The following is a 72,089-nucleotide window of genomic DNA, read 5'->3' as shown; positions in this document are numbered from 1 at the left end:
GGGCTGGACCCGGCAGCGGGTGAGGACTCGGCAGAGGAGATCACCTCCAGCGATGAAGGCGAAGACGACGAAGGAGAGGAGGGCGAAGACGTTGAGCCGGCCGGTGAAGCGGCCAGCCAGCCTCAGCCTGATCGTGCCTCCAGCAACGAGGCACGTGCTAGCGCGCCCTCTGCGGGAGGCGGTGATCATGCCGAGGTTCGCCAGCCGGCCACTCCTCCAGCTGGCACTGCCGTCTCCACCGACCTGCCTGACTCGCCAGTCGCTCCCTTGGCTTAATCTGCCGTCCTTGTTTTTTCCTGCTTGTTGCCTTTTGAACAATTTTATTAAACTTGCGCGGTTCCACCCACTAGGGGTGTATTCAAACTATGTTGAATGCTGGCCTTTTGAAGGTCTTTTATGTAAATATTATTGTGTGCGTGTTTGGCTTCCATTTACGTATGCTTTTTGTCCTTAGGCTGTTTCCTTTGCCGCCTTCCCCTTTTGGGGAGGTAAGTACTCGAGCTTTTTTAGATTGAAGTGAGGTGAATGGAAGCCGGCCGGCCAGCTACTCTGGTAGTCGGTCGGTGGTGGGAGAAAAACCGGCTTTTGTTATATTAGTCCGTTAGTCCCTAGCCGTCTTTTGTGTGGGCGTCCTTTCCTCCCTTTAACTCTTTCCAGCCGGACAGCCGGTTCTTCGAACTGCGATTTTTGGCAAGAGAAGGCTTGGGTACTGGCACACTACTTGTCTGACCGCGGGTAGGACTTCTAATATAACTCCAGGCGGCCAGTCCCCAGGCCGACTAGTCGAACCTGGTGCCGGACGGAAAAAGTAAATGTAATGACAAGGTCATAAGCGTGATACTCTTCATTCATAGATAAAAGATGGCAGTCCCCAAGCTCTCCTCGGGGGGCCTATTGTCTCGTACTTAGTACAAAAGTTAGCATGATACGTACTGTATTTCAACTATAAAATCTTCGGAGGAGGTTGGCGTTCCATGGTCGTTCCGACTCCTTGTCGGAGTCGTCTCTATTTCGTGCCTTCGGCTTCTGCGCGTCGATTAGGTAGTAGGAGTCGTTGCCTAAAGCTCTGCTGATGACGAAGGGGCCCTCCCAAGGGGCCGAGAGCTTGTGCTGGCCGGCTGTTCGCTGGATCAGCCGAAGCACAAGATTGCCCTCTTGGAAGGAACTTGGCTTGACCTTCTGGCTGTGGTAGCGGCACAGGCCCTGCTGATAGATGGCGGACCGGCTAAGGGCTAAGAGCCGGCCCTCTTCTAGCAGGTCGACGCCGTCTTCTCGTGCTTCCTTGGCCTCCGTCTCCGTGTACATGGTTACCCGAGGTGAGTCGAACTCGATGTCGGTTGGGATGACCGCCTCGGCACCATACACGAGGAAGAAAGGAGTGAAGCCGGTTGACTTGTTTGGGGTAGCGCGCAGACTCTAGAGGACGGTCAGCAGCTCATCGAGCCAACAGCCGGCTGAACGCTCCAGTGGTACGACCAGTCAGGGCTTGATGCCGGAAAGGATGAGGCCATTGGCTCGCTCGACCTGGCCGTTTGACTGCGGGTGGGCAACGGACGCTAAGTCCAACCGGATACCTTGCGTCGCGCAGAAATGTGCCAAGGCTCCCTTGGCGAAATTCGTGCCATTGTCGGTGATGATGCTGTGTGGCACGCCATACCGAGTTGTTATATCTGCGATGAATGTCACGGCAGTCAGCCCATTCAGCTTCTTGATCGGCTTTGCCTCAATCCACTTGGTGAATTTTTCCACGGCAACAAGCAAATGTGTCATGTCGCCGTGCGCCGTCTTGAATGGGCCCACCATGTCCAGTCCCCAAACAGCGAAGGGCCAAGTGAGGGGAATGGTCTTGAGTGCTGAAGCCGGCATGTGTTGCTTGGAGCTGAAGAGTTGGCACCCTTTGCAATGTTTAACTAACTCCTTGGCGTCATCCAAAGCAGTCGGCCAAAAGAAACCATGGCGGAAGGCTTTGGCGACGAGTGATCTTGAGGCCGCATGGTGGCCGCATTCTCCTTGGTGGATATCTCTGAGGATTGCAATGCCCTTCTCTTGCTCGACGCATCACTGGAGGACTCCAGTGACACTGCGCTTGACGAGCTCTCTGTTGATGATTGTGTATGCTCCGGCTCGGCGTTGGACTTGTCTTGCCTCTGTTTCGTCAGCCGGCGGGTCTTGGTTTATTAGGAAGTTGAGGATGGACTGAGCCCATGATGGAGCTGCGACTTCTTCTATTGCCAATGTGGCTACTGCGACCAGGGCGGGTGGGCTGGGTAGTGAAATGCTGGAGTCGGCCGCCGCCTGTTGTGTTGGTGCAGTCTCCGGGCCGACTACCGCAGTCCCCGAGCCAGGTGTGGCGGTTCCCGGGTCAGGCATAACTACGGAAGTCCACGAGCCACTTACTGATGTCCCTGGGCCGACTGTCGAAGTCCCCGGGTCACCTGCTTGGTTCTTCAAGCCGGACCCGGCTGTATCGGGATCAGGTGGTACGAAGATGGAATCGGACTCTGGAGACGGCTTGAGGAGGCGTTGTAGAGAGACACCGGTTGGTATTGCTTGCCGAGTGGAGCCTATTCGAGCCAGGGCATCAGCTGGCTCGTTGTCGGCTCGCGGTACGTGGAGGAACTCGCATCCTTCAAAATACCCACTGATCTGCGGAACGAGGAAGCGGTAGCTTGCCATATTTGCGTCCTTGGCATCCCAGTCGCCGGATGATTGCTGGACCACCAAGTCCGAGTTGCCATAACATAGGATCCGGCGAATGTCGAGCTCTTTGGCAAGCCAGAGCCCGTGTATGAGTGCCTCGTACTCGGCCACGTTGTTGGAGGCGGCAAAGTGAATTTGCAGCGTGTATCTGAGCTTGTCGCCTTTGGGAGAGGTGAGGACGATGCCGGCTCCCAGGCCGGTGCGCATCTTGGACCCATCGAAGTGCATGCGCCAATGAGTGGAGTCGGGAGCCGGCGGTAGGTACTGGGTCTCGGCCCAGTCGACGAGGAAGTCGGCCAATGCCTGGGACTTGATGGCGGTGCGAGGCTGGTAGAAGATCGTGTAAGGGGCCAGCTCGATGGCCCATTTCGCCACCCGGCTGGATGCATCCCGGCTGCCTATGATCTCGGCCAGCGGGGCGGTGCATACGACCGTGATGGGATGCTCTTGGAAGTAGGGCTTCAGCTTCTTGGCGGTGAAGTACACGCCATAGCACATCTTCTGGTAGTGCGGGTAGTTCTGCTTCGAGGCAGACAGTACCTCGCTCAAATAGTACACCGGCCTCTGGACCGGCTGGGCTCGGCCCTCTTCTGGGCGTTGGACTACGATGACGGTGCTGACCACCCGGCTGGTTGCGGCAATGTAGAGGAGCATGGGCTCTTTCTCAGTCGGCGCCGCCAGGACCGGCGGTGTGGCCAGCATCTTCTTCAGCTCATGAAAAGCTTGGTCGGCTTGGTCATTCCACTCGAAGTGAGTGGTCTTCTTCATGAGGCGGTAGAGGGGGAGAGCTTTCTCTCTGAGCCGGCTGATGAAGCGGTTCAGGGAGGCCAAGCATCCGGTAAATTTCTGGATGTCTCGAAGTTTGGTGGGAATCGCCATTCTCTTAATGGCCTTGATCTTCACCGGGTTGCATTCGATGCCGCGTTCGGAGACCAGGAAGCCTAGGAGCTGGCCGGCTGGCACTCTGAACACGCATTTCTCGGGGTTGAGCTTGATTTGGAACCGGCGTAGGTTCTCAAATGTTTCTTTGACGTCATCCAGCAAGGTGTCGTGCTTCTCCGTCTTCACCACAATGTCGTCTACGTAGACGTGGGCATTTCTGCCGAGTTGCTTGAGGAGGCACTTCTGCATGCAACGCTGAAAAGTGGCACCGGCATTTCTCAAGCCGAATGTCATAGTCAGGTAGCAGAAGGCTCCGAATGGCGTGATGAAGGCGGTCTTCAGGCGGTTAGCCGGATCTAACTTTATCTGGTGGTATCCTGAGTAAGCATCCAAGAAACTCAACAGCTCGCATCCGGCCGTGGAGTCTATCACTTGGTCAATCCTCGGCAGGGCAAAGGGATCTTTGGGGCAGGCCTTGTTGAGGCTCGTGTAGTCTATGCACATGCGCCACTTATTGTTCTTCTTTAATATGAGGACCGGGTTGGCGAGCCACTCTGGAAAGAAAACTTCCATAATGAAGCCGGCTGCCAGAAGCCGGGCTATCTCCTCTCCCACAATCCTTCTTTTCTCCTCCGACAGTCGGCGGAGGGGTTGTTTGACTGGTTTTGCGTCTTCTCGGACGTGTAGTTTGTGCTCGGCGAATTCCTTCGGAACACCCGGCATGTCCTTGGGGGACCATGCAAAGATGTCCCAATTCTCACGGAGGAAATCGGCGAGCTCGCCTTCCTATTTGCTGTTTAGGTTTGCCCCGATGACAGCAAACCTCTCTGGGTGCTCGGGGTCAAGAGGTATCTTCTTCGTCTCCTTGGCCGGCTGGAAAGATCCTTGGGCATCATACTCCTTGGGATCGGGGGACAGGGCCGGCTGTTTGCCGGCCATGGCCACGACTCGATCCAACATCTTCTTCTCTTCGGCAATCACAAGGGACTCGGCCAGTCGGCTGCTGGCTGCTGCGCACTCGGAAGACTTCTTGTAATCGCCGGCTATGGTGATGACGCCCTTGGTGCTCGGCATCTTCATCTTGAGGTATGCATAGTGGGGAACTGCCATGAACCTGGCCAAGGCAGGTCGGCCAAGCAATGCATGGTAGGGGCTCTCCAGGTCCACCACTTCAAACCAGATCGCTTCCCGGCGGAAATGCTCCTTGTCCCCAAAGAGTACATCAATCTTGATCTTGCCAATGGGGGCGCAGGACAGGCCGGGTACTATGCCATGGAACACTGTCCGAGTAGGCATGAGTTCCTTCGTCTTGACGTTCAGCTTCTCCAGGGTGTCACGGTATAAGATGTTGATGCTGCTCCCGCCGTCTATCAACACGCGGGAGAAACGGGCGGCGCATCTGTCCGTTGCAAGGGTGGCATCCAGAACCAACGCATAAGAGCCGGGAGATGGCATCACCTCTGCGTGGTCGGCCCGGCTCCAGCTGATAGGTTTTTCTAACCAGTGCATGTGCTCGGCGGGGTTGGCAGCAACCATGCTGACTTCCTGGTGCTCTCGGCGTTTGCTGCACCGGTCTTCGGGCTGGCTCGTAAAGATTACATAGGCGGCATGATCGTCGGGGAACTCATCATGCACGGCTCCGACTGCGGGCCGAACGGTCGGCGGCTGCAGAGCCGGAGGCGGCGGACCAACAGGTGGAGGCGGCGCGAGCCCTTCACCTTTGGAGATTCGGGTGAGCCAATGGCACTTCCGGGTTGTGTGGTTGGACGGCTTCGTGCCGCTGTGGAACTTGCACGGGGCGTCGAGAGTTTGCTCGTAGGAGAAGGCTGGCTGCCAAGCCGGCCTGCCGCCCTTGGGTCTCTTGGGCGCGGGCCGCCCTTCGGGCTGCTCGTCTTCGACTGTGGCCACCTGCCGACTGGCGGGAGGCGGCGCAGGGCCCTTGCGCTTGTGGTCGTTCGGGTGTGGGCGTCGGCCGAAATCCCCAGCCGGCGTCTTGGGCGCTGGGTTGAGTACTTTCCCGGAGGCGTCTACCCGGAGCTCGGTCTTCATTGAGGAGTCGGCGGTGGCGTACTTGTCCGCTATGTCCAGAAGCTCGTCGAGGGTAGTCGGCTCGTCGCAGAGAAGCTTGTGCTTGAGGAGGGTGCCTTCTCGGCACCCGGCAATGAAGTATTCTATGGCTTGCACCTCGTGCACCCCTTCGCAAGAGTTGCGGAGCTCAGCCCAACACGTGAGGTAGCCGCGAGTAGACTCGGCGGGGCCTTGTACGCACAAGGAGAGCTGTCTGGGCTTGGGAGCCTGCTTGTTGGTGCTGGTGAAGTTGCGGACGAAAGCTTCTGTGAAATCTAGCCAGCTGTTGATGCTGTATGGCTTGAGGCTGTTGAGCCAGGTCCGCGTCGTGCCTTGCAGCATGAGGGGCACGTACTTCACGGCAACGCGCCTGTTGCCATTGGCTATGCTAACCGCCATGGAGTAGTCGATCAACCAATCTTCCGGCTTCACGGAGCCGTTGTACTTGGGCGTGTCTCTTGGGAGCGAGAACCCTTTGGGGAAGGGCTCGTCGCGGATGCGGGGGCCGAAGCAAGGGGGGCCGACATCGTCTTCTTCTTCCAGCGCCAGGGATCGCGCCAGGCGGTCGATCCGATGGCGGGCGTTGTTCTCGTCGACTCCTTCGCGGCGACCTAGCCGGCCGCTGAGAGTCGGATGCGCAACAGGCGGTGGGGTGGGATATCTCTCTCCACGGGGCCGAGGCGGAGGCGGGTTGCCCCGCCACTCCACGGCCCGGGGGTGGCCTTCTGCGTCTCGCTCGATGGAGATTCGGGTTTGGCTTCGGCTGGCAGCTGGCTCTTTCTCGCGCCGCGCGCGGGTTTTACCCGTAGTCAGCGTCCGGGACCTCGGCGCGGGGGAGGGCTTTCCGCGCGGGCGTCGGCTTCGTGCCGCTGCGCGGCTGCATCAATTAGCTGTTGGATGCGTCGGGTCATGTGGGGGAGTTCTTCGGCCCCCAGTCCGTCTAGCTCGTCTACGGCCGCCTGGGCGGCGCGCAGGTTCTCGAGTGGAGTGGCATAGACTGGGCAGTCGACTCCTAATGTGTCGGCGACGACAGCGCCGTGCTGTCTGACAACGCCGACCCGGTTGGGCCCGCCTGGGGGTGGCGTGCCAAAGGCGGCGCGGTCGGCTTCGTGTCGGTGGGCCTCAGCGAGGCGTCTCATGGAAACCAACTTCCGGCCCTCCGCGAGGAGGGCGAGGCGGCGAGCCTCCAGTGCTTCAGCGTCGGCATCGGCCGGGAGGGGGATGGACAAGTCGTGGACCGCCGCGTGCAGGGCGTCGTGGGCGCTCTCGTCAGCAGCGCCGCCGTGGCCGATGACCATCACCTCGGTGGTGACAGCGTCGCAGCCATCGGCCCGGGGAAGCGGGTCATTGTAGATCGTGACGTCAGTGGGGAAGGTGTTGAGTGAGGCCATGTCGGAGTTGACAGGCATCGGATCGATGGAGCCAACCGACTCCAAGTCCACAGCAGGCTCGCCGGAGACATGGAGCTGGCTGAGGAGGTTGACGAGGTGGTCGGTGCCCGCGTCGGAGGCGAGCTCGTCGGAGATGAGGGTCTTGTCGAGGAGATCGGCGAGGCCGCTCGCTGCGCAGACGTTGGTGACGCCTTGCAGCGCGTCGTGGCAAGCGCCATCGGGCGTGCCGGGCTGGCTACGCTCGCGGGGGAGGAAGAAGGTTCCCGTCCAGAACAGGTCTCCAGACGATGGTGCACCTGGCCCCACGGTGGGCACCAAATGTTGGGTGGTAGGTGCGACATATGCCAACAGGTGGCTTATCATTGTGGGAGCCAGTAAGACGTCGCTGGTGCCTGGAAGCGGGATGAGGCGAAGACATGCACGCCGGCGAATCTTACCCAGCTTCGGGGCTCTCCGTGGAGATAACACCCCTACTGCTGCTCTGCGGGGTCTCCGCATGATCACTAGATGAACAAGTAGCTACACGATGCTCCTTGAGCTGTTTTTTGAGAGGAGGAAGAAGGGCTCTGCCCGCTCTCTTCTCCTCCCTATGTGGTGTTTAAAACTAGCAGGGGTCAACCCTTTGCATGGGTGTCCCAGGGGGGTTATATAGGCCTACCCCCCGGGGATATTATGGTAATCCGGCTGGGCGCGGGGCCCGGCCGTCTGTGTCTGCTCTCGCCGGCTTCCGCGCCGACTGCTGGGGCCCGCCGGCTGGTGGGTCCCGCCGGCTGCCGGCTCCTTGGTCGACAGGCAGGCCCCACTGTCCAGGTCCTTGTCGGTGGCTGGTTACTGTTGCTCAATCCTGGTGACGAGGGCTTCGCCGAGGTGGGCGTGGCTACAGTGCCGCCGTCCGGCAGGTGATCGCTGTAGCCTCACCGCGTCTTGTCTCCTTAATGAGGCGTCTCCTTCGAGGGGGTGGCAAGCCGGCTGTGGAGAGCCGGCTCTGTCTTGGGCCGACTGGGGGAGGCCGGGCCGCCTTCGGGTGTCTCTCTGCCTGAAGGGGCCCACCGCCCGTGGGCCACTCTGGCAGCCCGTCATGGATGACATTAGGGTCAACGTGGCAACAGTGCCGCGCCGGACGGGTCATGGCCACCCGTACGGCGCACTGTGCCAGGCATGCTCCGGGATTCGGGAGTGGCAAGCTTTACTGTAGCCACGCCCCATCACATTGCCGTTATGTGGGTGCAGACTTCGAGGGTACGATCTCGACCGCTTTATGGGAGCCGGCTTCTTGGAGTCAGCCTTCTCGCGGCCGGCTCCTCGGAGCCGGCCCTCCCGCGGCTTTCTTCATGAAGGATGAAGTCGGGCCGCCTTCCGATAGTCGGCCTGGGAAACAGCCGGCGAGGGGAAGGCGGCCCCATGTCTTGGATTCTTGAGGGTCGGATGGGCTCGTAATTTTTTTTTCAGAAGGGCCAGGGGGAGCCGGCTTGGCTACCCATGGTTATTTCCTCCGACAGTTCTGTCAATTGACAGTGTGAACCGGTTGAAAACTTTGTCGGTTTAAAAAATGCAATAAAAAGAAAGAAATATCTTTCAAAGAAAAGTGTGAAGCAAAGGCAATGACAAAACCGTTTGCAAAAAAAGGCTTATTTAAGCTGATCAGATGGCGTTACCATGGCCGAACACGACCAAGCTCCCGATAGGTGTAACTATGGTTCTATTCAGCCAGGTCCCCAAATGAAACCGTGGCATTTATGCCGATCAAGTGGCATGGCAATGGTTCGGGTTCTACCAAGCCCCCAAGTGATTCTGTGGCCTTAGGCCGATCAAGAGGCATGACTGGTTCAGACGTGACCAAGTCCCCAAGTGATCTGGTGGCTCTCGCCTATCAAGAGGTATTGTATTGGTTCGGACACGACCAAACCCCCAAGTGATATAACATGATGCTTTTTAAAAAAAAGCCAACTCAAGGGGTAAACCGGAGGCCGCTTTAGAACAACTCCGTGTAACCACACATGATGTAAAAGAACGGATACCCCGCTTTAGCTGAGGTTCCGGTTTATTATATTTAATCATAATATATACATAGTCGTAATATGTACATAAGTAGAGCCAATGGCTCAGGTATAGTAAGGCCGAAGATGAGCTATGTTCCACGGCCTGTTGGTCTCCTCCTTGGATGTACGTGAGTCCTTATGCTCTCGAATATCGATCAGATAGTATGACCCATTGTGCAGATTCCTGCTGACCACGAAAGGCCCCTCCCAAGGTGGGGATAGCTTATGCATATCAGTCTGATCTTGGATGAGTCGAAGCACCAAATCTCCTTCCTGAAAGGTTCTGGTTCTCACTCAGTGACTGTGATAACGATGAAGATCCTGTTGGTAAATCGCCGAGCGGGCAGCTGCTATGTCACATTCTTCATCCAACAGGTCCAAAGCATCTTGCCATGCTGTCTCATTGTCCGCTTCAACATAAGCCGTCACACGAGGTGAATCATGACGAATATCACTGGGGAGAACCGCCTCCGCTCCATAAACCATGAAAAACGGTGTGTATCCTGTTGATCTGTTGGGTGTTGTATTGATGCTCCATAACACAGATGGTAATTCTTCTACCCAACAACCCGGCGTTCTCTGCAAAGGAACCATGAGCCGGGGCTTGATGCCTCTCAAAATCTCTTGATTAGCCCTTTCTGCTTGACCATTGGACTGTGGGTGTGCCACTGATGAAACGTCGAGCCGGATATGCTCCCGTTCGCAGAACTCCTTCATGGCACCTTTGGACAAATTGGTATCGTTATCTGTGATGATACTATGTGGAAAGCCAAACCGGAAAATCACTTTTTTGATGAACTGAACGTCGTGGCCGCATCACACTTGCTAACAGGTTCTGCCTCCACCCACTTTGTAAACTTGTCAACTGCCACCAGGAGGTGGGTCTTCTTATCTCTGGACCTTTTGAAAGGCCCAACCATATCCAGCCCCCAAGTCGCAAACGGCCAAGTAATTGGAATCATTCTCAATTCTTGAGCCGGCACATGAGCACGTCTTGAAAACCTTTGGCAACCATCACGTCGTCTGACCAAATCCTCCGCATCAGCATGGGCAGTTAACCAATAGAAGCCATGACGAAACGCTTTAGCCACCAGAGATTTTGAACCGGCGTGGTGCCCACAATCTCCTCCGTGGATCTCACGCAAAATTTCACGGCCTTCTTCAGGAGACACACAGCGTTGAAACGCCCCTGACACATTGCAATGATGCAACTCGTCGTTGATAATAGTCATGGACTTGGATCGCCGGATTATCTATCGGGCCAGAGTCTCATCCTCTGGTAACTCGCCCCGGTTCTTGTACGCCAGGTAAGGAAGTGTCCAATCCGGAATAACATGAAGAACTGCCACCAATTGAGCCTCCGGATCAGGAATAGCCAAATCCGCTTCACCAGGGATCTTGACCGACGGGTTGTGCAGCACATCCATAAAAACATTGGGCGGGACCGGTTTGCGCTGAGAGCCCAGCCGGCTTAAGGCGTCCGCCGCTTCATTTTTCCGCCGGTCCACGTGGTCCACCTGATAGCCTTTAAAATGACCTGCAACAATATCCACCTCACGACGATATGCTGCCATGTGTCGGTCCTTGGAGTCCCAAGTGCCAGACACTTGCTGAGCCATGAGGTCCGAGTCACCAAAGCACTTAACTTGACTTAGATTCATCTCCTTAGCCATCCGGAGACCATGGAGCAAGGCTTCATACTCGGCTGCATTGTTAGTACAAGGGAACATTAAGCGGAGAACGTAACAAAACTTATCACCTCGTCGGGAAGTTAATACGACTCCAGCCCCCGAGCCTTCCAATTGCCTGGATCTGTCAAAATGGATGGTCCAATATGTGTGATCCGGCTTTTCTTCAGGTGCTTGCATTTCCGTCCAATCATTGATGAAATCAACAAGTGCTTGAGACTTAACCGCCATCCGAGGCACATACTTCAAACCGTGCGGCCCAAGCTCTATAGCCCACTTGGCAATCCGGCCAGTTGCTTCCTGGTTCTGGATGATATCCCCCAAAGGAGCAGAACTGACCACCGTAATTGGGTGCCCTTGGAAGTATTGTTTAAGCTTCCGGCTTGCCATAAAAACTCCATACACCAGCTTCTGCCAATGCGGATACCTTTGCTTGGACTCAATGAGTACCTCGCTGATATAATAGACCGGACGTTGAACCGGATGCTCCTTACCTGCCTCCTTTCGCTCCACCACAATAGCCACGCTGACTGCCCGAGCATTAGCAGCAACATATAGCACTAATGGCTCCTTGTCAATGGGAGCAGCGAGCACATGCGGATTGGCCAACTGCCGCTTTAAGTCCTCAAATGCTTCATCAGCAGCGGAACTCCAAACAAACTGATCCGTCTTCTTCAACATCTGATACAAAGGGATTGCCTTCTCACCAAGACGACTGATAAACCGGCTTAACGCGGCAATCCGGCCTGCCAGGCGTTGAACATCATTGATACACTTCGGTTTAGCCAGGGAGGTGATGGCTGTGATCTTCTCCGGATTAGCCTCAATTCCCCTATTGGACACCAGAAAACCCAATAACTTGCCCGCCGGTACACCAAAGACACACTTGTCCGGATTAAGCATCATCTTGTATGTCCTCAGGTTATCAAAGGTTTCCTTTAAATCATCAATCAGAATCTCCTTCTCCCTGGATTTAACCACGATATCATCCACGTAAGCATGTACATTACGGCCAATCTGCTTGTGAAGACAATTTTGCACACACCGTTGATAAGTTGCATGGGCACTCTTGAGCCCAAAGGGCATAGACACATAGTAGAAGGCTCCAAAGGGAATTATGAACGCCGTCTTCTCCTGGTCCTTAACTGTCATTTTGATCTGATGATAGCCAGAATATGCATCCAAAAAACTTAAACGCTCACAACCCGCCGTAGCATCAATAATTTGATCAATACGGGGGAGGGCAAAAGGATCTGCTGGACAAGCTTTATTAAGATCTGTGTAATCCACACACATGCGCCAGGTGCAGTTTTTCTTAAGGACCAGCAGCAGATTGGCAAGCCACTCAGGGTGAAAAACTTCAACAATAAAGCCAGCTGCTAAGAGCCTGGCTACCTCTTCTCCAATCGCCCTGCGTATTTATTCGTTAAACCGGCGGAGGAACTGTTTCACCGGTTTGTATTTAGGATCCACATTAAGGGTGTGCTCAGCGAGTTGCCTCGATACACCTGGCATGTCAGAGGGCTTCCATGCAAAAATGTCCCGATTCTCACGGATGAACTCGATGAGCGCGCTTTCCTATTTCGGATCCAAGTTGGCACTGATGCTGAACTGCTTGGATGAATCGCCAGGTACGAAGTCAACAAGCTTAGTTTCTGCTGCCTATTTGAACTTCAGGGCCGGATCATGCTCCGTAGTTGGCTTCTTTAATGGAGTCATGTCTGCCGGATCAACATGGTCCTTATAATACTTCAGCTCCTCGGTGGCACAAACCGACTCTGCATAGGCCGCATCTCCTTCCTCGCACTCCAAAGCGATTTTGCGGCTTCCGTGAACCGTTATTGTCCCCTTGTGACCCCGCATCTTGAGCTGCAAATATACATAACAGGGTCGTGCCATAAACTTGGCGTAGGCCGGTCGCCCAAACAGGGCGTGATATGGACTTTGGATTTTCACCACTTCAAACGTCAATGTCTCCGACCTGGAGTCATGATCATCCCCAAAGGCCACCTCCAAAGATATCTTACCAACAGGATATGCTGATTTGCCAGGTACTACACCGTGGAACACCGTATTGGACGGTTTGAGATTTTTATCTGTTAGTCCCATACGACGGAAGGTCGCATAGTATAAGATATTAATGCTGCTCCCTCCATCCATGAGCACCTTGGTGAACTTGTAACCTCCCACCTGAGGTGCCACCACCAGAGCCAACTAACCCGGATTATCAACCTGGGGAGGGTGATCCTCTCTGCTCCATATGATTGGCTGTTCAGACCAGCGTAGATAATGGGGTATGGCCGGTTCAACAGAGTTGACCGCCCTCCTCTGAACCTTCCGGTCTCGCTTGTCCAAGCTAGTGGTGAAGACATGGTACTGCCCATTGCTCAACTGCTTTGGGTTGCTCTGGTAACCTGACTGTTGCTGCTGTTGGTTGTAACCACCCTGGTTGTTCTGACTATTTTGATTATTATGTCCGCCCGGATTACCATTAAATCCTGAACCGGAATTTCCTCCACTGTAACCCAGCCCGGACCCTGAGCCACCGCTGGAGCCGTGATCATATCGGAAAGCATTAGAATTCTTGAACTCCTGCATAATGAAGCAATCCTTCCAAAGGTGGTTTGCTGGCGCCTCCTTCGTCCCATGTCTTGGACAGGGCTGGCGGTCCGGGTTAGGGTTGGGCGCCCCATTGCGATTTTTCGGTTTACCCTTGCATCGCTGGCCATTGTCCTGCATGTTGGTATTAGCCACAAAGTCCATGTTACCATCCGCTTTACGCTTGCCTCCACCACCATTGCCTGCCCAATGATGCTGCTGACCTTTGGAGTTGCTGTTCCTCTTTCCCTTCCCTGCCTTGTCATCATCAGATTCGGGATCCTTGGTACTATCAGAATCAGCATACTTTACCAAAGCAGCCATGAGGGTTCCCATCTCAGTGCAATGACGCTTCATCCGTCCCAAATTCAGCTTTAGGGGCCCAAACCGGCAGTTGCCTTCTAGGGTTAATACAGCGGTATCAGTGTTGATGCGGTCTGATGAATGCAACACTTGTGAAACCCGGCGCACCCAATGAGTCGTCGATTCTCCTTCCTCCTGGATGCAGGCAGCTAAGTCCACTATCGACATAGGCTGTTTACATGTATCCTTGAAATTGCTGATAAACCGGGCTTGTAATTGGGCCCATGAACTGATAGAATTAACCGGCAAGCTTTTCAACCAAGTACGGGCCGTTCCTTCAAGCATCATGGTGAAGTATTTCGCACACGCTGCGTCATCCACATCAAGCATCTCCATGGCCATCTCATAGCTCTCCACCCATGTCTCTGGAGGTTGATCCGCCGTGTAATTTGGTACTTTGCGCGGGCCTTTGAAATCTTTGGGCAGGCGCACATTGCGTAAAGCGGGGACAAGGCAAGGCATCCCCAAAGAACTAGAAGTAACACCAGGTTTGATCGAGATAGTTGGTCAAACCGGCGTGAGCTGCCGAGCCTGATGCTGTGCGGCTAACTCGGCCTCCCTGCGTGCTCGGGCCCGGTCCACCACTTCCTGAGCGTTATCAGCACCACCCGCCGGGTTGTTGCCACGGGGTGCTCCACGTCGTTCATTATTCGACACTGCCGGTTCATCCATATGTCTGCTATAGCTCCAACTTGGATGGGGGGTCAAGTGGATCCGGTCGCGGCTGTACGAGTATGCTTCCTGTTGGACCAAAGCTGTCCTCAGAAGCTCCTTGACCCGTCGCGTTTCTACTGCCTGCGGCGAGTCACCTTCAATTGGAATGGCCTCCAGCCGTGCAGCAGCAGCGACGAGATTGTCCATTGGGTTGGAGTAGTGACCCGGAGGTGTTAAAACAGCCTGAGGTATAATGGCATTTTGACGAGGCGGGTCCATCTGACGAGGCTGAACCGGTGCACCGGTCCCAGGAGCTTCCGCCCAGTTTCCCTCGAGCGGATTGCTGGTTCCTGCTCCTGGGGTGTTGAAAAGGTCTCTTGCCTCGAAAACCGGAGGCAAACGGGATCGGTACTTCCTCCTCATGACTTCCTGCGACGCGCTCTGGTCCAACATGAGCCTGTAGGCTTGTGCGTCTAAAGCGGCCCGCTCTGTGGCCATCCTGGTGTCCTCAGCTGCTAGATCCGCCTTGGCCTGGGTGATTTGTTCCTTTATCTTTGCAATCTCCGCGTTGTGGACGTCCTGATCCGCCGGATTAGCTTCTGCCATAAGCAAAGCCAATGCATCAAATAGCTCTGATAGAACTTGAGCCGGCGGGCGCACAGGGCCTCCTGCCCCGGCAGCCATCGCCGCTGCTGAACCGGAGGTTGTTGCCGCAGCGGTCGAAGAATGAAGCGCTGCTTGTGTGCCGGCCATGAATATTCCAACTCGGTTGGGCAGATCAGAGGGGTCCGGAATACTGTCGCCATCGAAACAGCCCCCAATCCGGCCATCTTGTAGCTGATAAAGAGATTCGGTTTCCCCAGTCGATGACTCGTCCTCGGAACAAACGACGGTCTCGCCACGAGATTCCGATCCATCCTCATAACTTCCTCCATGGATGACTCCCATGAAGGCACGCTTCATGGCCGGTTTAACCCGGATGGATCGCGCACGCTGAGCCGTCTCGATGAGGTCGGTGCAGATGTCCGGCTCAGGGCCCGGTTCACCGATCTTGCCAATGAAAACGTGAATGCCACCAAAGGGGACCCGGTACCCGTACTCAACTGAGCCGGCCTCGGGCCCCAGCCTGCATCGTTGATGTAGAGCTTGCCGCAACGACTCTTAGTCATCCGGCCTACAGCGTAGCCCTCGAGTCCTTCAAAGCGGCCCTCCAAGAACTTTAAACCATCGTGCGATAGCCCCACGGTGGGTGCCAACTGTCGTGGTTTTGACACGGCAGATGTCCAAGAGAAAGGACTTAGTCGTGGAGCCATCGTGACGGGTTAGCTTGAAGGGGTTAAAGCGGACACAGGGACGCAAGAGAGTTTATACTAGTTCGGCCCCTTCGATGAAGGTAAAAGCCTACGTCTAGTTGTGATGGAATTGATGGGGTTTCGATGACTAGGGAGCAAACAAGCTTTGCCTAAGTCTCGAGTTGTTGTCCGTTGTCCTTGAACCGCCGTCGGGCTGTCCCCTTATATACACGGGTGACGCCCGTCGGTTCACAAAGTCCCAACACCAGTCCATATTCGTATCCGGGTTGGTCTCTCCTTATTCCTAACTTACAATACAAGTTTATATACAAATACCGGTTTACAGCTACAAGTCTTAAACCGACTACGGGCCTTAGGCCCTCATCTGTCTTCTTGGGCTTTAGCACTCTTGAACTACTGATGAAGTTGACCCGGCCCAGATAGGCCGGTTTACGCCCAGCAGTAATATCCCCAACAATCAGCGTCCGTCTTCCTCTTGAAGATCCATTTATTCTCAATGACTCACCGATCAACGGGCAAGTCAATCAAAGTCCATACTTTGTTCTCATACATGGATCCCATCTCAGGTTTCATGGCCTCAAGCCATTTTGCGGAATCTGGGCTCATCATCGCTTCCTCGTAGTTTGTAGGTTCATCATGGTCTAGTAACATGACTTCCAGAACAGGATTACCATACCACTCTGGTGCAGACCGTACTCTGGTTGACCTAAGAGGTTCAGTACTAACTTGATCTGAAGTTTCATGATCATCATCATTAGTTTCCTCACTAATTGGTGTAGGAATCACTGGAACTGATTTCTGTGATGAACTACTTTCCAATTCGGGAGAAGGTACAGTTACCTTATCAAGTTCTACTTTCCTCCCACTCACTTCTTTCGAGAGAAACTCCTTTAGAAAGGATCCACTCTTAGCAACAAAGATCTTGCCTTTCGGATCTGTGATAGAAGGTGTACCCAACAGTTTCTTTTTGGGTATCCTATGAAGACGCACTTTTACGATTTGGGTTTGAGTTTATCAGGCTAAAACTTTTTCACATAAGCATCACAACCCCAAACTTTAAGAAATGACAGCTTTGGTTTCTTGCCAAACCATAGTTCATACGGTGTGATCTCAACGGATTTAGATGGTTCCCTCTTTAACGTGAATGCAGTTGTCTCTAATGCATAACCCCAAAACGATAGCCGTAAATCAGTAAGAGACATCATAGATCGCACCATATCTAGTACAGTGCGATTACGACATTTGGACACACCATTACACTGTGGTGTTCCAGGTGGTGTGAGTTGCGAAACTATTCCGCATTGTTTCAAATGAAGACCAAAGTCGTAACTCAAATATTTTCTTCCACGATCAGATCGTAGAAACTTTATTTTCTTATTATGGTGATTTTCCACTTCACTCTGAAATTAATTGAACTTTTCAAATGTTTCAGATTTATGTTTCATCAAGTAGATATACCCATATCTGCTCAAATCATATGTGAAGGTCAGAAAATAACGATACCTGCCGCGAGCCTCAACACTCATCGGACCCCATACATTAGTATGTATTATTTCCAATAAGTCAGTTGCTCGCTCCATTGTTCCGGAGAACGGAGTCTTAGTCATCTTGCCCATGAGGCATGGTTCGCAAGCATCAAGTGATTCATAATCAAGTGGTTCCAAAAGCCCATCAGCATGGAGTTTCTTCATGTGCTTTACACCAATATGACGTAAGCGGCAATGCAACAAATAAGTTGCACTATCATTATTAACTTTGCATCTTATGGCTTCAATATTATGAATATGTGTATCACTACGATCAAGATGCAATAAACCATTCACCATGGGTGTATGACCACAGAAGGTTTTATTCATGTAAATAGAATAACAATTATTCTTTGACTTAAATGAATAATCGTATTGCAATAAACATGATCCAATCATATTATGCTCAACGCAAACACCAAATAACATTTATTTTAGGCTCAACACTAATCACGAAGGTAAAGGGAGTGTGCGATGGTGATATTATCAACCTTGGAATCACTTCCAACTCACATCATCACCTCGCCCTCAACTAGTCTTTGTTTATTTTGCAACTCCCATTTCGAGTTACTACTTTTAGCAACTGAACCAGTATCAAATACCGAGGGGTTTGCTATAAACACTAGTAAAGTACACATCAATAACATGTATATCAAAAATACCTTTTTTCACTTTGCCATCCTTCTTATACGCCAAGTATCTAGGGCAGTTCCACTTCCAGTGACCATTTCCTTTGCAGTAGAAGCACTCAGTTTCAGGGTTGGGTCTAGCTTTGGGCTTCTTCATGGGAGTGGCAACTTGCTTGCCATTATTCTTGAAGTTCCCTTTCTTTCCCTTGCCCTTTTACTTGAAACTAGTGGTCTTGTCAACCATCAACACTTGATACTTTTCTTGATTTCTACCTTTGTTGATTTCAGCATCACGAAGAGCTTGGGAATCGTTTCCATTATCCCTTGCATATTATAGTTCATCACGAAGTTCTAGTAACTTGGTGATAGTGACTAGAGAACTCTGTCAATCACTATCTTATCTGGAAGATTAACTCCCACTTGATTCAAGCGAGTGTAGTACTCAGACAATCTGAGCACATGCTCACTAGTTGAGCTACTCTCCTCCATCTTGTAGGCAAAGTACTTCTCAGAGGTCTCATACCTCTCGACTCAGGCATGAGTCTGAAATACCAATTTCAGCTCTTGGAACATCTTATATGCTCCATGGCGTTCAAAATGTTTTTGGCAGCCCGGTTCTAAGCCGTAAAGCATGGTGCACTAAACTATCAAGTAGTCATCATACCGAGCTTTGTCAAACGTTCATAACGTCTGTATCTGCTCCTACAATAGGTCCATCACCTAGCGATGCATCAAGGACATAATACTTCTGTGCAGCAATGAGGATAACCCTCAGATCACGGAGCTAGTCCGCATCATTGCTAATAACATCTTTTAACTTATTTTTCTCTAGGAACATATCAAAAATAAACAAGGAGCTACATCGCAAGCTATTGATCTACAACATAGATATGCAAATACTATCAAGACTAAGTTCATGATAAATTAAAGTTCAGTTAATCATATTACATAAGAACTCCCACTTAGGTAGGCATCCCTCTAGTCATCTAAGTGATCACGTGATCCAAATCAACTAAACCATGTCCGATCATCACGTGAGATGGAGTAGTTTTCAATGGTGAACATCACTATGTTGATCATATCTACTATATGATTCACGCTCGACCTTTTGGTCTCCAGTGTTCCGAGGCCATATCTGCATATGCTAGGCTCGTCAAGTTTAACCCGAGTATTTCTGCGTGTGCAAAACTGGCTTGCACCCGTTGTATGTGAACGTAGAGCTTATCACACCCAATCATCCCATGGTGTCTCGGCACGACGAACTTTGGCAACGGTGCATACTCAGGGAGAACACTTGTACCTTGAAATTTAGTGAGAGATCATCTTATAATGCTACCGTCAATCAAGCAGAATAAGATGCATAAAGGATAAACATCACATGCAATCAATATAAGTGATATTATATGGCCATCATCATCTTGTGCCTTTGATCTTCATCTCCAAAGCATCATCATGATCACCATCATCACCAGCGCGACACCTTGATCTCCATCGTAGCATCGTTGTCGTCTCGCCAACTATTGCTTCTACGAATATCGCTACCCTTAGTGATAAAGTAAAGCAATTACAGGGCGATTTTATGCATACAATAAAGCAACAACCATATGGCTCCTGCCAGTTGCCGATAACTCCGTTACAAAACATGATCATCTCATACAATAAAATATAGCATCATGCCTTGACCATATCATATCACAACATGCCCTGCAAAAACAAGTTAGACGTCCTCTACTTTGTTGTTGCAAGTTTTACGTGGCTGCTACGGGCTGAGCAAGAACCGTTCTTACCTACGCATCAAAAACCACAACGTGGTATAGTGATTGCTTTTTGATCTTCAGAAAGAACCCAATTCATTGAGTCCGATTCAACTAAAGTTGGAGAAACAGACACCCACTAGCCACCTATGTGTGAAGTACATCGGTAAAAACCAGTCTCGCGTAAGCGTACGCGTAATGTCGGTCTGAGCCGCTTCATCCAACAATACCGCCGAATCAAGAATCAACTAGCGACGGCAAGCAATATGTATATACCCACGCCCACAACTCCTTTGTGTTCTACTCATGCATATAACATCTACGCATAAACCTGGCTCCGATGCCACTGTTGGGGAGCATAGTAATTTCAAAAAAATCCTACGCACATGCAAGATCATGGTGATGCATAGCAACGAGAGGGGAGAGTATTATCTACGTACCCTCGTAGACCGTAAGCGGAAGCGTTATGAGAACGCGGTTGATGTAGTCGTACGTCTTCACGATCCGATCGATCGAAGTACCGAATGCACGGCACCTCCGAGTTCAGCACATGTTCAGCTCGGTGACGTCCCACGAACTCTGATCCAGTAGAGCTTCGAGGGAAAGTTCCGCCAGCACGACGGCGTGATGACGGTGATGATGATGCTACCGACGTAGGGCTTCGCCTAAGCACCGCTATGATATGGCCGGGTTGGATTATGGTGGAGGGGGGCACCGCACACGGCTAAAAGATCAACCGATCAACTTGTGTGTCCATGGGGTGCCCCCCTCCCCCATATATAAAGGAGTGGAGGAGGGGGAGGGTCGGCCCTCTACTATGGCGCGCCCTGGGGAGTCCTACTCCCACCGGGAGTAGGATTCCCCCCTTCCATGTAGTAGGAGTAGGAGAGAAGGAAAGGGAAAAGAGAAGAGAAGGAAGGAGGGGGCGCAGCCCCTCCCCCTAGTCCAATTCGGACTAAGCCTTGGGGGTGCGCAGCCTCCCCTCTCTCTTTCCCCTAAAGCCCAATAAGGCCCATATACTCCCCGGCGAATTCCCGTAACTCTCCGGTACTCCGAAAAATACCCGAATCACTCGGAACCTTTTCAATGTCCAAATATAGTCGTCCAATATATCAATCTTTACATCTAGACCATTTCGAGACTCCTCGTCATGTCCCCGATCTCATCCGGGACTCTAAACTACCTTCGGTACATCAAAACACATAAACCCATATTACCAATCGTCACCGAACGTTAAGCGTGCGGACCCTACGGGTTCGAGAACTATGTAGACATGACCGAGACTCTTCTCTAGTCAATAACCAATAGCGGAACCTGGATGCTCATATTGGCTCCTACATATTCTACAAAGATCTTTATCGGTCAAACCGCATAACAACATACGTTGTTCCCTTTGTCATCGGTATGTTACTTGCCCGAGATTCGATCGTCGGTATCTCAATACCTAGTTCAATCTTGTTACCGGCAAGTCTCTTTACTCGTTCCGTAATACATCATCCCGCAACTAACTCATTAGTTGCATTGCTTGCAAGGATTAAAGTGATGTGCATTACCGATAGGGCCCAAAGATACCTCTCCGACAATCGGAGTGACAAATCCTAATCTTGATCTATGCCAACTCAACAAGTACCATCAGAGACACCTGTAGAGCACCTTTATAATCACCCAGTTATGTTGTGACGTTTGGTAGAACACAAAGTGTTCCTCCGGTATTCGGGAGTTGCATAATCTCATAATCATAGGAACATGTATAAGTCATGAAGAAAGCAATAGCAATATACTAAACGATCGAATGCTAAGCTAACGGAATGGGTCAAGTCAATCACATCATTCTCTAATGATGTGATCTCGTTAATCAAATGACAACTCATGTCTATGGCTAGGAAACTTAACCATCTTTGATTCAACGAGCTAGTCAAGTAGAGCCATACCAGTGACACTCTGTTTGTCTATATATTCACACATGTACTGAGTTTCCGGTTAATACAATTCTAGCATGAATAATAAACATTTATCATGATATAAGGAAATATAAATAACAACTTTATTATTGCATCTAGGGCATATTTCCTTCATTGTGTTACCAGTCGTCGCCCCCAAATCGGCGCAAACACGTCACAAACTCAGCGATTTGATTCAAATGTATACAAACACGGCACAACCTCGGCGATTTCATTCAGATTTGTACAAAAACAGAAAACAACTACGCCTAGCCCTACTATGTTGCCACCACCCGTCGGAGACCTACTACGCCGCTGTCGCCGCCCTACATACTGAGGAGCCTGTAAATCGGGTGTAGTCACCATCGTCGTCATCGTCACTGCTTCCTTGCATCCCACCAGAGCCGCCCCCGTCCCTAATGCACCCCTGACCAGGATCACCGACGCGCTGGGGGTTGGACGGCCCGGGCGCGTCCTCGTCGTCGCTGTTGAGGACGACGATGACTCCCTCATCGCCTCCGCAGCACCAAGCCTTGATCTCCTCGTAGGCCCAGCGCTAGCACTCTTGCTCGCGGACATAGTCCGCCTTCGCCCACTTGAGGGCGGTCTCGTCGGCGGCGGCCATTTCCGCGTGCTCCTTCTTGACGGGGAGCAACTGAGGGAGTCCTGGACTAAGGAGTCCTCGGGCGTCCGGCCTGTTGGACATGGGCTAGACTGTTGGGCTATGAAGATACAAGACTAAAGATTCTCTCACCCGTGTCCAGATGGGACTCTCCTTGGCATGGATGGCAAGCTTGGCGTTCGGATATGAAGATTCCTTTCTCTGTAACCGACTTTGTACAACCCTAGTCCCCTCCGATGTCTATATAAACCGGAGGGTTTAGTCCATAGAGGCAATCATAATCAGATAGGCTAGACTTCTAGGGTTTTAGCCATTACGATCTCGTGGTAGATCAACTCTTGTAACCCCCATACTCATCAATATTAATCAAGCAGGACATAGGGTATTACCTCCATTGAGAGGGTCCGAACCTGGGTAAAACTTCGTGTCCCTTGTCTCCTATTACCATCAACCTCAGACGCACAGTTCGGGACCCCCTACCCGAGATCCCCCGGTTTTGACACCGACATTGGTGCTTTCATTGAGAGTTTCATTGTGTCGCTGTCAGAAGGTTCGATGGCTCCATCCATCATCTGCAATGATGCTACCCTAGGGGAGGTTCTTCTCCCCGGCCAAATCTTCGTATTTGGCGGCTTCGCACTGCGGGCCAACTCACTTGGCCATCTGGAGCAAACCGACAGCTACGTCCCAGGTCACCAGATTAGTTTTGGAAACCTATACTATGTTGCTGATATCTGAGGAGACTTGATCTTCCAAGGATTCACGACCCCAACCTCCACTCTGGCCTTAGAGCCGGAGCGCCTCGCCGGTACCGAAGACGGGATTTCTAAACCCACCGGACTATTTGTGGCCACTAGGCCCAGTACGGGAGAGCCGGAGAAGCAGTGTCACCGACGTCCATCACCAAGCCGGTCTCTTCCCCGGACGTCGGCCCCGAACTCCCGGAGTCAGCATCGTGTGAGCTCGGCCAAGTAATTCCTTTCCTGCCATACTCCACGAATTCTTTTCTCCCGCAACGAACCTCGGCTTTAAGCGAGGCTCTAGACTTGATGTGATCCCTCATGATTACGGAGGAGCAACGTCCGAACTACGCCCAACCAAGACAAGGGGCTGAGAGCGGGGAATTTTACGTCCCACCCACCACCCACTTCATCGCCACAATAGAGGACTTAACTGACATGCTCGATTACGACTCCGAAGACATCGACGGTATGGACGACGATGCCAGAGAGGAGCAAGCCGAAAACCCACCATTTACCGGACACTAGACGGCCACCTCTTCGTATGACGTGTATATGGTGGACGCACCCATGGAGGGTGACAACGATAAAGAGAAAAATCTAGTAGAGGATAAACCTCCCGACATACAATAAAAGCGCCGCCGACGCCGCTCTAAATCACGCCGCAGCAAAGACAGCAATACTGGCATGAGAGAAAACAACACTCTGGATGATGACGAAGACCAAGAAAACCCCGTCGAGCAAAACTCTAAACAAGACAAACGGGAGGATGGGCGAGTTAGCCCTGATGAACAGGCTGCAAACGAAGACTCGGAGGACGGTAATTATCTACCACCCTCCAAGGATGAGGTGAGCCTCGGCGACGAAGACTTTATCGTGCCTGAGGAACCTCTCGAGCAGGAGCGCTTTAAGAAATAGCTAATAGCCACTGCAAGGAGCTCGAAAAAGAAGCAGCAGCAGCTTCAAGCTGATCAAGATCTGCTCAACGATAGATGGACTGATGTCCTGGCAGCAGAAGAATATGGCCTTGAACGCCCAACCAAAAGTTACCCGAAGTGTAAGCTGCTACCTCAATTCGATGACGAGGAACTTGAGCCCATACCAACAATGCGTAATGCGGCTGATCGACCACCACGTGGCCGGGACAAAACGGCAACTCAAGCCGAACACCGGCCCGTCCTACCTCGCCGTAAAGGCGGAGACAAAACTGCTTAGGGATACACGTATGACCTGCGGCAGGACCTGAAGAATAAAGCAGGTCCGGCCAAATCGATCTACGTATCACGGGGGCGTGCCTCGACGCGCGACGACGACTATCAAGCCAAACATGGCAAGCACAATCATGTCCGAGCCGAAAGCCACAGACGAACCCCATCCGCACTACATCACGATCTGGCCCGATATAGAGGCGCCGCACACCCCCTCTACTTCACTGATGAAGTAATGGAACATGAATTCACAGAAGGGTTCAAACCTGTGAATATCGAATCATATGATGGAACCACAGATCCCACGGTATGTATTGAAGACTTTATTCTCCATATTCATATGGCCTGCGGCGATGATCTTCATGCCATCAAATACCTCCCCATAAAACTCAAGGGGCCAGCCCGACACTGGCTGAACAGCCTGCTTGAAAACTCCATTGGCAGCTGGGAGGACTTGGAAGAAGCCTTCCTTGACAACTTCCAAGGTACATATGTTCGACCTCCGGATGCCGATGACTTAAGTCACCTAATTCAACAACCCGGAGAGTCGACCAGGAAATTCTGGACTAGGTTCTTAACCAAAAAGAACCAGATCATCGACTGTCCGGATGCCGAAGCCCTAGCGGCCTTTAAACACAACATCTGGGATGAATGGCTCGCCCGACACCTCGGCCAAGAAAAGCCGAAGTCCATGGCAGCCCTCACGGCGCTTATGACCCGCTTTTGCGCGGGCGAAGATAGCTGGCTAGCCCATAGCAATAACAATGCAAGTGGACCTGGCACTTCGGAAGCCAGAAATAGCAACGACAAGCCCTGGCGCAATAGGCACAAGCGTCGAAACAATGGTGACAATACCGATGACACGGCGGTCAACGCTGGATTCAGTGGCTCCAAATCCAGTTAGCGGAAGAAGCCATATAAAAGAAATAATCAAGGCCCTTCTAGCCTGGACCGCATACTCGATCGTCCATGTCAGATCCATGGCACCCCTGATAAACCAGCCAATCATGCTCACTGGAGTTGTTGGGTCTTCAAACAGGCCGGCAAGTTAAATGCTGAAGACAAGGAGAAGGGGTCACAAAGCGAGAATGACGACGAGGAGCCCCGTCCACCGAACACAGCGGGACAGAAGAAGTTTCCCCCTCAAATTAAAATGGTGAACATGATATACGCTACCCATATCCCCAAGAGGGAGCGCAAGCGCGCGCTCAAGGACGTCTATGCGATAGAGCCAGTCGCCCCAAAATTCAACCCATGGTCGTCATGCCCGATCACCTTTGATCGCAGGGATCATCCGACCAGTATCCGTCATGGCGGTTCAGCCACATTGGTCCTTGATCCAATAATTGATGGATTCCACCTCACACGAGTCCTCATGGACGGTGGTAGCAGCCTCAACCTAATTTATCAGGATACAGTGCGCAAAATGGGCATCGATACATCAAGGATCAAGCCCACCAAAACTACCTTTAAAGGAGTTATACCAGGCGTAGAGGCCCGCTGCTCGGGCTCAATCACATTGGAGGTCATCTTCGGATCTCCGGACAACTTCCGAAGCAAAGAGTTAATCTTCGATATCTTCCCCTTCCGCAGTGGCTATCATGCACTGCTCGGATGAACCATGTTTGCCTGATTCAATGCAGTGCCGCACTATGCTTATCTCAAGCTCAAGATGCCCGGACCACGCGGTGTCATAACAGTCAATGGGAACACGGAGCGCTCCCTCCGTACCGAGGAGCACACCGCTGCCCTGGCAGCAGAGGTACAGAGCGGCCTTTACAAGCAGAACCTTAATTCGGCGGCCATACTCCCGGACACTATCAAACGAGTCCAGACTACTCTGCGGCAGGACAGGACAGCTTGTCAGGAGCTTTATTAGCAATTCGACCTCCGTCTCAGTCCCGACCAAGTGGCGGCATACGTACCGCGCGTACATAACTACGCACTAAAAATACCATGGGCAGAGACGGAGGCATAACCAGACTGTGGTCCACAATATGGCTCGACCTTCCTTGGACACGCATACTTTTTCTTTTCTTTTTATCCTTTTCAGGTTTCTTCCCCGCAGGCCCCTCTCGACAGCCTCATAATCGGTCCTTTCGAAGGACGGATATACCAAGGTGGCAAGTAGCACAGACGTGTGGGGGAATCTCTAGATGTTCTTCTCAACGATCATTCTACCTGCTTTCAAGACCCGTACACAGCTCCTCCTTGGTCTTGGCATGTTAAATAGCCACTGTTGCTTATCGCACTATTTGTACAAAATACGCTTTGACATATTAATCAAACTATAATGGAAACAGTTTGCGGCCCAACTTTTGCGTCACTAGCTTGCTACTTCATTTTTTCTTGATAATCTTATCAATTGCGCTCGTACACTTTGGTACGCCTTAAATCGCCAGCAGCTTTACTACGCTCCATTCTATGGCAACAAAGTCCGAACACTTTTACAGTACAGTTCGGCACCCTGAATTTCAGCATTATATGCATTGGCTCCAAATCATGTCTTTGGTCAATAGTTGGGTTGCCCGGCTCCTGTGCTTACTACCTTACATTCCGCTCTATCGGCTAGGGTAGTAAAGGGAGAACTACTGCGATTGTGTCCTGGTTTATCCGGATGAGCACCTCAGTAGAGAAAGCCGAAAACTGACTGTCATGATGCGGCGTGACCCGGTCAGCTGTTCGGAGGTTAGAAATATTTTTGTGATTTTTTCCACATTATGCGACGCATCGGTCTTTACCCGATCAGGTGTTTACAACACCCTAGTTCGGACTCGCGAATACTAGGGGTTGCGCCTAAAATTCTATTGGCAAACTCTTATGGCTAAGTGAGGGTGATAAAGCCACATAGTCCGATTTCCTCGTTCGTTGCGCTAAACACGTCCTTCAAGGACCAAACTTTTGGATAAAGAGTGTTTTAGATTCATCATGAACACCCTTGTACTACCTACGTGGGGGCTGAAGCCGACGACTGGCCAACTCTCAGACTTAATAAAAACGGCCGCACAGGAGGTAAAATTTTAAATAATAAACAGCAAGCATTATATTACACATCAGTCTTATTTTTTTGAATATTCACATCAGTCTTGTTTTCATCATACAAGGCGAGATAACATGAAGGTACTCATTCAAAGATAATGTCTTTTTAGCACTGGCCCTCTACAATGCGGGATCTGATACAGCCATTTTGCATCATGCTTTTATATCGATATTTAATGCATTATGGGCTGTTACCACACATTATGTCACAATACTTATACCTTTTCTCTTATTTTACAAGGTTTACATGAAGAGGGAAAATGCCGGCAGCTGGAATTCTGGGCTGGAAAAGGAGAAAATATTAGAGACCTATTCTGCACAACTCTAGAAGTCCCAAAACTTCACGGGAGCACGTTTTGGAATATATAAAGGTTACTGGCGAAAGAATTAACCAGAGGGGCCCCACACCCTGGCCCCGAGGGTGGGGGCGCGCCCTAGCCCCCTAGGCGCGCCCCTTGTCTCGTGGGCCCCCTGGCAGGCCTTCAGTGCCCATCTTTGGCTATATGAAGTCTTTCGCCCTGGAAAAAATCATAAGCAAGCTTTCGGGACGAAACACCGCTGCCACGAGGCGGAACCTTGGCGGAACCAATCTAGGGCTCCGGCGGAGCTGTTCTATGATAACCCACAAGTATAGGGGATTGCAACAGTTTTCGAGGGTAGAGTATTCAACCCAAATTTATTGATTCGACACAAGGGGAGCCAAAGAATTTTCTCAAGTATTAGCAGCTGAGTTGTCAATTCAACCACACCTGGAAACTTAATATCTGTAGCAAAGTATTTAGTAGCAAAGTAATATGATAGTAGTGGTAACGGTAGCAAAAGGTAATGATAGCAAAAGTAATATTTTTGGTATTTTTGTAGTGATGATAGCAATAGCAACGGAAAAGTAAATAAGCGAAGAACAATATATGGAAAGCTCGTAGGCAATGGATCGGTGATAGAGAATTATGCTGGATGTGGTTCATCATGTAACAGTCATAACCTAGGGTGACACAGAACTAGCTCTAATTCATCAATGTAATGTAGGCATGTATTCTGAATATAGTCATACGTGCTTATGGAAAAGAACTTGCATGACATCTTTTGTCCTACCCTCCCGTGGCAGCGGGGTCCTAATGGAAACTAAGGGATATTAAGGCCTCCTTTTAATAGAGTACCGGACCAAAGCATTAACACATAGTGAATACATGAACTCCTCAAACTACGGTCATCACCGATAAGTATCCCATTATTGTCACTTCGGGGTTAACGGATCATAACACATAATAGGTGACTATAGACTTACAAGATAGGATCAAGAACTCTCATATATTGATGAAAACATAATAGGTTCAGATCTGAAATCATGGCACTCGGGCCCTAGTGACAAGCATTAAGCATAGCAAAGTCATAGCAACATCAATCTCAGAACATAGTGGATACTAGGGATCAAACCCTAACAAAACTAACTCGATTACATGATAAATCTCATCCAACCCATCACCGTCCAGCAAGCCTACGATGGAATTACTCACGCACGGCGGTGAGCATCATGAAATTGGTGATGGAGGATGGTTGATGATGATGACAGCGACGAATCCCCCTCTCCGGAGCCCCGAACGGACTCTAGATCAGCCCTCCCGAGAGGTTTTAGGGCTTGACGATGGCTCCGTATCGTAAAATGCGATGAATCCTTCTCTCTCATTTTTTTTATCCCCGAAAGCAAATATATAGAGTTGGAGTTGAGGTCGGAGGAGCTCCAGGGGGCCCACGAGGTAGGGGGGCGCGCCCTAGGGGGCAGGCGCGCCCCTCACCCTCGTGGCTAGGGTGTGGGCCCCCTGGTCTTCATCTTTTGCAAGGATTTTTTATTATTTCTAAAAAGATGTTCCGTGAAGTTTCAGGTCATTCCAAGAACTTTTGTTTCTGCACATAAATAACACCATGGCAATTCTGCTGAAAACAGCATCAGTCTGGGTTAGTTCCATTCAAATCATGCAAGTTAGAGTCCAAAACAAGGGCAAAAGTGTTTGGAAAAGTAGATACAACGAATATGTATCAACTCCCCCAAGCTTAAACCTTTGCTTGTCCTCAAGCAATTCAGTTGACAAGCTGAAAGTGATAAAGAAAAACTTTTACAAACTCTGTTTGCTCTTGTTGCTGTAAATATGTAAAGCCAGCATTCAAGTTTTCAGCAAAGATTATGAACTAACCATATTCACAATAATGCATAGGTCTCATGTTTACTCATATCAATGGCATAATCAACTAGTGAGCAATAATAATGAATCTCGGATGACGACGCTTTCTCAAAACAATCATAATATTATATAACAAGATGGTATCTCGCTATCCCTTTCTGAGACCACAAAACATAAATGCAGATCACCTTTAAAGATCAAGGACTGACTAGACATTGTAATTCATGGTAAAAGAGATCTAGTCAAGTCATACTCAATGTAAACTAACAGTAATGAATGCAAATGACAGCGGTGCTCTCCAACTGGTGCTTTTTAATAAGAGTATGATGACTCAACATAAAAGTAAATAGCTGGGCCCTTCGCAGAGGGAAGCAGGGATTTGTAGAGGTGCCAGAGCTCGGTTTTGAAATAGAGGTGAATAATATTTTGAGCGGTATACTTTCATTGTCAACATAACAACCAAGATATGGCGATATCTTCCATGCTACACACATTATAGGCGGTTCCCAAACAGAATGGTAAAGTTTATACTCCCCCTCCACCAACAAGCATCAATCCATGGCTTGCTCGAAACAACGAGTGCCTCCAACTAACAAGAGTCCTAGGGGGAGTTTTGTTTGCAATTATTTTGATTTAGTTTGCATAAAACATGGGACTGGGCATCCCGGTGAGCAGCCACTTTCTCGTGAGTGAGGAGCGGAGTCCACTCCTCTTGAGAATAACCCGCCTAACATGGAAGATACGGACAGCCCCAGTTGATACATGAGCTATTCAAGCATACAAAACAGGATATTTATTTGAAGGTTTAGAGTTTGGCACATACAAATTTACTTGGAACGGCAGGTAGATACCGTATATAGGTAGGTATGGTGGACTCATATGGAATGACTTTGGGGTTTATGGAGTTGGATGCACAAGCAGTATTCCTGCTTAGTACAGGTGAAGGCTAGCAAAAGACTGGGAAGCGACCAACTAGAGAGTGACAACAGTCATGAACATGCATTAAAATTAATCAACACTGAATGCAAGCATGAGTAGGATATAATCCACCATGAACATAAATATCGTGAAGGCTATGTTGATTTTGTTTCAACTACATGCGTGAACATGTGCCAAGTCAAGTCACTTAAATCATTCAGAGGAGGATACCACCCTATCATACCACATCACAACCATTTTAATAGCATGTTGGCACGCAAGGTAAACCATTATAATCTCCTAGGTAATTAAGCATGGCACAAGAAACTATGATCTCTAGTTGTCATTGCAAACATGTTTATTCATAATAGGCTGAATCAGGAACGATGAACTAATCATATTTACAAAAACAAGAGAGGTCAAGTTCATACCAGCTTTTCTCATCTCAGTCAGTCCATCATATATCGTCATAATTGCCTTTCACTTGCACGACCGAATAGTGTGAATAATAATAATAGTGCACGTGCATTGGACTAAGCTGGAATCTGCAAGCATTCAATAAACAGGAGAAGACAAGGCAATATGGGCTCTTTTGTCAGATCAACAAAAATGCATATAAGAGCCACTTCAACAATTTAATCATGGTCTTCTCCTATCGACCCCCAAGGAAAAGAAAAGAAATAAAACTATTTACACGGGAAAGCTCCCAACAAGTAAAAGAAGAACAGGAAATCTTTTTGGGTTTTCTTTTTAATTACTACTACAAGCATGGAAAGTAAACTAATTAAAAACTACAACTATTTTTTTGTTTTTCTTAAGGTTTTATTAAGCACACAAGAAGAAATCATAAAAAGGGAAATAAACTAGCATGGATGATACAATGAAAAACTATGAGCACTGACATCTAGAAATGAGTGTGTGAACATGAATATAATGTTGGTGAGAAATATGTACTCCCCCAAGATTAGGATTTTGGCCTAAGTTGGTCTATGGCCACGGCTGGCCTGGCGGATATCCATAATAATAGTTGGGGTCGTACTGCGAAGAAGAAGACCCTGATTGCCACTGGTTGGCAATCATCTCCGGATCCCAATGGTAATTAGACTGTCATGGAGGATCAACTTGTGGTTCCGACTCTGGCTCTGTGGCTGATGTAGGGTTCCGGTAGGCGTGAATAGCCTCTAACGGAACAAGGTACTGGCCTGCAGATAAATCAAACAAGGAAGGAGCAGGCAGGGTAATAGTCTTAGGATGATGTGTATGAAAGAACAATTTGTATTTAAGCTCCCCTTCCCTATTCTTAACAATAAAGTCATGTGCCACCATACTTTTATAATCTAGATAAACATTGGTCAGCAATTTTTCTTCCTTCTCATAATGCCTAATAGGTATGTTAAAATGTGCAGCTAGACGTGAAGCATAGATGCCTCCAAAGATGGGGCCCTTTGTATGGTTCAGACTTAACCGTTTAGCAATAATACCTCCCATACTGATAGAGTTATTAGAGAATAAACCGTGGAACAAAATAATAATATCAGGAACACTAAGGTTTCCACAGTTTCCACGACCAATTAAGCAACGACTAGCAAATATTGCAAAGTAGCGTAAAATAGGAAAATGTGTGCTAGTGATTCGTGCATCGGAAACCTTCCTCATTTCCCCTATAGTGATGGTATCAATAAACCCATCCACATCGCCGCGATGTGGTTCCTCTATCGTGCCCTCAAAAGGGATCAAACAAACCCGGCAAAAATCATAAAGTGACATCTCCTTATGATCATCATATAAATAAAATTCCACCGTAGGTGGTGAGCTCCTAGCATGGAAATGAAAGTTTTGCACAAAGATATTGGTGAGTAAGAGATACTGCGCGCGTTGGTCGTGGAGGAAGGCGGTGAGGCCTACATTCTCAGCCAATTCATAAAAATCAACATAAATCCCGGCTGCTCTCAAGAAATCATCGGAAGGCCATTCACACGGCCGAACCTCGGCGGTGCGAGGAAGATTATACTTGGGCTTCTCTGCTTTTTCATTTTGCTTTTCCTTCGAGCTTCGGCTCGATGAGCCCCTCAAAAATCTCTTCATTATTTTCTGAAAAATTCTGAAATGTTTAGTAACTTCAAAATAAAAGTGAACCAAACTCAATAAAATTGATAGCAACTACTCCTACAAGTGCCTCGAGCCTATATCATGCATCAAAACTACTTTTGACCATATAAATTTGACATGCAAGCTCAAGAACAGGGTCACCTAAGAAGCAAAAATTTGCAATGAATAAAGCACTGGAACAAAAACTAATTGGACCAATGGAGGAGTCACATACCAAGGAACAATCTCCCCAAGCAGTTTTGTGAGAGGTGCTTTGAGCAAGGAGATCGAAACTGGCAGCAAAATGAGCTAGAACTCGTGCTTGAGCTGGATATTCGTGTTTGTGGGAGGAAGAAGAAGTGTGTGGGTGCAGGAATAAGTGGAGGAGGGCCACCATGGGCCCACGAGGCAGGGGGGCGCGCCCTCCACCCTCGTGGCCAGGTGGATGCCCCCCGTGCTGTGTTCTCGGTGCCAAATATTCTCAAATATTCCAGAAAAAATCATATTTAAATTTCAAGGCATTTGGAGAACTTTTATTTTTGGGGTATTTTTATGTTGCATGGATAAATCAGATAACAGACAGAAAAATACTATTTTTATTTTATTATATATAAATAAAAGAAAGTAAGAGCAGGGTACAGAAGGTTGTGCCTTCTAGTTTCATCCATCTCATGATCATCAAAAGGCATCCACTAACAAGGTTGATCAAGTCTTGTTAACGAACTCATTCCGAATAACATGGAACCGGAGAAATTTCGAATAACACTATGTTACCTCAACGGGGATATGCACATCCCCAATAATAAGAATATCATATTTCTTCTTGACAGTAGGAAGACGAAATTCAAAACCTCCAAATATAATCGATGGAATTTTTCCAATAGAGTTGATACTATGAACTTGAGGTTGTTTCCTCGGAAAGTGTACCGTATGCTCATTACCATTAACATGAAAAGTGACATTGCCTTAGTGCAATCAATAACAGCCCCTACAGTATTCAAAAATGGTCTTCCAAGAATAATAGACATACTATCGTCCTCGGGAATATCAAGAATAACAAAGCCCGTTAAAATAGTAACGTTTGCAACTACAACAGGCACATCCTCACAAATACTGACAGGTATGGCAGTTAATTTATCAGCCATTTGCAAAGATATTTCAGTAGATGTCAACTTATTCAAATCAAGTCTACGATATAAAGAGAGAGGCATAACACTAACACCGGCTCCAAGATCACATAAAGCAGTTTTGAAATAGTTTCTTTTAATGGAGCATGGTATAGTGGGTACTCCTGGATCTCCAAGTTTCTTTGGTATTCCTCCCTTAAAAGTATAATTAGCAAGCATGGTGGAAATTTCAGCTTTCGGTTTCTTCCTTTTATTTGTAACAATATCTTTCATGTACTTAGCATAAGGATTCATTTTGAGCATATCAGTTAATCGCATACGCAAAAAGATAGGTCTAATCATTTCAGCAAAGCGCTCAAAATCCTCATCATCCATTTTTCTTGGATGGTTTGGGAGGAAAAGGCATGGGTTTCTGAACCCATGGTTCTCTTTCTTTACCATGTTTCCTAGCAACAAAGTCTTTCTTATCATAACATTGATTCTTTGATTGTGGGTTATCAAGATCAACAGCAGGTTCAACTTCTATATCATTATCATTGCTAGGTTGAGCATCAACAAGAGCATTATCATTAGCATTATCACTAGTTTCTGGTTCATTACCAGGTTGTGTTTCAGCATCAGAAATAGAAATATCATTTGGATTCTTAGGTGTTTCATCAATAGGTTCACTAGAAGCTTGCAAAGTCCTATCATTTTTCTTTTTCTTCCTTTTAGAAGGACTAGGTGCATCAATATTATTTCTCTGAGAATCTTGCTCAATTCTCTTAGGATGGCCTTCAGGATACAAAAGTTCCTGAGTCATTTTACCACCTCTAGTCATAACTCTAACAACATTATCATTATCCTTACTATTCAATTCATTGAGTAAATCATTTTGAGCCTTAAGTACTTGTTCTACTTGAGTGGTAACCATAGAAGCATGTTTACTAATAAGTTTAAGTTCACCTTTGACATTAGCCATATAATCACCCAAGTGTTCAAGCATATTTGAATTGTATTTCAATTTTCTACCAAAGTAAGCATTGAAGTCTTCTTGCTTAACCATAAATTTATCAAACTCGTTTAAGCATGGGCTAGCAAACTTAGTAAATGGGATTTCAGCTTTATCATATCTATAGAGAGAATTTACCTTTACTACTTGTGTCGGTTATCAAGACCATGAGTTTCTTCAATATGTGAAGGATTAAGATCATATGTTTCTTCAACAGGTGGTAAATTAAGACCGTGTATTTCTTCAATAGGAGGTAAATTCTTAACATCTTAAGCTTTAATACCTTTTTCTTTCATAGATTTCTTTGCATCTTGCATATCTTCGGGACTGAGAAATAGAACACCTCTTTTCTTCGGAGTTGGTTTAGGAATAGGTTCAGGAAGTGCCCAATTATTTTCATTTGTCAACATATTATTCAATAGAATTTCAGCTGCATCCGGTGTTCTTTCCCTGAAAACAGAACCAGCACAACTATCCACGTAATCCCTGGAAGCAACGGTTAGTCCATTATAAAAGATATCAAGTATTTCATTTTTCTTAAGAGGATGATCAGCCAAAGCATTAAGTAACTTGAGAAGCCTCCCCCAAGCTTGTGGGAGACTCTCTTCTTAAATTTGCACAAAATTATATATATCCCTTAAGGCAGCTTGTTTCTTATGAGCAGGGAAATATTTAGCAAAGAAGTAATAAATCATATCTCGGGGACTATGCACATAACCAGGATCCAGAGAATTAAACCATATCTTAGCATCATCCTTTAATGAGAACGGAAATATTTTAAGGATATAAAAGTAATGAGTTCTCTCATCATTAGTGGACAGGGTGGCTATATCATTTAATTTAGTAAGATGTGCCACAACAGTTTCAGATTCATAGCCATGAAAAGGATCAGATTCAACCAAAGTAATATAGCAGGATCAATAGAGAATTCATAATCCTTATCAGTAACACAGATAGGTGAAGTAGCAAAAGCAGGGTCAAGTTTCATTCTAGCATTAAGAGATTGTTGCTTCCATTTAGCTAATAACCTCTTGAGCTCGTATCTATCTTTGCAAGCTAAAATAGCTAAAGCAGCTTCTTTTTCAAAAACATAACCCTCAGGAATAACAGGTGATTCATATTCATTAGAGGGAGAGTCTTCATCATCACTTTCATCATTATTATCAGATTCAATATTTTTATTCTCTCTAACCCTAGCAAGTTGTTCATCAAGAAATTCACCAAGTGGCACAGTAGTATCAAGCATCACTACAAATAAAAGACACGATCCGTGACATTTTGGGCCGAACGAATTTTTTTCTGTCATACATATGACACTTATGACGATAATTGTGACAAAACCCGGTATCATCATAGATGTGGTGGGCTCCTACTTCTATGACAAAAAATCATGATAGAAAATGGGCTTTTCATCCTGGGCGGGCCGGAGACGCAGCTGCATGACATTCTTTGGGCCGTCCATGACGGAAAAAACCATGGTAGAAGCGAGGGCGAGGAAAATTTCGGGGAGTTCCCGGTTACGGTGGGAGGTCAGGGGCCGAGCGATGCGTGTTTCTCTCGTACACATACGCGCGTGTGTGCGAGGCGTTGGCTCTAACTGAACCCGAGCGAGGCGTTGGGCTCTAACTGAACCCGAGCGATTGCACTGCAGGCTACGCGTTACTGAACCCGAGCGATCGATCGATGGATGTTAACTGAACCCGATCGAGCGATTCCTTCGCTACTGCTGCTAACCGAAGCCGATCGATTGGATGAATAGTGAGCGTTGCAGGGGGGTTGGATGAATAGTGAGCGGTGGCGTTGCCTCGGGATGAACAGGACCCCGTGGTGTGGTGGAGGGCTGGATGAACAGTAGACGGTGGAGGGATGCCCGTGGAGGGGTGGTTGAACAGGACCCCATGGTGTGGAGGGCTGGATGAACAGTAGACGGTGGAGGGGTGCCCGTGGTGGGGTGGTTGAACAGTAGCCGGTGAAGTAGCGCACGGTGAAGGCTGGATGAACAGGAGCCCGTGGAGGCTGGAGGAGGTCGACGGTAGCCCATGGAGGCTGGAGGAGGTCGACGGTGGAGATGAACAGTATCCCGTGGAGTCCCGTTTTGCGGTACGCCACACCCCTCCCGATGAACAGGACCCCCGTTTCGACCATAGGAGGTCCGTTTCGTCCGTTTTGCGGTACGCTACACCCCTCCCGATCAACAGGACCCCTGTTTCGACCGTAGGAGGTCCGTTTCATCCGATTTGCGGTACGCCACACCCCTCCCGATCAACAGGACCCTCGTTTCGACCGTAGGAGGTCCGTTTCGTCCGTTTTGCGGTACGCCAGACCCCTCCAGATGAATAGGATCCCGTTTCGAACGTGGCTGGTCGAACACAAGGCCGTTTCCTCCGTTCTACGGTACGCCAGGCCTTGTTTCCATCGCCTGTTTCGTCCAAGCCCTCCCGATGAACACGACGATGCATTCTGTTCCGACCCAGCCGGTTGGCTCCCACACGTTTCGTTGCCTCCCGATGAACACGACGCATTCCGTTGCCTCCGCATGAACACGACGCATTCCGTTGCCTCCCCATGAACACGAGGACGACGCTGTTTCTCCGTTCCGACCCAGCCATGCCAACGAGCCCTCGCCGTACGTATGCACGAGTAGGCGTTCGAGACCCCGCCCCTATGTACACATACGTGGCCATATTTTCTTTCTTGCACCCTGGCCGCTGTACGTACGTGTACATGCTACGTGCGCGCCTCTACTACGACACGTGCGCGCCTCTACATCCACCAGTATATATGTACGTACACGTTCGCGACCAGAATGACAACGCTACGTACGCTTCGACCAGGTGGGTCCCGACTGTCAAGCAATTCCTTGCGTGCGAAGATGTAGCTGGTGGGTCCCAGCAGTCAGGGGGGCGAATCGTGTTTTTTTGCCCGGACGCACTTCCTTGCGTGCGAAGGTGTAGCTGGTGGGTCCCAACAGTCAGGGGGAAACGTTTTTTTTCGCGAAATACAGTGGCCCGTCCGGTGGGTCCCCGCTGTCAGGTGGAGGAATAATTATTTTGCGCGTAATAAGGAGGCACTTACTTGCTGCGGCCGTGGACCCAGCTGTCAGCGTCTCCACGCACAGTACTCTTCCGATGTAAGTCAGTCGTTAACCACATTGACCACGCCGCGCCGAGAGCATCACGGCGGTGGACGACGGCGATGCCTTGGAAGGGGACGACACGGAGACAGGGAAGACTTGGCAATTGTTTCCCACGCGGAGGGGAGTATGACTGTGCGAGGGTTTACTGGTTCGTCTGCCATCGCCGGAGAATAACAGCAGGTGTGGGTGAGTAGAGGGATGGCTAGGCCAGCGATGGGAGTACGGTGGGGCGGTGAGGCCTACGCGGGAGCACAGCCGGCCGCGGGGAGGAGGGAGCAGGCAGTCCCGCCGGCGCTTGTTTGAGCGGCTGGAGCAGGAAGAGCAGAGATTGAAGAAGCACGATGGCCGTTGGATGGACATCCAACAGTCAGTGCTTGTGCGTCAACCTTTTTATAGGAAAGCCTCAAAACTGTGGAAAACAGCATACAACCCATCTGCCATTATTTCTAATAATTTACAGCCCATTTGCTAATTCTTAAGGGTTTTTTGGAGCCCATATTCTTTTTGTTAGCATTACGGCCCATATTGTGGCCACGGTTAAAAAATTATACGAAAATTTGCATATTTCGGTGTGGTCCGAACTGTTTTTAATCCTGAAATTTTGACTCACATTCAAACTGATTTTAAAAATAAATGTATATCAATATAACATCCAATAAATTCTCCACGCATAAAAAGTAATGCAATTTAAAATTTTGAAATGAAAAAAAAGATATTTGAAACTAATTGCCGGTTTGATGTGTTTTAAAAATGTACAGTCCATTTCTCATTACTGATGGGCCATTTTCTCGGCCAGCCGAATGAAAGCTCTCCTTGTCTTGAAAGATTTGCAGCCCAACAGGCCTGACAAAGCGACTTACTTGGCAAATCACAAAAAAACTGGGCTGTGGCCGTGGACCCAGCTGTCAGCCTCTCCACGTACAGTACTCTTCCAATGGAAGTTATTCCTTGACCACGTTGACTACGGCGCACGGAGAGCACCACGGCGGTGGACGACGGCGAGGCCTAGGAAGGGGACGACGTGGAGCCGGGGAAGACGCAGCAGTGGAAGCCCGCACGGAGAGGAGTACGAGGGTTCACTGGTTCGGCTGCGGTGTGAGGCTGCCGTCGCCGCAGGGCCTGGCCAGCGGTGGGAATAGTAGGGGCGGTGAGGCCTCTGCGGTAGCACAGCCGGCCACAGGAGGCAGGAGCATGCGGCACGACCGGCGCTACTTTGGGCGGCTGGAGAAAGAAGACCAGAGGTTGAAGAAGCACTACGGCCGTTGGATGGACATCGTACGGTCACTGGAGCTAGAATCGTTCATATTGACTAAGTTGACAAAGCTCTTCGTCCCCGTCAACTTAGTAGGCCCACAAGTCAGCCTCCCACCAAGGTGGGTCCCAGCTAGCCGGGGGATAATTCATTTTTTTGTGCGTAATAAGGAGGCACTTCTGGCGGGTCCGAGCTGACAGCGGGGGAACGTTTTTTTTCGCGAAATACGGTGGCCCGCCCTGTGGGTCCCAACAGTCAAGGGGAAACGATTTTTTCGCAAAATACTGGTGGCCCATCCGGTGGGTCCCCGCTGTCAGGTGGAGGAATAATTATTTTCCGCGTAATAAGGAGGCACTTCCTTGCGGCTGCCGTGGACCCAGCTGTCAGCCTCTCCACGTACAGTACTCTTCCGATGGAAGTCGGTCGTTGACCACATTGACCACGCCATGCCGAGATCACCACGACAGTGGACGACGGCGAGGCCTAGGAAGGGGACGACGCGGAGCCGGGCAAGACGCGGCAGTAGATGCCCACGCGGAGAGGAGTACGAGCGTTCACTGGTTCAGCTACGGTGTGAGGCTGCCGTCGCCGCAGAATAACAGGGGGTGTGGGTGAGTGGAGGGATGGCCTGGCCAGTGGTGGGAGTAGTATGGGGGCGGTGAGGCCTCCGCGGTAGCACAGCCGGCCACGGGAGGCAGGAGCAGGCGGCACGACCGGCGCTGCTTTGGGCGGCTGGAGCAAGAAGACCAGAGGTTGAAGAAGCACTATGGCCGTTGGATGGACATCATACGGTCACTGGAGTATTGACTAAGTTGACAAAGCCCTCCGTCCCCGTCAACTTAGTAGGCCCACAAGTCAGCCCAACAATATGGTGGGTCCCAGCTAGCAGGGGATATTCATTTTTTTGGGCGTAATAAGGAGGCACTTCCTTGCTTGCGAAGATATAGCTGGTGGGTCCGACCTGTCAGTGGGGGGAACGTTTTTTTCGCGAAATACAGAGGCCCTTCCTGTGGGTCCTAGCTGTCAGGTGAAGGAATCATTATTTTGCGCGTAATAAGGAGGCATTTCCTTGCGTGCAGCCATGGACCCAGCTGTCAGCCTCTCCACGTACAGTCCACTTCCGATGGATGTCGTTCATTGACCACGTTGACCAGGCCGCGTCGAGAGCACCATGGCGGTGGACGACGGCGAGGCCTAGGAAGGGAACGACACAGAGCCAAGGAATACTCGGCAGTTGTTCCCACGCGGAGGAGTATGAGGGTTTACTGGTTTGTCTGCCCTCGCCGGAGAATAACAACATGTGTGGGTGAGTAGAGGGATGGCTAGGCCAGCGATGGGAGTACGATGGGGCTGTGTGGCCTGCGCGGCAACATAGTCGGCCGCGGGATGAGGGAGCAGACAGTCCCGCCGGCGCTTGTTTGAGCGGCTAGAGCATGAAGAGCAGAGATTGAAGAAGCACGACAGCCGTTGGATGGACATCCAACAGTCACTGCTCTCGTGTGTTGACTAAGTTGACAGGCTGTTGCGTGTGCGTCAACCTTTTTTGTTATGAAAGCATACGCGTCAACCTGTAGTAGGCGCACAAGTCAGCCTCAAATATGTGGAAAACAGCATACAGCCCATCTGCCATTATTTCTAATAATGTACATCCCATTTGCTAATTCTTAAGAATTTTTTGGGAGCCCATCTTCTTTTTGTTAACATTACATCCCATATTGTGGACACGGTTAAAAAGTATACGATTTTTTGTATATTTCGGTGCGGTCAACTGTTTTTAATCCAGAAATATCGATTCATATTCAAACTATTTTGAAAAATAATTTATATAAATATAAAATCCAAATAATTGTCCACGCATAAAAATCAATGGAATTTAAGATCTTGTAATGAAAAAAATTGAAACTAATTCCCGGTTTGATGTGTTTTAAAAATGTACAGCCCATTTCTGGGCAAACCGAATGAAACTCTCCTCGTCTTGAAAGATTTGCAACCCAGCAGGGCCGATAAAGAAAGTAGGCCTTGTTTGGGTATTTCTTACAAAAAATAGAACTGGGCTAGCCAATTTCAGCAAGAAAAAAACACATCTGGGCTCATGATGTGGTAAACATAAATAAAACCCTGGCTAGACGGGCCACAGCCCCCGAACAGCCCCGTTATTACCCTGATCCGTCACTAAAACTAGTATAAATAACAACTGCTTGTTCCTAAAAAAACTGCGCGACTTGCTGGGTCCCTGGTGTCAGCCGCCCGTAGTGTAATTCTCTCGTTTATTGACTACGTTGACAATGGCGTGAGCCCCAGATGTCCAACCATTAGGAGGAACCATATTTTTGGGCTTGTACTATAGAGGCACTTGCTTGCGTACTGCCATGACGCTGGTGGGTCCCTACTGTCATCCTCTCCACGTACAATCATCTCCTTGTTCCTCTCGGTTGTTGACGACGTTGACAACACAAGAGGGCGGCGCACCGCGCACGGTGAGCGAACCAAGGCCGCAAGGAGGAGGACGACGACGAGGCCTCGGATGGAATGAACAGGAGCCATTGAAGATGCGCCGGTCCAGTCGCAGGCGGAGGGGAGTACGAGGGTTGACTGGTTCGGGCGCGGGTGCGTGTTGGGGCTGACGTCGCCGGAGAATAACATGACGTGTGGGGGAATAGAGGGAGGGACTGGCCAACATTGGAGGGTACATACGGTAGGGCGGCGGAGGCGCAGCCAGCCATGGGAGGCGGGAGCAGGCGGAGCCGACGGGGTGGTTTGGTTTGGGCGGCTGGAGAAAGAAGAAGACAAGAGATAGAAGATACACGACAGATGTTGGATGTCAATCCAACGGCTGGTAGGCATAATCGCTTGTTGACTGGCTAGTAAGTCGACACCACCTTGGATAGGCTATTTCCTCACGGGTCCCAAATGTCAGAATCCAAATCTGTCACGGTCATGCAGCCTTTCCTATGAAAATTTACATCCCATTTGATGTGCTAGTTCGAAATAAGTTTGTGGGTGCTGGTGGGGGCTAATCACTTGGCCTCTGTAATGCATAGTGAGCTCAAGCAGCCGGCGAGAGTGATGTTATTTCCCTTGGTTGGGATTTGTTACAATATTTCACTTTAAATTAAACGAATGGCAAGCCATTTGCACTACAAAAAAATACACTTCCGTGATGATACGTGTTTGTCACAGTAGGTCGCGTTTTCTGTCATGCATATACATCCATGACAAATTTATGACAGAATCAAGATAGTCATACCTGTGCTGTCGTAGAAGTGTTCCATGACATTACCAAAATTATCATCACAGAAGTGTCCACTTCCATGATGATAAATTGCGCGTCACAGAAGTGCTTTCGTCAAGGGTGACCGACACATGGCATCCACCGTAACGGAACACCGTTAAGCTATCGGGTCGGGTTTTGGATCCGATAACCTGTTAACAGCCCCGACCAATGGGGATTTTCCACGTGTAAAATTATCATTGGCTGGAGGAAACACGTGTCGGCTCATCGTTGGGACAGATGTCAACCACTCATTGGACGGAAGGCGCCTATGATACGTCGACATGTGGCACGGCCCAACAGAGGCCCATTCCTATGAAAAGGCCGGCCCGTTTGACTTGGTCAAAAGCTGGCGGGACGGCCCATGGAAAGCCTGTTAACGGCCTGTTCGAATATAGCCCATTTACAGCCCGCTAACCCAAGGCCCGTTATGCCCTATCCGAATTAGGCCCAGTAGCGTCATCTGGGCCATCCAATATGATTCTAGCCCGTTTTCACTTCTGGCCCATGTATGGCCCATGACGTCTTTCGGCCCATATGAGGCCCTATGTAACTCTTGGCCTACTAACGGCCCGTGGTGAAACTGGCCCGTAATGAACAGTGTATCACTTTACACCCATTAACGGCCCGTGGTGAAACTGGCCCGTAATGAACAGTGTATCACTTTATACCCATTAACGACCCATTATTCCGTTGGTTCGTTTCCAGCCCATGTTATCTTTCGGCCTTCTCAGAGCCCATTTATTCTTGGGCTCATTTCCAGCATTCGTTTACTTACGGCCTGTTACTGTCATTTCCTACTTGTGGGCCAAATTCAGCTCGTGGTTATAGTCGGCCCGTTTGTGGTCCGTTAATACGTTGGGCCGATTTCATAGCATCATCAAATACGGCCTATTAACGATGGCCCGTTATGGTCGGCCCATGAACGGACGATTCCAACTCTAGCCCGTTTACGGCCATAATGCGGTATGTTTGGCCCATGTTTGGCCAATCGATTATACGACCCGTATAAGGCCCATTGATAATACGACCCGTAGAAGGCCCATTGTTTCTATGGCCCGTAGAAGGCCCATTGTTTCTACGGCCCATAGAAGGCCCACTGTTTCTACGGCCAGTAGGAGGCCCAGTGTCACTTCAGTAAATATTAGCCCATGGTTATTGTGGCCTAGTTTTAAAAAATAGGTTATTGCAGCCACTAGCTAACCGCGGAAAAAGAACTGCAATGACTACAAGCAAACAAATAAACAAGACAACAAGGAAATAAATAAGCAAGCAACTAACGCCACGCTATCACGGCTATTACACATAATACATCCACTGGGCATCAAAGTTTGCCACCAGTGCAAATATAGGGAACAAAGCAGCATATCATATACACTGGTTGTCAAAGTTGGCGACCAGCGCAAATAAACGCCGCAGCAAAACAAATCCAGAACTGAAACCACTTCAGAAGATCTCAAGAAACAATATCCTGGGTACCCATAATGCTGGCAAGATGCTTAGCAAGCTTATTAACTTTCTCTTGTTTGGCGCTTAAATCCTCCAGCGCTTGCTGTTGCACCAGAAAATATGCATCTGAATTCTGCAGGGACTTCCTCAGTCCTTCAGCTTCCTGTCGCAGCACATCTGATCGATGTCTTTGAACCTGAAGTTGAGACTCAAGAAGACGAACTGATTCAGGCAGCGAGTTCGAAGAGCTTGTGCCAGCAGTAGTGGCCAGTAACTCGAACACTACATCAAGACATGACTTTTGGGTTCCCTCACTGTCGTCAAGATAGTTTTTATCAGCTTTCTTGGAGACCAACAGGGATGTCTCACTATCTTGAACCTTATCTGCATTACTTCCTTTACCATTGGATAACGCGGTACTGTTCTCCAATATTTTGTCCGCATTCTAAAAGAGAAACAAGCAGACACATCACATGTTTACCATGTTGTATATGAAACTCATTTTGGTAAATGAGTTCAGTAGTAAAGTGGATAGGATAACAGCATGAAACAAACATATATCTATGTACCATGGTCACTTTATGGTCTATATCATTCTAGTTTTTGTTGCCAAATCAAGATAGAGACATAGTTCAAATAATATTTGTTCAAGACAAAGCATAATAGACAGAATATAAGTGTGGGTAACTATAGAGAAATAACAACACTTGTAATGTGCACGACATGAGAACATAACTGTTTATTGAATTGAAACTGAAATCAACATAGAGCAGGTTACAACAGCAAACCAGTTAAAGAAAAAGGTTTAAAACATACCTGTTGCGCCATTGGAGTTTCAATTCCATTCTTCAAATTTGAAAATAGTTGGTATGAGTAAATATAGTCATGCAAGAGCAAAGGAGTATGAACCATAGCTACAGAACCTGACCTGAGAACAAATCTTCTTCTCCTTTAAGCGTTGAGTTGGGATTCGGAGTGGTGGTCCTCGTGCTTTGGGCATTGCAGTTCCCTTACTAACTGCTCGTGTTTGGGTGCTCTGTGGTGGAGACGGTGCTGTGTCAACTGGAACTGGGTTACTATCTGCCGGGGTTGGGGTTAGAAGGGGTGTAGCTGGTTCTCTGTCCAACTGGGTAGGGGTACAATCTGCGAGAGTCTGGGTTATGTGTGGTGGATCTGGTCCTTGGGCAAGTACAACCGTGGTTCTATCTGCATCAATTGGTAGCACTATCTTTTCTGAAGACCGTGTTGTTACTCCCTTAGATACTGCCATCACGCTCTCCAATTCAAATGGCTGATAAACAAGAAAAGTAACTGAAAGTATAGACATTGTATGATAGACAGGTGCAATGGATAGTGGGGAATAAAAGAGGGCATGAAATAATTCATATTTATGTTGTCTAACCAAACATAATAGCATGACACAATTTCACATATATGATGGCTAACTAAACAGGATAGCATGACACAATTTCACATTATGATGGCTAACTAAAAAAGATGGAAAGACATAGTTCAAAATATGAGACTATGTAAACAGGATGACATGACATAACTATATAATGTGTTTATTAAATAGGTTGGCATGCGATAATTCACATACATTCACGGATAGAATGCCATAATTCAAAATATGATGACTGTAAACACTAAACAGGATGAGATGATATAACTATATGATGTCTTTATTAAATGGGTTGCCATGCCATAATTCAGATAGATGATGTGTATGTACTATGTAAACATGATGGCATGATATAATTCAAATATATGATTTATATAGTAAGCAAGTAAGCAGATGGCAATCCATATATGATGTAAAAACTAAGCAATGCAAGACAACATGCATGACATGGGTAATATAACCCTGCCAAGTTTGAGCATAGACCTCAGGGGGAAAATAGGACTGGTCATCAGTCTCTGAATCCTCCTCTGAGGAGCTCTCTGTAACCAGCAAGATGTCTGCTTCAGCAGGTAGCATTGTCTGCTCTGTATACCTTGTTTTCACTCCAGATACTTCCATCACCAATTCAAATGGCTGATGCACAGGAAGAGTAGTTGAATATACAAACGTTGTCGACAAATGGAACACGTAATACAAAAAAATGATAGCATGATGTAATTCACATACATGATGATTGGCTAAACAGCATGTCATTGCATAATTCACATATATAATGCCTTTGCAACAAGATAGCATTGTATAGTTCACATATATAATGTCCTGCAACAAGATGGTAATGCATAATTCACATATATGGGAATTAGACACTAAACAGGTGGCATTCACACAAAGCATGTCTAAACTAATCAAATGGCATAGCAATGCGAGACACCATACGCACAATATGAGCAACATAACCCTGCCAAGTTAGAGCATTGTAACGCCCGAATAATCATGCTACAGTAATCCAACGCTAATCATGCCATGTCACCACGGTTACGGTTGATAGTCTACCGTTAGTTCAAAACCGAGTCAAATTCAAATTTAAAAATAAAGTTAAATAATAAAAGTTTACAAACGTTAAAACAAAAATGTTCGGTTTGTGCATAATATTACATTGTTAATTATGGTGAAGAAAACACATGTTTAGAAAATGCATAAATATTTTAAATTGAATTAAAACAGAAAAGGAAAAAGAGAAAACAGAAAAACAGAAAACAAAACTAAAAAAGGAAACAGAAACCCCCCTGGGCCGTGTGGCCTAGCTAGCAGGCCGGCCCAACTGGGCCTCAACCAACCGGCCGGCCCACCCTGCCGCCATATCCTTCCCCCACTCCCCCACCGACACCCCACTCCCCCCCAACGAAAATATCTCCCCCTCGCTCCCCTGATCCAGATCGGGATCGGGGTGACCGTGCCCCGCCAGGCCTGGAACCGAACCGCGACGCCGCCGCCGAACGTCGTCGCCACCTCGCCGTCCTGCCTCCCCCCACCGGCCTGCCTCCTCGACCCCCGTTGCCCAGTCCCTACGAATCCCGGCGAGGCATCGGCCTCCTCTTCCCTCGCCCCGCTCGCTGGCTACGCGCCCGCCCGCCTCCGCTCGCCACTGCTGCTACTGCTCCCGTCGGCCTCTGCCGCATGCAAGCGCTCGCGCCCTCCTGCTCTCCTGCCTGACCTCGCCCGGAGATCCCTGTCCGCCCGCACGCGCACGCACTGCCGCTCCCGCCTCGTCTGCACACGCGCCCGCTGTGGCCGCAGCCGGCCGTCGCCGACCCCGCGCTGCACGGCCATGGCCTCGCGCGCCCCGGCCTCGCTCCCTCTGGCTCCGGCGACCCGCGCCCCTGCCCCCACCACTCGCTACGGCCGCTGTGCCCCGCGCTCCACGCGCCCTCCTCGCCCATGCTGCTATGCTGCTCCGCCGGGACCGCGCCTAGGTCGCGCCCATCCCCGCTCCGTGCGCTGCCTCCACGTGGCTGCCGCGGCGCGCGCCCCTCAGCTCCCCTCTGGCAGCGCGGCCGTCGCTGCCTACCGCCGCCTTTGGCCGTGCCCACGACCCCACCTGGGCTCTCCGGGCAGCGCCAGCCTTCCCCGGCTGAGCCCGCCGTGGCCTACGCCGGCCGCCCGCTGGATCCCGCAGCCCCGCGGCACCGCCCGGGTCCGCCCCATCGGGCGCCTAGCGCCGTACGCCCGTGTCCGCATCGCCCATGCGCCCGTTATGCCCCCTGGGCCACTGACCAAATGGCCCCACGGCCAGAACGTTTATAAAAAAGGGAATTTAAATAATTATATATATAATAAATAAATAATAAATAATAAAAATAATTAACTTAATTAACTTAATTAATTCTAATTAAATTAGCTAATTAAGATTAATTAATCTAATGACTAATTAATCTAATTAACTACTGTTAACTAGCTAATAGAGTATGACAGTGGGGCCCACCCGCCTAATTAATACTAATTAGGTTAATTAAAATGTTTAATTCAAATGTGCCACTGACCAGTGGGACCCACTTGTCAGGTTGACCAGTCAACTCCTGTTGACTGCTGACGTCAGCATGACATCATGCTGATGTCATAAATCTATTTTCGAATTAAATTAAATAATTAATTAAATTCCAGAAATGAATAAAATCTTTAGAAAATCATATCTTTTAATCCGTAACTCGGATTAAATTATTTTCAACATGAAAGTTGCTCAGAACGACGAGACGAATCCGGATACGCAGCCCTTTCGTCCGCCACACATCCCTAACATATCGAACTCGCAACTTTCCCCCTCTGTCTCCTTTGCCCGAAAATGCAAAACACCGAGGATACTTTCCCGATTGTTTCCCCCCTCCATCGGTATCACCTCATACCGCGTTACGGCACGCCTAGCATCACGCTTTGCTTTGTCATGCATCGCTATGCATCTGTTTGCTTAATATTTATTGTTTCTTCTCCCTCTTCTCTCGCTAGACACCGAGACCGACGCCGCTGCTACCCAGTACGACTACGGTGTTGACGACCCCTCTCTCTTGCCAGAGCAACCAGGCAAGCCCCCCCTTGATCACCAGATATCGCCTACTCTACTCTCTACTGCTTGCATTAGAGTAGTGTAACATGTTACTGCTTTCCGTTAATCCTATCCTGATGCATAGCCTGTCTTTGCTACTACTGTTGTTACCTTTACCTGCAATCCTACCTGCCTAGTATAGGATGCTAGTATTCCATCTATGGCCCTACATTCTTGTCCGTCTGCCATGCTATACTATCGGGCCGTGATCACTCGAGAGGTGATCATGGGTACATACTATATACTTTATACATGATACATGTGGTGACCAAAGACGGGTCGGCTCGTAGGAGTACCCGCGAGTGGATCTTTGTGGCGGAGCGATAGGGCAGGTTGAGACCACCTAGGAGAGAGGTGGGCCTAGCCCTGTTCGGCGTTCGCGGATACTTAACACGCTTAACAAGATCTTGGTATTTGATCTGAGTCTGGCTACTGGCCTATACGCACTAACCATCTACGCGGGGACAGTTATGGGCACTCGACGTCGTGGTATCAACCGAAGCCTTCGTGACGTCAGAGACTGAGCGGCGCGCGCCGGATTGGACCGTAAGCCTGCTCTTGTATTAAGGGGGCTAGTTCTGCTTCCGGCCGCGTTTGCAACATGCAGGTGTGCAAAGGGCGATGGGCCCAAACCCCTGCGCCATAGGATTTAGACCGGCGTGCTGACCTCTCTGTTGTGCCTAGGTAGGGCTGCGACGTGTTGATCTTCCGAGGCCGAGCATGACCCAGGAAAGTATGTCCGGCCAAATGGGATCGAGCGTGTTGGGTTATGTGGTGCACCCCTGCAGGGAAGTTAAACTATTCGAATAGCCGTGATCTTCGGTAACATGACGACTTGGAGTTGTACCTTGACCTTATGACAACTAGAACCGGATACTTAATAAAACACATCATTCCAAGTGCCAGATACAACCCGGTGATCGCTCTCTAACAGGGCGACGAGGGAAGGATCGCCGGGTAGGATTATGCTATAGGATGCTACTTGGTGGACTTACCTTCTGCTCTCTTCTACATGCTGCACGATGGAGGTGGCCAGAAGCGTAGTCTTCGATAGGACTAGCTATCCCCGTCTTATTCCGGCATTCTACAGTTCAGTCCACATTGATACCCTTATTCCATTTGATACCAATGCATACATATGTAGTGTAGCTCCTTGCTTGCGAGTACTTTGGATGAGTACTCACGGTTGCTTTGCTCCCTCTTTTCCCCCTTTCTATACCCGATTGCTGCGACCAGACGATGGAGTCCAGGAGCCAGACGCCACTGTCGATGACGACTACTACTACTCGGGAGGTGCCTACTACTACATGCAGCCCCCTGACGGCGACCAGGAGTAGTTTAGGAGGATCCCAGGCAGGAGGCCTGCACCTCTTTCGATCTGTATCCCAGTTTGTGTTAGCCTTCTTAAGGCAAACTTGTTTAACTTATGTCAGTACTCAGATATTGTTGCTTCCGCTGACTCGTCTATGATCGAGCTCTTGTATTCGAGCCCTCGAGGCCCTTGGCTTGTAATATGATGCTTGTATGACTTATTTTATTTGTAGAGTTGTGTTGTGATATCTTCCCGTGAGTCCCTGATCTTGATCATACACGTTTGCGTGTATGATTAGTGTACGATCGAATCGGGGGCGTCACAAGTTGGTATCAGAGCCGACTGCCTGTAGGAATCCCCCTTCCACACTCCTTGGCCGAAGTCGAGTCTAGACATTACAAAAACTTTTACTAACATGGCTGTGTGCCTTACGGGCCCACATCGCCATCTGGGTGGTATTAGGATCTTTTACTCCTCGATCCTTACTCTGGGACTCTGAACTCTCTCCTACTCGGGTTAAACGATTTTTACTAACTTTAACATTAGGATCCCGTGACCACGTTCACCTCAAAGTTGGATAAGCCCTAGCTATTCTTTAGAGTAGTATATTGTACATTATCCACATTGTGAGTTGACTCCTTTGAAAAATCTTTGTTTTCAGATGGAACCCATAAGACAGGTCGTGCGCCACACGACGGCCATTGGTGCCTCAGGATCACCTGCTGTGTTGGTTGAGATGATGACCTATCTGGGTTATCGCTGGCACCCTGAGTACACCGTCTATGAGGAGTACCAGGACTTCAACCAGGAGTAGTACCGTGCCATCGTCCACCTCTACTCTCGGGAGTATGACTCCACTACCGTGCTGCACATTGCTCATGGTGTTGGAGTGACTATCGATATGGCGGTCCACGATGCTGCTTATGCTGCTCTGACATGTCTTCGTGGAGAGTATCAGGAGTTGGACACCTCCCCCTTCAGGCACATTGCTATCGCATCCGATGTTGGTGCGGAGGGATACTACACTGCTGCCTACTCCACTGTCACCCGAGAGCCCTTCTACCATCAGAACCTGGTTCTGCATGCTGATGGGCTGGATAGAGCAAACCGAGCTCTTCGCCACGAGTTGTACACCACCCGTCAGCACCTGTATCGTGCTCTGACGCTATTGCACCCCTTTGTCCGATCTGGTGATCTGTCGCGTTCTGCGATCTACCCTGCCAGGACCGTGATGCCCCAGGGCATCGGCTGGCCAGATGTGGGAGGCTACTCTCCTGCACTTGGTCCTCTCCTGCCACTTGTGCATCGGGTTCCGCACCAGAGTATCCACAGACCCCAGGCTACTCGCATGGAGGTCTTCCCTTCGCGTCAGTACCAGCTGTCAGGCTACACCTACCTCCACAGTTCCTCCTGGGACTGATGTAGGCTTGCTTGTTATTGTTAGATGCATTCGTCGCGAGCCTGTGTGCCGCCTATGATGTTCTTAGTCTGTGTACTGAACTCTATGTGCCGAACCCTATGCATGATCACTTTTGTAAGATATGCCAACTACTATGCAGTATCTATCGTGTTCCTTTCATTATGCATGTTTCATCATGAACGATTTTCGCCCTTGCAAATTCTCAATGCTGAACTACCCCTGTTATATATTAGCAGGATGGTTAGACCAGGTGGTCGTGGTCGTGGTAACCCTCCCCCACCCCCGCCTAAGTACATGGCTGGGATGATGCAACGGTTTGAGTTGAATCGCCAGTTTATGGAGAATATTATGGCTCAGTTTCCTCGCCCCAATATGAGCCAGATGTTGGGGAACGTAGTAATTTCAAAAAATTTCCTACGCACAAGCAAGATCATCGTGATGCATAGCAACGAGAGGGGAGAGTGTGATCTACGTACCCTTGTAGACCGATAGCGGAAGCGTTATGACAACGCGGTTGATGTAGTCGTACGTCTTCACGGCCCGACCGATCAAGCACCGAAACTACGACACCTCCAATTTTTAGCACACGTTTAGCTCGATGATGATCCCCGGACTCCGATCCAGCAAAGTGTCAGGGAAGAGTTCCGTCAGCACGACGGCGTGGTGACGATCTTGATGTTCTACTGTCGCAGGGCTTCGCCTAGGCACCACTACAATATTATCGAGGACTATGGTGGAAGGGGCACCGCACACGGCTAAGAGAACGATCTTAGAGATCAACTTGTGTGTCTAGGGGTGCCCCCTGCCCCCGTATATAAAGGAGAAAGGGGGAGGAAGCCGGCCCTAGGAGGGGCGCGCCAGGGGAGTAGGATTCCTACTCCTAGTTGGAGTAGGTTTCCTCCTTTCCTAGTCCAACTAGGAGAAGGGGGGAAAGGGGGGAAGAGGGGAAGGAAGGGAGAGAGGGCCCGCGCCCCAAACCCCTTGTCCAATTCGGACTGGGCTTGGGAGGGGCGCGCGCCACCTCCTGGTCCTTCTCACTAAGGCCCATTAAGGCCCATTGCTTCTTCCTCGTATTCCTGTAACTCCCCGGTACTTCCGAAAATACCCGAATCACTCGGAACCTTTCCGATGTCCGAATATAGTCGTCCAATATATCGATCTTTATGACCATTTCATGATTGCTCGTCATGTCCCCGATCTCATCCGGGACTCCGAACTCCTTCGGTACATCAAAACTCATAAACTCATAATATAACTGTCATCGAAACCTTAAGCGTGCGGACCCTACGGGTTTGAGAACAATGTAGACATGACCGAGACACGTCTCCGGTCAATAACCAATAGCGGAACCTGGATGCTCATATTGGCTCCCACATATTCTACGAAGATCTTTATCTGTCAGACCGCATAACAACATACGTTGTTCCCTTCGTAATCGGTATGTTACTTGCCCGAGATTCGATCATCGGTATCTCAATACCTAGTTCAATCTCGTTACCGGCAAGTCTCTTTACTCGTTCCGTAATACATCATCTCGCAACTAACTCATTAGTTGCAATGCTTGCAAGGCTTATGTGATGTGCATTACCGAGAGGGCCCAGAGATACCTCTCCGACAATTGGAGTGACAAATCCTAATCTCGAAATACGCCAACCCAACATGTACCTTTGGAGACACCTGTAGAGCTCCTTTATAATCACACAGTTACGTTGTGACGTTTGGTAGCACACAAAGTGTTCCTCCGGCAAACAGGAGTTTCATAATCTCATAGTCATAGGAACATGTATAAGTCATGAAGAAAGCAATAGCAACATACTAAACGATCAGGTGCTAATCTAATGGAATGGGTCATGTCAATCACATCATTCTCCTAATGATCTGATCACGTTAATAAAATGACAACACATGTCTATGGTTAGGAAACATAACCATCTTCGATTAACGAGCTAGTCAAGTAGAGGCATACTAGTGACACTTTGTTTGTCTATGTATTCACACATGTATTATGTTTCCGGTTAATACAATTCTAGCATGAATAATAAACATTTATCATGAAATAAGGAAATAAATAATAACTTTATTATTGCCTCTAGGGCATATTTCCTTCAGTCTCCCACTTGCACTAGAGTCAATAATCTAGATCACATTGCCATGTGATTTAACATCAATAGTTCACATCACCATGTGATTAACACCCATAGTTCACATCGTCATGTGACCAACACTCAAAGGGTTTGCTAGAGTCGGTAATCTAGTTCACATCTATATGTGATTAACACCCAAAGAGTACTAAGGTGTGATCATGTTTTGCTTGTGAGAGAAGCTTAGTCAACGAGTCTGCCAAAAATTCAGATCCGTATGTATTTTGCAAATTTCTATGTCTACAATGCTCTGCATGGAGCTCCTTTAGCTAATTGCTCCCACTTTCAATATGTATCCAAATGAAGACTTAGAGTCATCCGGATCAGTTCCAAAAACTTGTATCGACGTAATCCTTTTACGACGAAACTTTTGTCACCTCCATAATCGAGAAACATATCCTTATTCCACTAAGGATAATTTTAACCGATGTCCAGTGATCTACTCCTAGATTACTATTGTACTCCCTTGCCAAAAATAGTGTAGGGTATACAATAGATCTGGTAGATAGCATGGCATACTTTATAGAACCTATGGCTGAGGCATAGGGAATGACTTTCATTCTCTTTCTATCTTCTGCCGTGGTCGGGCTTTGAGTCTTACTCAACTTCACACCTTGTAACACAGGCAAGAACTCCTTCTTTGACTGTTCCATTTTGAACTACTTCAAAATCTTGTCAAGGTATGTACTCATTGAAAAACTTATCAAGCATCTTGATCTATCTCTATAGATCTTGATGCTCAATATGTAAGCAGCTTCGCCGAGGTCTTTCTTTGAAAAACTTCTTTCAAACACTCCTTTATGCTTTGCAGAATAATTCTACATTATTTCCGATCAATAATATGTCATTCACATATACTTGTTAGAAATGCTGTAGTGCTCCCACTCACTTTCTTGTAAATACAGGCTTCACCACAAGTCTGTATAAAACTATATACTTTGATCATTTCATCAAAGTGCACATTCCAACTCTGAGATGCTTGCACCAGTCCACATATGGATCGCTGGAGCTTGCATATTTTGTTAACACTTTTAGGATTGACAAAACCTTCTGGTTGCATCATATACAACTCTTCTTTAAGAAATCCATTAAGGAATGCAGCTTTGTTTATCCATTTGCCAGATTTCATAAAATGCGGCAATTGCTAACATGATTCAGACAGACTTAAGTATAGATACGAGTGAGAAACTCTCATCGTAGTCAACATCTTGAACTTGTCGAAAACCTTTTTGCGACAATTCTAGCTTTGTAGATAGTAACACTACTATCAGCGTCCGTCTTCCTCTTGAAGATCCATTTATTTTTAAATTGCTTGCCGATCATCGAGCAAGTCAACCAAAGTCCATACTTTGTTTTCATACATGGATCCCATCTCAGATTTCATGGCTTCAAGCCATTTTGCGGAATCTGGGCTCACCATCGCTTCTTCATAGTTCGTAGGTTCATCATGATCTAGTAGCATGATTTCAGAACAGGATTACCGATACCACTCTGGTGCGGATCTCACTCTGGTTTACCTACGAGGTTCGGTAGTAACTTGATCTGAAGTTACATGATCATCATCATTAGCTTCCTCACTAATTGGTGTAGTAGTCACAAGAACAGATTTCTGTGATGAACTACTTTCCAATAAGGGAGTAGGTACAGTTACCTCAACAAGTTCTACTTTCCTCCCACTCACTTCTTTCGAGAGAAACTCCTTCTCTAGAAATGATCCATTCTTAGCAACGAATGTCTTGCCTTCGGATCTGTGATAGAAGGTGTACCCAACAGTCTCCTTTGGGTATCCTATGAAGACATATTTCTCCGATCTGGGTTTGAGCTTATCAGGATGAAACTTTTCATATAAGCATCACAACCCCAAACTTTAAGAAACGACAACTTTGGTTTCTTGCCAAACCATAGTTCAGATTGTGTCGTCTCAACGGACTTAGATGGTGCCCCTTTTTAACGTGAATGCAGCTGTCTTTAATGCATAACCCCAAAAACGATAGTGGTAAATCGGTAAGAAACATCATAGATTACACTATATCTAATAAAGTACGGTTATGACGTTCGGACACACCATTATGCTGTGGTGTTCCAGGTGGCGTGAGTAGTGAAACTATTTCACATTGTTTTAACTGAAGGCCAAACTCGTAACTCAAATATTTTACCTCTGCGATCATATCGTAGAAACTTTTATTTTCTTGTTACGATGATTCTCCACTTCACTCTGAAATTCTTTGAACTTTTCAAAAATTTCAGACTTGTGTTTCATTAAGTAGATATACTCATATCTGCTCAAATCATCTGTGAAGATCAGAAAATAACGATACTTGCCATGAGCCTTAACACTCATCGGACCGCATACATCAGTATGTATTATTCCAATAAGTCAGTTGCTCGCTCCATTGTTCCGGAGAACGGAGTCTTAGTCATCTTGCCCATGAGGCATGGTTCGCAAGCATCAAGTGATTCATAATCAAGTGATTCCAAAAGTCCATCAGCATGGAGTTTCTTCATGCGTTTTACACCAATATGACCTAAACGGCAGTGCCACAAATAAGTTGCACTATCATTATTAACTTTGCATCTTTTGGCTTCAATATTATGAATATGTGTATCACTACGATCGAGATCCAATGAACCATTTTCATTGGGTGTGTAACCATATAAGGTTTTATTCATGTAAACAGAACAACAATTGTTCTCCAACTTAAATGAATAACCGTATTGCAATAAACATGATCATATCATATTCATGCTCAATGCAAACACCAAATAACACTTATTTAGGTTCAACACTAATCCCGAAAGTATAGGGAGTGTGCGATGATGATCATATCAATCTTGGAACTACTTCCAACACATATTGTCACCTCACCCTTAACTAGTCTTTGTTCATTCTGCAACTCCCGATTCAAGTTACTAATCATAGTAACTGAACTAGTATCAAATACTGAGGGGTTGCTATAAACACTAGTAAAGTACACATCAATAACATGTATATCAAATATACTTATGTTCACTTTGCCATCCTTCTTATCCGCCAAATACTTGGGGTAGTTCCACTTCCAGTGACCAGTTCCTTTGCAGTAGAAGCACTTAGTCTCAGGCTTAGGATCAGACTTGGACTTCTTCACTTGAGTAGCAACTTGCTTGCCGTTCTTCTTGAAGTTCCCCTTCTTCCCTTTGCCCTTTTCTTGAAACTAGTGGTCTTGTCAACCATCAACACTTGATGCTCTTTCTTGATTTCTACCTTCATCGATTTCATCATCATGAAAAGCTCGGGAGTCGTTTTCGTCATCCCTTGCATACTATAGTTCATCACGAAGTTCTACTAACTTGGTGATGGTGACTAGAGAATTCTGTCAATCACTATCTTATCTGGAAGATTAACTCCCACTTGATTCAAGCGATTGTAGTATCCAGACAATCTGAGCACATGCTCACTAGTTGAGCGATTCTCCTCCATCTTTTAGCTATAGAACTTGTTGGAAACTTCATATCTCTCAACTCGGGTATTTGCTTGAAATATTAACTTCAACTCCTGGAACATCTCATATGGTCCATGACGTTCAAAACGTTTTTGAAGTCCCGATTCTAAGCCGTTAAGCATGGTGCACTAAACTATCAAGTAGTCATCATATTGAGCTAGCCAAACGTTCATAACGTCTGCATCTGCTCCTGCAATAGGTCTGTCACCTAGCGGTGCATCAAGGACATAATTCTTCTGTGCAGCAATGAGGATAAACCTCAGATCTCGGATCCAATCCGCATCATTGCTACTAACATCTTTCAACACAATTTTCTCTAGGAACATATCAAAATAAACACAGGGAAGCAACAACGCGAGCTATTGATCTACAACATGATTTGCAAAATACTACCAGGACTAAGTTCACGATAAATTTAAGTTCAATTAATCATATTACTTAAGAACTCCCACTTAGATAGACATCCCTCTAATACTATAAGTGATCACGTGATCCAAATCAATTAAACCATGTCCGATTATCACGTGAGATGGAGTAGTTTCATTGGTGAACATCACTATGTTGATCATATCTACTATATGATTCACACTCGACCTTTCGGTCTCCGTGTTCCGAGGCCATATCTGTATATGCTTGGTTCATAAAGTATAACCTGAGTATTCCATGTGTGCAACTGTTTTGCACCCGTTGTATTTGAACGTAGAGCCTATCACACCCGATCATCACGTGGTGTCTCAGCACGAAGAACTTTCGCAACGGTGCATACTCAGGGAGAACACTTCTTGATAATTAGTGAGAGATCATCTTAAAATGCCACTGTCAATTAAAGCAAGATAAGATGCATAAAAGATAAACATCATATGCAATCAAAATATGTGACATGATATGGCCATGATCATCTTGCGCCTTTGATCTCCATCTCCAAAGTACTATCATGATCTCCATCGTCACCGGCATGACACCATGATCTCCATCATGTTGATTTATATCAATGTGTCGTTACATGGTCATCTCGCCAACAATTGCTCTTGCAACTATTGCTATCGCATAGCGATAAAGTAAATCAATTATTTGGCACTTGCATCTTATGCAATAGAGAGACAACCATAAGGATTTTGCCAGTTGCCGATAACTTCAACGAAACATGATTAACAACTTATATCTCATCACGTCTTGACCATATCACATCAAAACATGCCCTGCAAAAACAAGTTAGACGTCCTCTACTTTGTTGTTGCAAGTTTTACGTGGCTGCTACGGGCTTAGCAAGAACCAATCTTACCCACGCATCAAACCACAACGATAGTTTGTCAAGTTGGTGCTGTTTTAACCTTCGCAAGGAGCGGGCATAGCCACAATCGGTTCAACTAAAGTTGGAGAAACTGACACCCGCCAGCCACCTGTGTGCAAAGCACGTCGGTAGAACCAGTCTCGCATAAGCGTACGCGTAATGTCGGTACGGGCGCTTCATCCAACAATACCGCCGAATCAAAGTATGACATGCTGGTAAGCAGTATGACTTATATCGCCCACAACTCACTTGTGTTCTACTCGTGCATATAACATCAACACATAAAACCTAGGCTCGGATGCCATTGTTGGGGAACGTAGTAATTTCAAAAAAATTCCTACGGACAAGCAAGATCATGGTGATGCATAGCAACGAGAGGGGAGAGTGTGATCTACGTACCCTTGTAGACCGACAGCGGAAGCGTTATGACAACGCGGTTGATGTAGTCGTACGTCTTCACGGCCCGACCGATCAAGCACCGAAACTACGACACCTCCGATTTTTAGCACACGTTCAGCTCGATGACGATCCCCGGACTCCGATCCAGCAAAGTGTCGGGGAAGAGTTCCGTCAGCACGACGGCGTGGTGACGATCTTGATGTTCTACTGTCGCAGGGCTTCGCCTAAGCACCACTACAATATTATCGAGGACTATGGTGGAAGGGGGCACCGCACACGGCTAAGAGAACGATCTTAGATATCAACTTGTGTGTCTAGGGGTGCCCCTGCCCCCGTATATAAAGGAGCAAGGGGGAGGAGGCAGGCCCTAGGAGGGGCGCGCCAGGGGAGTAGGATTCCTACTCCCAGTTGGAGTAGGTTTCCTCCTTTCCTAGTCCAACTAGCAGAAGGGGGGAAAGGGAGGAAGAGGGGAAGGAAGGGAGAGAGGGGCCGCGCCCCAAACCCCTTGTCCAATTCGGACTGGGCTTGGGAGGGGCGCGCGCCACCTCCTGGTCCTTCCCACTAAGGCCCATTAAGGCCCATTGCTTCTTCCTCGTATTCCCGTAACTCCCCGGTGCCTCCGAAAATACCCGAATCACTCGGAACCTTACGATGTCCGAATATAGTCGTCCAATATATCGATCTTTACGTCTCGACCATTTCGAGACTGCTCGTCATGTCACCGATCTCATCCGGGACTCCGAACTCCTTCAGTACATCAAAACTCATAAACTCATAATATAACTGTCATCGAAACCTTAAGCGTGCGGACCCTACGGGTTCGAGAACAATGTAGACATGACCGAGACACGTCTCTGGTCAATAACCAATAGCGGAACCTGGATGCTCATATTGGCTCCCACATATTCTACGAAGATCTTTATCGGTCAGACCGCATAACAACATACGTTGTTCCCTTTGTCATCGGTATGTTACTTGCCCGAGATTCGATCGTCGGTATCTCAATACCTAGTTCAATCTCATTACCGGCAAGTCTCTTTACTCGTTCCGTAATACATCATCTCGCAACTAACTCATTGGTTGCAATGCTTGCAAGGCTTATGTGATGTGCATTACCGAGAGGGCCCAGAGATACCTCTTCGACAATCGGAGTGACGAATCCTAATCTTGAAATATGCCAACCCAACATGTACCTTTGGAGACACCTGTAGAGCTCCTTTATAATCACCCAGTTACGTTGTGACGTTTGGTAGCACACAAAGTGTTCCTCCGGCAAACGGGAGTTGCATAATCTCATAGTCATAGGAACATTTATAAGTCATGAAGAAAGCAATAGCAACATACTAAACGATCGGGTGCTAAGCTAATGGAATGGGTCATGTCAATCACATCATTCTCCTAATGATGTGATCCCGTTAATCAAATGACAACACATGTCTATGGTCAGGAAACATAACCATCTTCGATTAACGAGCTAGTCAAGTAGAGGCATACTAGTGACACTTTGTTTGTCTATGTATTCACACATGTATTATGTTTCCGGTTAATACAATTCTAGCATGAATAATAAACATTTATCATGAAATAAGGAAATAAATAATAACTTTATTATTGCCTCTAGGGCATATTTCCTTCACCAGCAGCCAACCCATGTGACTCTGCAGGATTTCATGCGTCTCAACCCAACTGTGTACCGCAGCTCAACTCAGCCTCTGGATGCTGATGACTGGCTCCGTGACATCACCTATGAGATGGAGTCTGCTGATGTAGCCCCTGCCAGCTACGTCACCTTTGCTTCTTTTTTCCTGAAAGGACCCGCTGCTCAATGGTGGGACAGCCACAGGCGTACTCTGCTAGTTGGAACAATCATCACCTGGCCAGACTTCCAAGTTGCTTCCCGTGCTCGCTTCATTCCTTAGGGAGTCATGGACCGTAAGAAGAGCGAGTTCCGCAGCCTCACCCAATGCAACAAAACTGTGGAAGCTTATCAGCGGGAGTTTCTGGACTTGTCTCGCTATGCTGAAGAAGACATTGCAACTGATGCACGCAGACAGGAGAAGTTCCGTGATGGCCTTCAAGCTGACATCAAGCTCGCACTTCTAGTGCATGACTTTGCTGATTTCGCCACCCTGGTGAACAAGGCCATCAATGTCGAAACTGGTCTGTAGGAATACCAGAGCTCTCACAGGCGCAACCATGACACGGGCTCATCTTCGGGCCCGTCCTCGCAGAAGCGTAGGATATGGATTCCCAACAGCATGTACCAGCCAACTGCACCTGCTCCAAGGCAGTCCTATGCTGCACCGCGTTTGCCTCCCCCACCTACTAGGCAGCCAAGACTTCCAGCTCCACCACCACAAGCTCCTGTTCCCACTCCCAATAATGGTCTGTGCTTCAGGTGTGGTCAACCAGGACACCGTGCTAGGGAATGCAACCAGAACCAGAATCAACTGGCCCTCCCTGCAGCTGGCCGTGGAAACAACCAGCCTCGCAACAACAATGCCAGGTCTTATGGGCGTGTTCATGCCAACCACGTTGATCTTAATGAAGCTCAAGACCAGCCTGCTACTGTGATGGGTACACTCCTCATAAATTCAGTACCTGCATCTGTTTTATTCGATTCAGGAGCATCACATTCATTCATGTCAGAACATTTTGCATACAAGCTTGACGTTAAATGTGAGGAGATGAACACTTCGGTATTAGTAAAAAACCCTGTGGGACAGTGTCAAACCTCTATAGTTAGTCACAACGTCCCCATTGAAATTGAAGGACCAGAATTCCTTGCCCCTCCCATCGTACTGAAGTCCTGTAGCATCGACCTCATTCTGTTAATGGATTGGTTGAAAGCGCATACTGCTTCTATAGTTTGCGCCACTAATGTCGTCCATCTGCTACACCCTTCTGATGAAATAATTGCTTATCAACCTCATCTAGTTCAGAACACCGAGGCACGACTTTATGCCTTGAATGCGTTGAACGCTGCACCACTCGAGGGCATTGAAAACATTTCCGTCGTTCGTGAATTCCAAGACGTCTTCCCAGAAGAACTTCCAGGGATTCCCCCTGCTAGGGCTGTCGAATTCATCATCGACATGAAACCCGGCACCACCCCTATAGCCAAACGACCCTACAAGATGCCGCCACATGAACTCATTGAGCTTAAGGAGGAAATCGACAAATCTCTTGTCAAAGGTTTCATTCGCCCCAGTTGATCTCCTTGGGGAGCACCTTCTCTCTTTGTTAAGAAGAAGGATGGGACAAACTGATTAGTCCAAGACTATGATCCTATAAACCAAGCTACCATTCAGAATAAATATCCTCTTCCTCGGATCAATGATCTTTATGATCAACTGGCAGGCTCATCAGTGTTCTCCAAACTCGACTTGAGGTTGGGTTACCACCAGATCCGTGTTCGTGAAGAGGATATCCCAAAGACCGCCTTCGTGACTCGGTATGGGTCTTACGAGTACACCGTCATGGCATTCGGCTTAACGAATGCTCCAGCCACCTTCTCTCGTCTGATGAACTATATATTCATGGATTATCTCGACAAGTTCGTCATGGTTTATTTGGACGATATCCTTGTATTTTCCAAGAACAAGGAAGAACATGCTGAACATCTTCATCTTGTGCTGGAAAAGCTTCGAGAGCATCAACTGTATGCTAAGTATTCCAAGTGTGAATTCTGGCTCTCCGAAGTAACCTATCTTGGGCATGTCATCTCCAAGGATGGTATTGCCGTCAACCCTGAACGACTTCAGGCTATTCTCGATTGGACTCCTCCGAAGAATGTCAAGCAAGTCCGAAGTTTTCTAAGTTTCCCCAGCTATTGCCGTCGATTCGTCGAGAACTTCTCCAAGATTGCCAGGCCTCTGACTAATCTGTTGCATAAGGGTGTCAAGTTCGAATGGACAGACAAGTGTCAGGAAAGTTTCCAGGCACTCAAAGACAAGTTGACTTCTGCCCCAGTGCTTGCTCCACCTGATACTAAGAAGGACTTCGTCATTTACTGCGACGCTTCCCGTCAAGGATTAGGCTGTGTCCTAATGCAAGAGCGCAGAGTGATTGCTTATGCCTCTCGTCAACTGCGCCCTCACGAAGAAAACTACCTAGTTCATGACCTCGAGCTTGCTGCTGTCATTCATGCACGGAAGCAGTGGCGACATTACCTTCTCTGTAATCGTTGCGAAATCTTCACCGACCACCAAAGTCTGAAGTATCTGTTTACTCAGCCAGATCTGAATCTCCGTCAGCAGAGATGGATGGAGACTGTTGCAAACTTTGACGTGGGTATATCCTATACCCCCGGAAAGGCTAATGTAATGGCTGATGCCTTGAGCCGCAAGTCTTACTGCAATCACCTCCAGGTTCACAAAGTTCAGCCCTCGCTTGTCGAAGAATTTAGAAAGCTGAACCTTCATATTGTTCCCCCTGGTGCACTCGCTCCCCCTCCCCTGGAGTTCCGCAAGATGAATCTTCATGTTGTTACTAAGGGTTCTCTAAATTCCCTGGCTATCGTACCAGATCTCGTAGCTGGTATAAAGACTATTCAAGGTTATGACTCTGAAGTCCATAAGATTAAACGCCATCTAGCAGAAGGAAATCCCTCATTCTTCACTATCGCCGATGATGGCGCCTTGTACTTCAAAGGCCGCCTAGTGGTACCATGTTCGAAGAAAAACCTGGATAAGACTAAAAGGGTTATGAAAGAAGCTCATGATACGCCTCTGTCCATCCATCCTGGTAGTACAAAGATGTACCAGGATATTCGTCAAAGATTCTGGTGGTCTAATATGAAGCAGGACATTGCTCGTTATGTTGCTGAGTGTGACGTTTGCTGCCGTATCAAAGCAAAGCATCAAAGGCCTGCTGGAACTCTGCAACCTATCTCTATTCCTGAATGAAAATGGGACCATGTTGAAATGGACTTCGTCACTGGATTTCCCAAATCACAAAAAGGTAATGATGCTATTCTTGTCGTCATTGACCGACTTTCTAAAGTTGCACATTTTCTGGCGGTCAAAGAGACAATCACTGCTAGTCAGCTGGCTACTCTCTACATGTCCAGAATTGTTTCACTTCACGGTATTCCACTGGTTATCAGTTCAGACCGTGGCAGCTTATTCACTTCAAGATTTTGGGCAAGTTTCCAAGAAGCTATGGGAACTCACCTGTCGTTCAGTACGGCGTTTCATCCTCAGTCGCAAGGACAGGTTGAACGTGTCAACCAAGTTCTCGAAGACATGCTTCGAGCTTGTGTAATTTCCTTCAGCAAGAAATGGGAGGAATCTCTTCCATATGCCGAGTTCTCTTATAATAATAGCTATAAAGCTAGTCTGAAGATGTCCCCCTTCGAAGTGCTATATGGACGAAAGTGTCGAACCCCTCTGAACTGGTCAGAAACTGGGGAACGTCCACTCTTCGGTCCGGATATTATCCAACAGGCCGAAGAACAAGTTTGCATTATTCGCGAGAATCTCAAGACTGCTCAGTCACGTCAGAAAAGTCAGTATGACCGTCATCACAAAGACATGGTCTATCAACCTGGCGAAAAGGCTTATCTTCGAGTTACACCAATGAAGGGTGCTCACCGCTTCGGGGTCAAGGGCAAGCTAGCTCCTCGCTATATCGGTCCCTTCACTATTCTCGAAAGGCGTGGAAAAGTGGCATATCAACTGGAGCTTCCGCCAACCTTTCTCAGGTTCACGATGTGTTCCACGTGTCACAGCTCCGCCTTTGCTTCAAGGATCCAATCCGAGCAGTGGATCATGCAGTGCTCGAATTACAACAGGACCTCTCCTATAAAGAGCATCCGGTCCGCATTCTCGACCAAGCTGAATGCCGCACACGTCAGAAGGCGATCAAGTTCCTCAAAGTCCAGTGGTCGCATCACTCTGAATATGAAGCCACTTGGGAACGCGAGGACCGCCTGCATGATGAATACCCCGCGCCGTTTCCTTCTACCTCCTAAATCTCGGGACGAGATTTCTTGTAGTGGAGGAGATTTGTAACGCCCGGATCATCGTGCTACAGTAATCCAATGCTAATCATGCCACGTCACCACGGTTATGGTTGATAGTCTGCCGTTAGTTCAAAACCGAGTCAAATTCAAATTTAAAAATAAATTTAAATAATAAAAGTTTACAAACATTAAAACAAAAATGTTCGGTTTGTGCATAATATTACATAGTTAATTATGGTGAAGAAAATACATGTTTAGAAAATGCATAAATATTTTAAATTGAATTAAAACAGAAAAGGAAAAAGAGAAAACACAAAAACAAAAAACAAAACTAAAAAAGGAAACAGAAACCCCCTTGGGCCGAGTGGCCCAGCTAGCAGGCCGGCCCAACTGGGCCACAACCAACCGGCCGGCCCACCCCGCCGCCATATCCTTCCCCCACTCCCCCCACTACTCCACCGACACCCCACTCCCCCAACGAAAATATCTACCCCTCGCTCCCCCGATCCAGATCGGGATCGGGGTGACCGCGCCCCGCCATGCCTGGAACCGAACTGCGACACCGCCGCCGAACGCCGTCGCCACCTCGCCGTCCTGCCTCATCCCCCACCGGCCTGCCTCCTCGACGCCGCGTCCCCGTCGACCACCCCGACCCCCGTTGCCTAGTCCCTACGAATCCCGGTGAGCCCCTCGACCTCCTCTTCCCTCGCCCGCTCGCTAGCTACGCTCGCGCCCCCTACTCTCCTGCCTGACCTCGCCCGGAGCTCCCCGTCCGCCCGCACGCGCACGCACTGCCGCTCCCACCTCGTCAGCACGCGCGCCCACTGTGGCCGCAGCCGGCCGTCGCCGACCCCGCGCTGCACCGCCATGGCCTCGCGCGCCCCGGCCTCGCTCCCTCTGGCTCCGGCGACCCGCGCCCCTGCCCCCACCACTCGCTACGGCCGCCGCGCCCCGCGCTCCACGCCGCTCCTCGCCCATGCTGCTGTGCCTCTCCGCCGGGACCGCGCCTAGGTCGCGCACATCCCCGCTCCGCGCGCTGCCTCCCCGTGGCTGCCGCGGCGCGCGCCTCTCAGCTCCCCTCTGGCCGCGTGGCCATCGCCGCCTACCGCCGCCTTTTGGCCGCGCCCGCGACCCCACCTGGGCTCTCCGGGCAGCGCCAGCCTTCCCCGGCTGAGCCCGCCGTGGCCTACGCCGGCCGCCCCGCTGGATCTCACAGCCCCGCGGCACCGCCCGGATCCGCCCCATCGGGCGCCTGGCACCGCACGCTCGTATCCGCATCGCCCGTGCGCCCGTTATGCCCCCTGGGCCACTAACCAAATGGCCCCACGACCTAGAACGTTTATAAAAAAGGGAATTTAAATAAATATATATAAAATAAATAAATAATAAATAATAAAATTAATTAATTAATTAAATCTAATTAAATTAGCTAATTAAGATTAATTAATCTAATGACTAATTAACCTAATTAACTACTGTTAACTAGCTAACAGAGTATGACAGTGGGTCCCACCCCCTAATTAATACTAATTAGGTTAATTAAAATGTTTAATTAAAATGTGTCACTTACCAGTGGGACCCACTTGTCAGGTTGACCAGTCAACTTGACTGCTGACGTCAGCATGACATCATGCTGATGTCATAAATCTATTTTCGAATTAAATTAAATAATTAATTAAATTCTAGAAATTAATAAAATCTTTAGAAAATCATATCATTTAATCTGTAACTCGGATTAAATTATTTTCAACATGAAAGTTGCTCAGAACGATGAGACAACTCCGGATACGCGGCCCGTTCGTCCGCCACACATCCCTAACATACCGAACTCGCAACTTTCCCCCTCTGTCTCCTCTGCCCGAAAACGCGGAACACCGGGGATACTTTCCCGGTTGTTTCCCCCCTTCACCGGTATCACCTCATACCGTGTCAGGGCACGCCTAGCATCACACTTTGCTTTGTCATGCATCACTATGCATCTGTTTGCTTAATATTTATTGTTTCTTCCCCCTCTTCTCTCGCTAGACACCGAGACCGACGCCGCTGCTACCCAGTACGACTACGGTGTTGATGACCCCTCTCTCTTGCCAGAGCAACCAGGCAAGCCCCCCCCTTGATCACCAGATATCGCCTACTCTACTCTCTACTGCTTGCATTAGAGTAGTGTAACATGTTACTGCTTTCCGTTAATCCTATCCTGATGCATAGCCTGTCTTTGCTACTACTGTTGTTACCTTTACCTGCAATCCTACCTGCCTAGTATAGGATGCTAGTATTCCATCTGTGGCCCTACATTCTTGTCCGTCGGCCATGCTATACTATCGGGACGTGATCACTCGGGAGGTGATCACGGGTATATACTATATACTTTATACATGATACATGTGGTGACCAAAGATGGGTCGGCTCGTAGGAGTACCCGCGAGTGGATCTTTATGGCGGAGCGACAGGGCCGGTTGAGACCACCTAGGAGAGAGGTGGGCCTGGCCCTGTTCAGCGTTCGCGGATACTTAACACGCTTAACGAGATCTTGGTATTTGATCTGAGTCTGGCTACTGGCGTATACGCACTAACCATCTACGCGGGGACAATTATGGGCACTCGACGTCATGGTATCAGACGAAGCCTTCGTGACGTCAATGACTGAGCGGCACGCACCGGATTGGACCGTAAGCCTGCTCTTGTATTAAGGGGGCTAGTTCTGCTTCCGGCCACGTTCGCAACGTGCAGGTGTGCAAAGGGCGATGGGCCCAGACCCCTGCGCCATAGGATTTAGACCGGCGTGTTGACCTCTCTGTTGTGCCTAGGTAGGGCTGCGACGTGTTGATCTTCCGAGGCCGGGCATGACCCAGGAAAGTGTGTCCGGCCAAATGGGATCGAGCGTGTTGGGTTATGTGGTGCACCCCTGCAGGGAAGTTAAACTATTCGAATAGCCGTGATCTTCGGTAACAGGACGACTTGGAGTTGTACCTTGACCTTATGACAACTAGAACCGGATACTTAATAAAACACACCCTTCCAAGTGCCAGATACAACCCGGTGATCGCTCTCTAACAGGGCGACGAGGGGAGGATCGCCGGGTAGGATTATGCTACACGATGCTACTTGGTGGACTTACCTTCTGCTCTCTTCTACATGCTGCAAGATGGAGGTGGCCAGAAGCGTAGTGTTCGATAGGACTAGCTGTCCCCCTCTTATTCTGGCATTCTGCAGTTCAGTCCACATATGATACCCTTATTCCATTTGATACCAATGCATACATATGTAGTGTAGCTCCTTGCTTGCGAGTACTTTGGATGAGTACTCACGGTTGCTTTGCTCCCTCTTTTCCCCCTTTCTATACCCGATTGCTGCGACCATACGGTGGAGTCCAGGAGCCAGACGCCACTGTCAATGACGACTACTACTACTCGGGAGGTGCGTACTACTACGTGCAGCCCGCTGACGGCGACCAGGAGTAGTTTAGGAGGATCCCAGGCAGGAGGCCTGCGCCTCTTTCGATCTGTATCCTAGTTTGTGTTAGCCTTCTTAAGGCAAGCTTGTTTAACTTATGTCTGTACTCAGATATTGTTGCTTCCGCTGACTCGTCTATGATCGAGCTCTTGTATTCGAGCCCTCGAGGCCCCTGGCTTGTAATATGATGCTTGTATGACTTATTTTATTTGTAGAGTTGTGTTGTGATATCTTCCCGTGAGTCCCTGATCTTGATCGTACACGTTTGCGTGTATGATTAGTGTACGATCGAATCGGGGGCATCACAAGCATACACCTCGGGGGGGCGGGACAGGACTGGTCATCTGTCTCTGAATCCTCCCCTGAGGAGCTATCCATAACCAGTGAGATATGCGCTTCATCACATAGCATAGTCTGCTCTGAAGACCTTGTTTTCACTCCAGAATTTGCCATCACCGTGTCAAATGGCTGATGCACACGAAGAGCAGTTGAATGTAATAACATTGTTGACAAATGTAATATGTAACAAAAAAAGGATGGCCTGATATAATTTACATATAAGATGATTGGCTAAGCACGATGGCATTGCAAAATTCACATATATGATGCCTGGCTAAACAAGATGGCGTTGTATAATTCACATAAACGATGAATAAACTAAACAGATGGCATTCACACAAAGGATGTCTAAACTAAGCATATGACATATTTGATGTATAAAGTAAGCAATGCAAGACACCATATGCATGATATAACCAACATCAGCATGCCAAGTTAGAGCGAAGACCTCAGGGGGTAAATAGGAGTTGTCTTCTCCTTCTGAATCCCCCTCAGAACAGATATCTTCCTCTCGATTATAATCCGAAATGTGTGGCGGGGGGCTGCCTTTGCACCTACCATGGAGCGACATCTGCATGAAATTTTATTGCCATGCAAGGCTCGTCTCTTTTGCTCTACATGTTCAGTTCCATTGTTTACAATAACTGTCATGCATAGGAATAAAACAAAGTGAGATTATGTAAGGAGTGCATGCAGAAATACAGAGTGATGGTAGCAACCTGTGGATAGACCCAAAACCAATAATAGCAGGAAGATAATGGCTTTAGTTAAAAAATACAGATAATGGCTTCTTTACTGTTTGTATCCCACCCAACATGAAACTCATAGTAGACACCGGAGATTAACCAGATAGTAGATAGATACTATTGATAGCGGCCCCGATATGTACCCCACAACCATTTAAAAACTCAAGTTTGACCATTAGTTTGGAGCTGACTCAGAGTCTAATCGGTGAACATGACGATAAAGTAGCATGTAATATTAAGCGATGCATAACGTAAGCAGACACGAAAGAGTGCGACCTCTCTTGCGGACCCGTGTAGTCCTCGAGGTCATCTGCTCGGTTGATGATGGTAGTGCATTTTTCATGGCTGCCAGCGGCGGGGAAGAAGATCTGAGGCGGCGAAAGACAGTCTGGAGGCCGGATCCCTGCTGTGCTGGACCATTCTGTCGTTGGAGTAGCTGAGCTGGGGTGGACGGCGGCGCAGCAGGAGCGGGACAAACCACACAAGGTTTTCTTTGACAACTATTTGTAAGAGAAGTAATTCTATAAGGGCTCGTTTGAATTGGAGGATTCCAACAATGCAGGGATAGGAAATAGACAGGAAAAGGATAGGAATGCATGTGCAAAACAGAGAATTTAAAAACACATGATTTCTGCCAATCTGGGTGTTTGATTCACAACAATGGGAAGATCAGAGGATGCAAAGAAGCATGGTGAGATTAAGTCAAACCATAAGAAAATGTACGGTTATAATGCTATTATGCTACTATCTCTTACTCTTGTGCTTCATGAATAGGAATTTGAAAAGGAGGACAAGTGAAAATTAAAATTCCTACGTTTTTTATTTCAAGGAGACACTAAAGGAACAAATCCGTGTGCTCAGTGGGCAATATATATAACATGTAGAGTAAAAAAGAGATGCAACAAGTGTACAACCTCTTTGGCAAAGCCATGTCGAACTCAGCGTGATTGGGTTGGCCGGTGAGGATGCTCTGGCTGACTTGGCTGTCGGAGGAGGGGAAGAAGATCTTAGGCGTCTGGAGATGGAGCCCGAGGTACTGCTCCGCTGTGATGGAGGGTTTCATCGTTGGAGCAGCTCCGGTGAGTTGTACGACGCCGAGGCTGAAGCAGGACAAGAGAGACAACGAACAACGTTAACCTAAGTGGAATTCTAATAGCATCTCCAATACATGACGTAAAATACATAACCACAAAGTGCTAGATGTAAAATACATCAGCCGCTCATCTCTGAACTTAACTGTCGAAACTGAATTTAACTGTCGAAACTGAGCTTAACTGTCGAAACTGAACTTAATTGTCGAAACTGAATTTTGCTGTCGAAACTGAACGCATTAGCAAGGTGAGGCTACACGTCGGTTGACTAACTTTTTCATCTCTGGTCAGTCGATTTTGCAGCCATTGGATACGAAATCAAGGGTCTACTGTTCATCTTCAACCTCCACCCCCTTGAGCCGGCCAAACAGCAGCCCCCTGCCGCCTGCGGCTGGCGGTGCACCGCCCTGCCCGCCCCGAGAACACTCCCCACCGCCGCCCCGGCCATCCCTCTAGGCACCCTCGTGCCGAGCTTTTTCTCCGGCGATCCCCACGCCACCGCCCCGCCAATGCCCCGCCACCGCCGGCGACCACCGCCCCCATCCTGAACCCTAAGATAGATAGTGGGGTACCTCTCCGGCGAGCCCCCTCCCTGCTGCGGCTGGTTCTTCCTTCACCCCAGCAGCATCAGAGTGAAGTGTAGCTAAATTGGAGCAACATCGCAAGCAAGAGCAAGAGCGAGAGAAGCAGCATGAGCAAGAGCAGTAGCAAGAGCAGACCAGGCAGGGGACCGAGAGCAAGAGTAGAGCAGCAGCGCGAGCGAGAGCTAAAGCGGCAGCAGGTCCTACTGATGTGGACGTCACCGTCGAGGGAGCGACGCCGTGGAGGAAGTGGTCGACGACGCCGCCGTGGATGGAGCCGCGCCGTGTCGGCTCGGGACCGAGCCCCGGCAGCACCGTGAGATCGAATCAAGAAGAAAATGCAGCAATTAGTGTACAACCTCTTTGGTGGCGTCGATTAGGCCACAGCTTCATCTGAGGAAACGGTGATGATGATGCTCTTCCGGTGGTGCAGGTGAAGACGGTGGTGTGGGAATGGAGGTGGCGCGAAAGACGAGGGGAACGTCAAGGAAACTCCTTGGAGGTGGAGGACGGGGTGGCTGAACGGGCGGGACGATGAGATCGACGACGGATCCTCATCCGGTACGGTGGATGAGGGACATCGAGGTGTTGCTGTGGACGACGTCATCGGGGAAGAGGCTCCGGCTGGGTGGCGGACGGAGCAGGGTGTGGGGTTTCGTCACGGGTTTTCGCGGCCTTGGTGTACGAATGGGTGGGCAGATGGGATGGCAGTGGGGAACCATGGCTTAGAGACGCGCTTGTCCGAAATGTGGGGTAAGTTACGAAAGTACCCCCACCGATTTGAGGCGGTTCTTTCGGCTCAGGGGTACCACGGGCATTTCGCGTGTCGGGATTTCACAGGAGGTGGGAGTTTTCGCGCGCGTTGTAATTTCGGAATAGCAAGGCGCGGGTTGAGATGGAGGGAGTTGTCGGAGCACAACGAGACAAAGATATATCTTAAATATTTCGGGCTAACAAGGCGCGGGTTAAAATTTCCGGACAAGCCTAACCTGTACTGTACCAAATCAATACGCCCTACAAATGTCATTCAAAACTTTGAATTCATGTTATGTTCAATTAAAATATTTCGCTACGTGTATAATGCATGCAACCTACTACGCAAATGAACGTTTTAGTGCATTCCAAACGTATATACTACCGCTTCAATATGAACTAAATTTGAATTCGTTTCTCTATTTGAATAAGATCTACAGTAATGATTGTTGTGAAGTCAAAGCATTTGAATTTGTTTCTCTATTTTAATAAGATCTACAATCATCATTATTGTCAAGTTAAACCATCGTTTGTGTATTATCTTCACAGCACACCACATGATTAGTCTCGAGTTACATATGAACTATGTGTACTATATGAACTCGAACTAGATTTTTTGAATCCACTTTATTTTGATTTCAAATCACATTACATTTATAGCTCTAGGTAGATCTTCATAATCTAAACCATGTCTCATATGTATAATGTGTTTATCACATTATGTATGGTGCCCCGCCCCCTACGCCTACAAGTATTTAGATGTGAGTTGCAAACACCACACATTACCACAAATTCAAATAAAAATGTTAGAATGTTCGGTATATAATATTGTTTAGATTGTTTGATATTTAGTTGTAAGCTGCAAAGCCACACATTATCACAAATTCAAATAAAATGTGAGATTGTTTGATGTATAGTATGGTTTAGATTGTTCGGCATTTAGCTGTGAGTTGCAAACGCCATGCATTATCACATTATGGTATAACATGTGCACAACACGTGTATCACCGCTATATTCATGCATGCAATGTTTAAAACACTACGATCTCCTATTCAAA

Source organism: Triticum urartu, chromosome 3, assembly GCF_003073215.2.
Source record: "Triticum urartu cultivar G1812 chromosome 3, Tu2.1, whole genome shotgun sequence".
Classification (NCBI taxonomy): Eukaryota; Viridiplantae; Streptophyta; class Magnoliopsida; order Poales; family Poaceae; genus Triticum; species Triticum urartu.
This window is presented reverse-complemented; position numbering follows the sequence as displayed.